Source organism: Sinohyriopsis cumingii, chromosome 11 (assembly GCF_028554795.1).
Source record: "Sinohyriopsis cumingii isolate HCF-2022 chromosome 11, ASM2855479v2, whole genome shotgun sequence".
NCBI classification, from domain to species: domain Eukaryota; kingdom Metazoa; phylum Mollusca; class Bivalvia; order Unionida; family Unionidae; genus Sinohyriopsis; species Sinohyriopsis cumingii.
The window spans coordinates 60,769,504-60,820,019 of record NC_142971.1 but is presented as its reverse complement, the minus strand read 5'-3'; the positions used below and the strand labels follow the sequence as shown (position 1 = coordinate 60,820,019).

The following is a 50,516-nucleotide window of genomic DNA, read 5'->3' as shown; positions in this document are numbered from 1 at the left end:
ACATCATCACCTTCTGTTTTGAGATTTATTCTAGCTTTCTACCAAATTTCAATCAGGACTTTCAATTTCTAGGACTTGTGTCTGTAATTCTTGGATTATTTTGGGATTTAATTTGCAATACCATAGGGTTTTTTTACTTTTCATTTTCACTTTGTATTCTTGGGAAATAAATTATTTGTTGAAATTTACAAAGCTTGTTGCCTTTCACTCTTTTTTGTTACTAATTTCAAGTGCATAGACTCATAATACAACCAATAACTCTAAGCACTTGGTATGTATCAACCAATAACTCTATCCACATGGCATGTACCAATAACTCTAATAATAATAATAATAATAATGAGGACTTTGTATAGCGCCTAATCTTTAGAAGCTCTAAGCGATCTACAACATTAGACAACACCTAGAAGATAAAAAACATATAATGATATGATTACAAAAACAAACACCATGAAATTAGAAACATTAAAAAACATGCTGAGATTATTTAAGGTAGGAAACATTATTAGGTCTTTAAGTTTGTTCTTGCAGTCGAAATAAGTGAGTTTTGAGAGCCCTCTTGAATGTGATCACTGTGTCTTTGTGTCTAAGTTCAGTGGGCAATTCATTCCACATTGCTGGACCCTGGTATGCAAAAGAATGCTGTCCATACGAATTTGTTTTTATACTTGAAATAATGAGTATACGATTGTCAGAAGAGGAGCGTAAGTATCTTGCTGGTGTGTACACATGGGTGAGGTCGGATAGGTATGTAGCACAGAGAACAAATTTTGTGTTTGATTCTGGATCGAACGGATAGCCAGTGTAGGGTACAGAGCAGTGGGGAGGTGTGCTCTGATCGTGGTACTCTAAGTATGGCTTTGTCTGTCTCAACCAATAACTATATCCACTTCTTATTTATCAACCAATAACTCAAACCACTTCGTATGTATTAATCAGTAATTCTAACCACTTGATCTCTATCAACCAATAACTCTAACCACTTGATATCTATCAACTAATAATTCTAAACACTTGGTATGTATCAACCAGTAACTCTAAACACTTGATATCTATCAACCAATAACTCTAACCACTTGATATCTATCAACCAATAACTCTAAACACTTGAATATCTATCAACCAATAACTCTAAATACTTGATATCTGTCAACCAGTAACTCTAAACACTTGATATGTATCAACCAATAACTCTAAACACTTGGTATGTATTAATCAGTAATTCTAACCACTTGATCTTTATCAACCAATAACTCTAACCACTTGATATCTATCAACTAATAATTCTAAACACTTGATATCTATCAACCAATAACTCTAACCACTTGATATCTATCAACCAATAACTCTAGACACTTGAATATCTATCAACCAATAACTTTAAACACTTGATATCTGTCAACCAGTAACTCTAAACACTTGATATGTATCAACCAATAACTCTAAACACTTGGTATGTATCAACCAATAACTCTAAACACTTATCCTATTTATCCTCAGGAGCTACTTGTATCATCATCACATTTTCATCTTTGAGTAACCACTTTCTATTATAAGTCTTCTTTGACAAACTTTTGAGTTACTGCTTTCTATTATAAGTCTTCTTTTATAGAGAAGTTGAGTAACTGTTTTCTGTTGTAAGTCTTGTTACACAGAGAAGCTGAGTAACCACTTTCTATTATGTCTTCTTTTACAAAGAAATCGAGTAACTGCTTTCTATTATGTCTTCTTTTACAGAGAAGTTGAGTAACTGCTTTCTAAAGCGCTCACTGTTACAGATCACTGCCATCTCACCTTTGTCTGCATGGGTTCGAGTCTCAGATTTGGCCATTGTGGGTATGTGAGAAAGCTTGCCAGTAGCTTCTCATGGGTTGGTGGTTCTTTCAGGGATTTTTCCGGGTTCTTCCTCCACCATTTCTACTAGCTGCCATGTATAGCCTATCTTATGTTGAAAAATGGTGTTAAACCCTACAACAACAACAACATTCACTGAGAAGTTGAGTAACTGCTTTCTTTTGTAAGTCTTTATTCACAGAGAAGTTGAGTAACCACTTTCTATTATGTTTTCTTTCACAGAGAAGTTGAGTAACTGCTTTCTACATGTGAGTCTTTTTTCACAGAAGTTGATTAACCACTTTCTATTATGTCTTCTTTCACAGAGAAGTTGAGTAACTGCTTTCTATTATAAATCTTCTTTCACAGTTAAGTTGAGCAACCACTTTCTATTGTCTTCTTTCACAGAAAAGTTGAGTAACTGCTTTCTATTGTAATCTTGTTACACAGAGAAGCTGAGTAACCAGTTTCTATTGTCTTCTTTTACAGACAAATTGAGTAACTGCTTTCTATTATAAATCTTCTTTCACAGAGAAGCTGAGTAACCACTTTCTATTAGGTCTTTTACAGAGAAGTTGAGAAACTGCTTTCTATTATAAATCTTCTTCCACAGAAGTTGAGCAGATGATAACAATGTAGCAAAGAAAAAGTCTTTGTATTCAGTTGTTATCAGATTTAGTGCAAACAATGTTTTACCAGATTTAGTCATCCCATAGGATAGCATTTGTTGTTGTTTTGAATGTTAACTTAGGCATCAGACACAAAAAAATACACAGGTTGTGAGCATCACCATTTTTTCCAGTTTAGGTGTAAGTGGATACCTTAATGTAAAATGGCTTCTTTGGGACTGCTACCATGTGGTATGTTATTATGTGTTAAGGTATTCACTGACTTATGTGATTTAGACTTGCATGACTTCTCCATTAATGCAATTTCATTTTATATTTTTATTATTTAATTTTTCTAGTGAAGACTAAAAAATAATGAAAGTATTTGGCTGAAAAAAAAAATAGGATTCTTAAATGGCTAAATGGAATGGAATTAAAGTTAATTGATTGACATATTTTGCATTGAAAATTAAAGGCAGTAAAAACCAAAAGTTTTGAGTTAAGCAATTTCGAGTGTCACGACCACTGTTGAGAATGCAACTGTCAAGTTACTCAGGGGTTAGCTTTACTTCTCAGATGATGTCATTCACAAAGTACCGGCTGTGTTAACTAGGGGCTAACTAAGATCAAGTTGTACACAAAGCACAAGCTGTGTCAATTGGGGATTAGCTTTACTTCTCAGTTCAAGTCATACACAAAGCACGGACTGTGTCAGTCAGGGGTTAACTCAGATAAAGTTGTACACAAAGCACCGTCTGTGTCAATCAGGGGCTAACTAAGATCAAGTCGTACACAAAGCACCGGCTGTGTCAATTGGGGGTTAACTCAGATCAAGTCATACACAAAGCACCAACTGTGTCAATTGGGGGCTAACTAAGTTCAAATTGTACACAAAGCACTGTCTGTGTCAATCGGGGGTTAACTCAGATCAAGTCATACACAAAGCACACGCTGTGTCAATCAGGGTTAAGCTTTACTTCTGAGATCACGCCATACACAAGCATTGTTTTTGTAAAATAAGTTAACACCTAGGTTATTAATTTCTGTGTACATGTACTTCATTATTCGTAAAAGAATGTAACTGGTAGTTTCTATAGTGTGGTATCTCAGTAGCATTATGTATATTTAATTTCTATTGTTTGTTGGATTTTCTCTATGATTATGTTATGTGTATCTATACTTTGTAATTGATCTTAGTCCAAAATCAAGTTAATGGTCTACATGACTAGTGAAGTTGTGTGTGCATGTGTGTGTGTGTGTGATGTATGCATGCGTGAGCGTGTGAGTGTGTTCATTTATAAAGTAGCTTCTACATTTATTTTCCTTGGAAAATGTTAACCTAGAACTCTTGCATACAATGAAATCAAAATGAGCAAAAGGAGGCCAAACTTGATAAATGAGACTCAATGAATAAAGTACTGATGAATCAGCTTATAACTTTATTTGGCTTCATCATTTCCACAGGATCCAAGTTGTACATTTTACAAACAGAGCAGATGAATTAAACAAAAAAATAAACAATGAAATAAATAAATAAAAAAGCAAGTCATTCACACTTGATATAGAGTTCATAAAGTATTAATATTGATTTGATTTTTGTAAACAAACTGCATGCATAATGATATTAAACAAAGCAAACTCTTTTTCTCTGCAAACAACACATTGAGGTGATCTGGTGTACATACACTGTATAACTGCTATTGAAACAAAATAAATCACAGCTGAACTTGTTTTAAAATGACATTTAATGTAAAATCTTGTGTATGTGGGGAAAATAGCTATACAGTAAAAATACTAAAAGTACATTTTACACAGTAAATAATGCATTATGGACATTTTGCCCAGCAAATAATACTATACGAATGCTTTGTACAGTAAATAATGCTATCAGTACACTTTGCACAGTAAATAATGCATTAGTACACTTTGCACTGTAAAAGTGTATTAAGTACACTTTGCACAGTAAAAATGCATTAAGTAAACATCGCAAGTAAATAATGCATTGTGTACACTTTGCACCCTAAATAATACAATATTTACACTTTGCAAACAGTTATACATGATGTTATCACAAGTCTAAGAAATTTTTATCAATAGCCATTAAAAATTCTTTCAAAGAACTAATTGCATCATGCAAAAAGGTAAGAATTAACAAAAATCGCAAAAAAGTAAAAATGCCTGTGGACGGAATTTATGATGTGCATTGTTTCACATTAGGAAACCTCATGCTAGAGTGACTTTACAATAATAATAATAATAATCTTAATTTAATGTGGCTTTCATATTCTACAAGTAACAATAGCTGCTATCAGCTAATTTTTCCACAAAATAAAGTTCAAACACTCTGATCTGAGGCAAATTGCATTGTTCAGAGTCACTTGATACAGTCTGTTGGGACTGCGGTTCAAACTCAGGACTCACTGACTTTGAATAGGATGTTACCAACTAAGCTACCCATCTGCAAAGTTTAAAGGTAAGGCCAAACTTAAATTTAAGTCTAGATTTAAGTTCTGTTGATGAAATTGAGGCAAGGTCTCCTTATGTCTGAGTTCAGAGAAAAATAAATTTTTGTAAACAATTATCCAAAATTACAAGGCATTAAAAATTCTACTGACAAATAACTTTTGTGTATGAAAACAACTAGGGTCCAAAGGTATATAGAAAATATGGTACGTCATTGTTTTATATATTTGTACTAATGAAAATAAATAGGGTCCAAAGGTATATAGAAAATATGGTACACTATATTTGGTTGAAGGTCATTGTTTCATATATTTGTACTAGTGAAAACAGATTGTAACTGCTAACGTAAGGTTTAACAAACTATAAATAATGCTTAGAATAATATTTTATGATCATGGTTTTTAGGTTAGTATGACCTATTTTGCTATAAAATAACTACCTCATAACCTGCAGTGGAAGACATAAATGTAACTCTGGCTCAAACAAATATGTGTGTGCATGTTTAAGAGTCCTAAAAGTGTATGATAGAAAACCATTTCATCTAAACATAAAAAATTCATTTTGACCAAATATATAAAAGTAACCATATTGTCTGTAATTTTTCTTAAACTTTTGATTTACTACTTTCTGTTTTGGATTATTCTACGTACAAAGCATTTGCAACTTTAGTACTGAAACAGCTTGTAGGCTAGTTGACTTTAGTACTGAAACAACTTGTAGGCTAGTTGACTTTAGTACTGAAACAACTTGTAGGCTAGTTGACTTTAGTACTGAAACAACTTGTAGGCTAGTTGACTTTAGTACTTAAACAACTTGTAGGCTAGTTGACTTTAGATAAAAAGATGACAGTTGACAACAAAGCTGCCAGAGGACAAGTTGCCTTCCAATGTCTTCCATCAGCTTTTAAACAGCTTGTACTTGCTTCTATATTTTCTTACAATTATTATGCACACCTTTTGAATCAAGTGACAAAAATGGCTGTAAATTCAGTTTCACATCTTTGGTCATTACAACATTCCAGTTACAGTTAATCATGTTTAATACTATATATACAAGTAGATCCTACAGTGAATAGATACAATATATACAAGTAGATCCTACAGTGAATAGATACAATAGATACAAGTAGATCCTACTGTGTATAGATACAATTAGATCCTACAGTGTATAGATACAAGCAGATCATACAGTGTACAGATACAAGTAGATCCTACTGTGTATAGATACAAGCAGATCCTACAGTGTATAGATATAAGCAGATCCTACAGCGTATAGATACAAGCAGATCATACAGTGTATAGATACAAGCAGATCCTAGTGTATAGATACAAGTAGATCCTACAGTGTATCGATACAAGTAGATCCTAAAATGTATCAACACAAGCAGATCATACAGTGCATAGATACAAGCAGATCCTACAGTGTGTAGATACAAGTAGATCCTACAGTGTATATTTACAAGCAGATCCTACAGTGTATAGATACAAGTAGATCATACATTGTATAGATACAAGCAGATCCTACAGTGTATAGATACAAGTAGAACCTACAGTGTATAGATACTAGTAGATCCTACAGTGTATAGATACAAGCAGATCCTACAGTGTATAGATACAAGCAGATCCTATAGTGTATAGATACAAGTAGATCCTACAGTATATAGATACAAGCAGATCCTACAGTGTATAGATACAAGTAGATCCTACAGTGTATAGATACAAGCAGATCCTACAGTGTATAGATACAAGTAGATCCTACAGTGTATAGATAGATACAAGTTGATCCTACAGTTTATAGACACAAGTAGATCCTACAGGATAGAGATACAAGCAGATCCTAGCGTGTATCCAATACAGACCATGCCCACGTAGAGTAATGGAATTTGTACAATATATTGACTGTCAATATAATAAAGCTATACAAAACAAAAAGTATGAAGCAGTACAATCAAGAAATAAATACACAGAAACACAATGAAACAAAAAGTATGAAGCAGTACAATCAAGAAATAAATACACAGAAACACAATAAAACAAATTTCTACAGATACTGCAGTCTTTCAAAACTGGAATTATTTTTTTATTACAAACACATTTAATCATATACACTTGATTCCAGCACTTGATCCAGCTGTTCAATCCGTATTTCTGTATCATGTACCCAGACTAGAACTGCTTAGGTGTCTTCTTTGATGTCCACATGTAGATATTGTTAGACACCGTGAATGAATCTTTAATAAATTTTTATTTGTAAAGCTAATATATTTCAAAAGTGTACAAGAAGGCCTATGTAATAAATAGAAAACCACGTTCATGTTTGGTTCTGAATCAGGGGAAATAATTTGTTTGATATAGCTTATGAATATGTTGAGTCCATTAATCTGACATGCATCCTTATGCTGTAGCAAACTCACTCAGAACAAAACACACATGCAGTTTTGGTTGTTGTTGTTGTTGTTGTGGTGTTTAACGCCAGATTTCAGCACATGATAGGCTGTACATGGCGGCCAGTATTAATAGTGGAGGAAGAACCCGGGAAGAACCACTGACCCACGAGAAGCTACTGGCGAGCTTTCTCACATATCCACGTTAGCCAAATCCTAGACTCGAACCCACGCAGACATAGGTGAGATGGCAGTGATCCATAACGGAGAGCGCTTTAGACCACTCAGCCACTCGGAGCCCCCCATGCAGTTTTGGTGTATTTATTTGGAAAGACTGATCTGTTACCAAGTGGTGGTTTAACTGATGTTTAGTGAAAACCATGGAAATGTAATTACCATTTTTACATGCAAACCATACTTTATTTTGACAATTTTCAAAGGAGCATAAAATCTGTATAAAAAGTTATTTTTCTTATTCATTTATAAAGGTTGAACACTTATAGAAAAAAATCTGTAGATATGAACACACCAATGAAATTAATATGTAGCTAACCCAAGTGTCATTGGCATCATTCTACAGTAAAAGATCAAATATTTTGCAGAAAAGTTAAAAGACTTCTTAGCATGTACTTGGAGAAATAAAAAGACTATTATATGTACTTCTCAGTCTTTCAACCCCAAATTTCATTCCATTTGCTGACTGGTTTCAGTCTTTTATTCTTCTTAGTTCTGACAGTAAAAGTCAACAAATAAACAACCAGTTGAATTAGTCAACTCTAATAGCAAAAGTCAACATTGTTTCAACACATGCAAATAAAGTAACAAAAAATATTATAGTTCCTGAATCGAAGTCTACATTCATCTAATCAAAAAGCAAAAGGAAAAACTTTGTTATTTTTTAAAAGTGTATTAGGAATGAAATTTAAAGCTAAAAATTGCTTGAGAATCTTGGCATCCTTCAAATTTTGTTATGTGATATTAGCATTGTATAATTTATTCAGGTCTGATGTTGTTTTTTCAATGTGAATTTTGGATGAGAGAAAGCTCTGAGCATAGGCTTCACTTTGATACAAACCACTTTGATAATATGAAATTATGATGATATGAATTTGTGCTATGAAATTACGATTATATGAATTTGTGGTATGAAATTATGATGATATGAATTTGTGGTATGAAATTATGATGATATGACTTTGTGGTATGAAATTATGATAATATGAATCTGCAATTTGAAATTGTGATAATATGGGGTGACTGCTACATACTGTATATTAGAACTTCATTAACAACAAATCTTTAAATAACTACAGACGTAATGTCTCTCTCTCGAGTAAGTTGAAGTAACTATGTAACAGATCGGTCTTTCCCATACAGATTTAATTTGTGTGATACACATGCAAATGCTAATATACAAATAGAACACTTTATCTTCTGTCTAAAATTTAAATGGATGGTCATAATTGTAATACACAAATAGAACACAGTCTGTATAAAATTTAAATGGACGGTCATAATTGTAATATACAAATAGAACACAGTATCTTCTGTCTAAAATTTAAATGGATGGTCATAATTGTAATACACAAATAGAACACAGTATCTTCTGTATAAAATTTAAATGGATGGTCATAATTGTAATACACAAATAGAATGCAGTATCTTCTGTCTTAAATTTAAATGGATGGTCATAATTGTAAACATTTCTTTATGAAAACTTGAAACATACAGCAAAGGTTTATAAACAACAATAAATCACAGCCTTTGAGAATAAAATAACATTTAAATTTGGCTTTATTAAAAATGAAACTTCACCGAGGTACAGAATGCTTTTCAGTAATCCAATTATCAGATATCAAAAAGTTAATGTAAATTTTTTTTATTCTTTATTCACTTTCAGCACAAAGGATATAAAATGTTTGAGACATGCATTAATTAACATTTAACTAAAATAAGTGATTTCAGATTAAAATTATACTCAAAGTCTGATTTCAAATTGAAATTATACTCAGAGTCTGAAGTAAAATTTATGATATGTGAAAATACTGTTGTAACTTAATTTTGTATTTGTGAATATTCTACAACTGGTTAAAATAAACAGTCCAGGTCACATGATAGCACAAAGTTTTGATGTGGGTACTTCCTGTTTTGCTGTACCATTTCTTTCCAACTTGCTCTCGGCTTCTCGTAACTTTCCTTTTGTTGAATCAAGCTCAGACAGAAGAGAGTGGATTCTTTTGTCCTTGTCTTCATGTTCTTTGGTTAGTTGCAGTAATTTTTTTTGCAGCTCCTGGACTTTCAAATCATCACCCAAACCTTTTCTTAAATCGTCAACTTCCTGATGTAGCCCTTTAATTTCTTTTTCTTGCTCAGCTTGTGTTTTCATCATCTGCTCCTTTTCTTGACTAAAGGTGGTATATTTATGACTTATATCAGCATGCTCAGATTTTAACCTCTCATTTTCCGTCTTCAACTTAACATTCTCATCCAAAAGTTTATCAAAAGCCTCTTTCTCTGCTGTTTGATTCTGAAGTGTGGATTCCAGAACTTCGTCTTGCTTGTCTTTTTCATCTTTTTTTTCATCTTCTTCATTCTTTACTTCTTCTTCTTTCTTCCTTTCTTCTTCCTTCTTTTCTTCTTCCTTCTTTTCTTCCTCCTCTTTTGTTTGCTCACCTCTCTGATCTGCTTTTTCAACCAGATCATCAGTGACTAAAACTGAACCTGAAAGTTCATTAAAACTGTTATTTGTAGTAAAAAGCAAACAGTTTAATAACTGAGCCATTTTCATAAATTCAGTGACAAAATCAAATCAATTTAAGCCATTTTTTCTCAGTAATAACAGTAAGTATATTTACCATGTATAATGATAAAGTTGCGCTCGCTGCATTAGAAAGGACGCGAATTTCATGAGACAATTTAATTCACCTGATGATGAATATCTAGCTGTAAATGATTAGAATCAAGTTGCTTATCCATGCCAGGGAGCCATGGCACTTCAGTTGCTCATATTGATGCCAGATCACTATCAGGTTTTTTTAACTCAACACCATAAGAAGTCTTCTGGTGAAAACTTCAAGTCAATATGAATTTTCATTGAGGAACAGCTGTAATAAGATTTTCAAGATAGCTGCTTTGGTGGCCATACTGGATGACCATTTTCATTTAGGACCAACTTGGCAATATAAAAAGTCCTTTAGTGAAACCTCCATGCTTATATGATATCTGTTCTGGAGACAGTGATAAGATAGTTATGATGTACACTGTGACAGCTACATTGGGTGTCTGCATGGCAGTCACATTGGGTGTCAGGGTGACAGCCACATTGGGTGTCAGAGTGACAGTCACATTGGATGTCTGCATGGCAGTCCCATTGGGTGTCAGAGTGACAGCCACATTGGGTGTCTGCATGGCAGTCACATTGGGTGTCAGAGTGACAGCTACATTAAGTGTCTGCATGGCAGTCACATTGGGTGTCAGAGTGACAGCCACATTCACAGTCTGAGTGGCATGCTTTCATTTAAAAGGTATGAATGTGTATGCAAATTTTCATAGCAATCCTTCTAGTACTTCACAAAGAGTAGCAATAACAAAACTTGTGCTAATAAATGCATGACAGATGATGGAAAACAGGCATTTCCATAAATTATTTTGGTCTGTGACCAGTAGAGCTAAAACCTGATGCACTGATGGACAGATGCAGTCAAAAAAACTAAAGGATACAATGATGGACTAAAGAATACAATGATTGACAGATGCAGTCAAAAAGACTAAAGAAAACAATGTTGAACAGATGCAGTCAAAATGACCAAAGAAAACAATGTTGGACAGATGCAGTCAAAAAGACTAAAGAAAATAATGTTGGACAGATGCAGTCAAAAAGACTAAAGAAAACAATGTTGGACAGATGCAGTCAAAAAGACTAAAGAAAACAATGTTGGACAGATGCAGTCAAAAAGACTAAAGATGTCTGTGATGGACAGAGAAGGGGCTTAATTGATTGCAATGTCTCCACTGATGAAGCTCATACCATGAAAGAAACTTTTTTTTCCTCCAAACAATATGACATTTACAACTCAGGTTGTATGCCTACTTAATGTCACAAGTATTATAGTTACCATTCAGTCTGTATGCCTACTTAATGTCACAAGTATTATAGTTACCATTCAGGCTGTATGCCTACTTAATGTCACAAGTATTATAGTTACCATTCAGGTTGTATGCCTACTTAATGTCACAAGTATTATAGTTACCATTCAGGTTGTATGCCTACTTAATGTCACAAGTATTATAGTTACCATTCAGGCTGTATGCCTACTTAATGTCACAAGTATTATAGTTACCATTCAGGCTGTATGTCTATTTAATTTACAAATATTATAGTTACCATTCAGGCTGTATGCCTACTTAATGTCACAAGTATTATAGTTACCATTCAGGCTGTATGCCTACTTAATGTCACAAGTATTATAGTTACCATTCAGGTTGTATGCCTACTTAATGTCACAAGTATTATAGTTACCATTCGGGCTGTATGTCTATTTAATTCACAAGTATTATAGTTACCATTCAGGCTGTATGCCTACTTAATGTCACAAGTATTATAGTTACCATTCAGGCTGTATGCCTACTTAATGTCACAAGTATTATAGTTACCATTCAGGCTTTGTGCTTACTCCACATTAAGCATCCCAGTTTTTACACAGTAAGTGTCACAGTTTTTATATTTACGATTCAAGCTGTTTGCTTACTCCATAGTAAGTGTCAAAAATGTTACATTTATCATTCAGATTATGTGCTTACTCCACTTTAATTGTCAAATTTTTGACATTTACCATTTAGGCTGTGTACTTACACAAATGGAAGTGTCGGTAATTTTTTCAATTTTTAGTGTAATGTCAACAATATTTCTTACGTAAAGGTAAATGTCACAATTTATTCCTTCTACTAGCAATGCTGCTTTCAGAGGCACCAGTACAAGTCATAATGTGACATTTACATCATACTGTGACATTTACCAATACAAGTCAGTAGTTACATTTAGTATTGTAATATTTACCAGTACAAGTCAGTACTTTGACATTTACCAGTATAAATCATGCTGTGGCATTTACCAGTACAAGTCATACTGTGATATTTACCAGTAAAAGTCAGTACTGTGACACTTACCAGTACAAGATATATTGTGAAATTTACCAGTACAAGTCATCCTGTGAAATTTACCAGTACAAGTCATAATGTGACATTTACCAGTATATCATGCTGTGACATTTACCTGTAAAGGTCAGTACTGTGACACTTGCCAGTACAAGTCATACTATGATATTTATAAATACAAGTCAGTACTGTGACACTTACCAGTACAAGTCATCCTGTGACATTTACCAGCAAGCTAATTGCTAGTAAAATATTGCAAATACCAGTAAGTATTATCTTAAAATATTTACTGGCATTTGTGACACTGGTGTTAAAAGGATTTTTTGCATGATTTTTTTAATCATGCTAATGAATATAATGTGTGAATGAACTTGGCTAAAAATTGACCAATTTACCGTGTTCAGGTCCCTGTTCTATCTTGCTCACTCCCTCAGTACCATCATCTTTGGTCTTGTCAGGCTGCTCTGCTGGGGTTTGTTCCTCTGGCTCTGGCTCCACCTTCTCCATGGCATCAGGTTCCTGGGACTCTTGGGTGGAAATGGTGGTCACTGGTTCCTGTGAATTTTGGGTAGACATGGTGGTGACTGGTTCCTGGGATTCTTGTGTAGACATGGTGGTGATGGATTCCTGGGATTCTTGGGTGGACATGGTTATCACAACAGATTCATCTGAACAGAAAATATAATAACTTATTAATTTTCAAACCATTGGAATTCTGGAAAATGAATATATTTGAGTCAGATAAAATATATTTTGGTTTAATGGGATGTATTTGTGGATCTTAATAATAGATTCCTTTCTTATGTATGCTGTTGCATTTAGAATTAAAAGAATCATTAATTAACAATTAATTGGCTAACATTTTACAAAACAACATCAAAACGAGGATCAACACTTTTTAGAGTTCACAGCTATGATTATAACTGAAACATTTCGTATTATCAGTAATGTTGTCCCTATTTGAAACTCATTTACTTAAATTCAATCAGAAAAATGAAGGCAAAGCAAATCCAAAGTCCAATACTTGTCAAAAAAGGCATATTAAGTTCTAAGCCCAATAACTGTCAAAAAGCCATATTGAGTTCAAATGCCTGATAATTTTTAAAGGGCCATATTAATTTAAAACGCCTAATAATTGGCAAAAAATCGATATTAATTTCAAAGCCCAATACTTGTCAAAAAGCCATATTAAGTTCAAAGCCCAATAATTCCCAAAAAGCCATATTAAGTTCAAAGCCCAATAATTTTCAGAAAGTTATATTAAGTTCAAATGCCTGATAATCTTTAAAGGGCCATATTAATTTAAAACCCCTAATAATCGGCAAAAAGGCCATAATAATTTCAAATGCCAAATAATCATCAAATCGCTATATTCAAATCAAACGACTTAGCTTCACATCAAATGTCATGACACTGTTTAACCTTGCTAACTTAAACTTCTTGATTTGTTTTATACTTCTATCCATTAACTGTTAATTGATTCGTTAAATTTACAATAAATCCCTTCTAATGAAAAAGGTGGTTTAAAGTGTTACGATTGTGTGGTCTTAATCTAAGTAACAGAAAAGAGCGAAAAGTTTTGTAAAATTCAACAAATACTTTATTTTTTAATACAAAGTGATAATTTATAAAGAACTTACAGTATTGTGAATTAAATCTCAATTAATCCTTAAAGTTTTATCACAAGTCTTAATGTACAAAGTTCAAATTGATTGTCAGTGGTATTCCAAACAAGTTGCAATATTTAATCTTTTGATGTTCTGTGGTCTTGAATGTGGTAATGTGCCAATGGCCTGAAGTGTGATGATGTGCTAAAAGTTTGCTGATATATTGCAATAATATAATCCAAAAATGTTCTTGTCTGATTTCATTATAATTCCAAATTAAAGTTTCTGTCCAAGAATATTATTGATGAGCTATTTGAATTTCCAGTGATTAATATTTTGAATAATTAATTCCACCCAAATGTAAATTTGAACACAACAATAACATGGATTCTGTTTCAAGATGTTAAAGCAAGAATTAATAATTACATTATGTAAAAAGCTAAGACACAAAAATAGAACCAGGATGAGGGTCAAAAGTTCATTTCTAGAACATTCTAAGTTGTCAAAAGATATAGTCTATTACTAATATTATAATAAGAAAAATGGGAAACATCAGGTACAGCAGGTTTATCCATGGGGGAACTCCAATGTACTAGACTCGGATTACAATAAACATGTTTACCTCCATCAATAATGATCCTAATACTTAATCTATACTCACAGAGAAATATTAGTTTTTTTGTATCAATTACACAGAGAACATGTTTTGGACAAGGTCTAGTACCAAATACAATTATATATAACATATAATCATTAAGAAAAGTCATCAATAGGTAATACAAATTAAATATACATAATAAAAGAAATGTATAAATTTTTACCTCATTGATAAAGTATCCAATTTGAAATTATTTGAATTTTCATAACATTTGCACAGTCCCATAACTCTGTCCTGCACAGATCACAATAAGACTGTTCATATAAACTCTCTTACAAATTGCAATAAGAATGTATGTATTGTTTATCTTCCAAATCACAGTATGAATGTATGCATCAACCCACTTATAAATCACAATATGAATCTACATATTAACTATCTTCCAAGAAAAGTAGTACTGTATTCCTGTCACAGTTTAAAACTGATATGGCCAGACAGAGAAATAAACTCAGACACAGTTTTCAAACAAATCCTGTTTGTGTAATCTGAATATTGACCAGATATTGATTAATGGTTTTAAAAAAGTGGTTTTTTTAATGACATATCAAAATAAATTATGATACCAAATGATATCAAAGTAGGTTAACAAAGCACATGATTTTATACCAAGAGTGGAATGATTTATTGATTTACTTCAGTATATATGATAAATAATTAAAGCTGGTATCAGGTTGGTGTGAATGTTTACAAATTAACTACTTAGTTTAGATTACAGTAAGTAAATGAGACTGAGAAATAAACTGGTACAATAAAGGTTCACTACTCCTTATCTTAACTATTATTTGCAATCACTGAGACTTTTCTTTACAACAGAAAATTTTCTTAAAAGATACAAGCTGTTGATTCAACATGTTACACCTATGTTTCATGTCTGTCTGTCTGTCTGTCTTTAGCAGCCTGTACAGTTCAACATGTTACACCCATGTTTCATGTCTGTCTGTCTATCTTTAGCAGCCTGTACAGTTCAACATGTTACACCTATGGTTCATGTCTGTCTATATTTAGCAGCCTGTACAGTTCAACATGTTACACCTATGTTTCATGTCTATCTGTCTGTCTTTAGCAACCTGTACAGTTCAGCATATTGATATAGTTGCTCTGTATATCTGAGGTTCCATGTTTAATGCATGGTTCATACATCTCCAGAATATCTAACTGATCATCAATCAAAATTTGGATATACAGACATTTCGGTCAATAAGGTTTGGATCAGAAAGACCTTACCTCATACTGTGAATACAGATATATTAATATTTTGACTAGTGACATTTCATTTCATACTGTGAATTCAGATGTATTAATATTTCTCACATGGCTGCACTGGCCAAGCCAAGACTTGAACCCACACGGACAGAGGTGAGATATCAGAGATCTATAAGGCAAGCACCTTAGACCACCAAGCCATTAGGACCCCAGTTAAAATGGACACTTACATTCCCTATTACTGGAAACAGACAAGTACTGAGATAAGAATGAAAGAGACAAATGCAGATATAAAAATGAATCATTGTTCAAATATTGTTGCTCTGCTATTATTTGTGCAGTAGTTGCTGTGCACAGAGTTATTCTTCATTTCTGTTATGTATTCTACTTCCTCCTGATAAGACCATGGACCAGCCAGATAAATTTGTTAAAAAACATGGGGTGAGTTTGACTATCAGAACAAAGATATCCTTAGTAAATATTTGTCAAAACTTTATTAAAATGGCAAGTGGAATAATCAAGAATGGTGTTATTATTCAATAACTATTGTAAAGATCTAAATCAACCTATGTTTGGATCAGAATATAAACTGCCCTAGCATCAAGATTAAAGTATTGATCAGAATATAAACTGTTTATAACTGCCCCAGCATCAAGATTAAAGTATTGATCAGAATATAAACTGCCCCAGCATCAAGATTAAAGTATTGATCAGAATATAATCTGTTTATAAACTGCCCCAGCATCAAGATTAAAGTATTGATCAGAATATAAACTGTCCTAGCATCAAGATTAAAGTATGGATCAGAATATAAACTGTTTATAACTGCCCCAGCATCAAGATTAAAGTATTGATCAGAATATAAACTGCCCCAGCATCAAGATTAAAGTATTGATCAGAATATAATCTGTTTATAAACTGCCCCAGCATCAAGATTAAAGTATTGATCAGAATATAAACTGTCCTAGCATCAAGATTAAAGTATGGATCAGAATATAAACTGTCCTAGCATCAAGATTAAAGTATGGATCAGAATATAAGCTGTCCTAGCATCAAGGTTAAAGTATGGATCAGAATACAAACTGTCCTAGCATCAAGATTAAAGTATGGATCAGAATATAAACTGTCCTAGCATCAAGACTAAAGTATGGATCAGAATATAAACTGCCCCAGCTTCAAGATCAAACTACAGATCAGAATATAAACTGTTAGTTCAAGATCAAAGTATGGCTCAAAACAAAAACTGCCTAGCTTCAAGATCAAACTATTGAGAATACCGATGGCTTGGAATAGTAAATTAAACACGATCAAAAGAATGAACTTAACTTGCAGCATATTGATAATCATATCCATTTTTATCAACATAATCAATACCAACATCCATCAAAAAATCATGTAATTCTAATTACAAATGTTTAAGTTTTTCTTCATGTGGTCTTTTAAAAAAGAATTTATTAAAAATCCATAAAATAATGAGATTTAAAACAAAGTGATTGCTTTTGGGCATCTCTTTCTATTCAAATGACTATGTACTTCAATGACGTTGTGACACTATATCAAGGGAAGTAACTGCTCCAACTAATAATTTCTGCTCATGATGTGAATGAGTTATGTCCCTTGATACAGCAATGACTGGCCTTGCAAGGTGCAAGAACAAAAGAGCTAAATATAGATATATATATATATATATATATATATATATATATATATATATATATATATATATATATATATATATATATATATATATATATATATATCATAATGGCAAATAACAATCATTTCAAGTGCACTGGATCCAGCAAGGGATCATGTGTGTCAGAGATTGATTAAGATAAAAGCAATAAAATGACAATGAACAGTCCGAAAATAGTATCTAGCATGCATGAGCACTTTTGACTCTTTAATGAGTCTTTTTCAAAGTTAAATAAACATCATAGACAAGACAAATAAATAAAACAGAAAAATGGTTATGTTTACAAATTCAACCTTTTAACTTTTATTATGTTTCAACTAGTTTATTTCGGCTTGTTGCTGATACTGGAAAATATTTGTATTGACCTAGAAATTGATGAGCCATAATGATATTTATTTTATGTAAACTTATGTAAGCGCAAATTATTTCCCGGATATTACATTGTTAAAGGAGTCATATATTAGCTAGATAGTAGCTAGATATTTCAATACGCAATGCTAAAACCAGTGTGATGATGGAAGCTAGATATTTCACGTTTGCAATGCCAAAAACCCTTGCAATGATGTTCAGATCTATAATCTGATCTTAATTATCCAGAGGTATAAATCCAGTTATGTCACCTTCTATTCAAGCTATTTCTCTGCAGATGTCACAACCTATCATTGGGTGGTTGCTAAAGAAACTTGAATTTCAAATTTGACCTTTCTCTGACCTCTATGAACTAAGAGACTCAATGCCAAAAAAAAAACACATTTTCAAGGTCATGAATTTTAGCCATGGGTGAGGTTAATTCAAAATAGTTCCATTAGTTTAAAACAATGGATCTGGACATGGACAGTATTCTGCATACTGATTTGATTTTTCCATGGTCTTGATGATGGATCCATAACATAAAGCCACAAAGCAACATAACTTAATGGCAATAATAACACTGTAGTAGTTTTATTAATAAAACTCCAGTAGTTCAAAAGTTCCACTCCCAGCATAAAATCAGGTTAGAATTTGACATTTTCTTCTGGTGTGACCTTGACTTTGGAGATATTGATCAGACTATTCTATGCAAACAAACTCAGGCAACAGCTTTTAGTGATGGATACATTGCAAAGGACTCTACTTGATACAGTTTTTTCAGCAGGGTCTTAAATTGAGGAAATATGTGGAAACTGAAGGAAGTGTATCCAGCAATAATGGGCCATAACTCTACAAAATAATAATAGGTCATAACTTTAAAAATGACAATAATGAGCGATAACTCTACAAAATGACAATAATGGACCACAACTCTACAAAACAGCAATAATGGGCCATAACTCTACAAAATGATAATATTGGGCCATAACTCTACAAATTGATAATGCAAAACCGTGATAATCAAAGTTGTGAAAAAAAGTTCAACAATTTTATCTGCTCATAAAATTTGTTTAAAATTCTGGATGAGCCTGTGTAAAAATCTAATCTGGGAAAGATGGGCAATCACTCCACTATGTAACCTTGCAATAAGTCTAGTGGAAGCAGATGACTGAAAACTTTGCACATATTAGAGTTCATCAATAAAATACTGCACTCCAAATTTGGTTGAAATCCCACAATCCAAGGTACACATATGGTGCAGAAACCAAAGTTTAGGACAACAAGCAAAAAGTGGCCTTAACTCCTGTAAATGAGATGGGGGAATGTTGGAAAGAAAACAAATTCAGTCTTCAGTCTCATCAATATAAAGTTGCATGCCAAATTTCAATCAAATGAAACAATCTTTTATAAAGTTATGCATAGACACCACAGTTAGTAAAATGTGCAGTCAAGGGCTATAACTCCTGTATATGAAACTATAGAATATTTGAAATCAAAGTCAATTCAGGTCTCATCTAGATAAAGCTACATGTAATATTTGGTTCAAGCCAAACAACACCTGGTAAAGCTATTATGCAGAAATCAAAACTTGAAGGATAAGCTACCAGGGGCCATAATTCCTGTAAATGATGTGTAATGCTACAAATCAAATTTTCAAGGTCTCATCAATCAAAAGCTGCATATTCAGTTTGGCTGAAAATCCCATCATTTCTGGTAAAGTTATCTTGTGGAAACTAAAGCTACAAGGTCTCATGACCACTCTAAAATAGTGACTAACAGTGGATCCAAACTGAACTCATCTGAAGTCTCACCATCATAAATCTGTGAACCAAATTTCATTGAAATAAAATAAGTCCCAGTAAATATAGCTACCAGAAAATAAATTGCTGATGGACAGATAGATGCACAGACAGACAGATACGACTACTTTAGGGCTCCACTGAATTTATTGAGCTGGGCCCTAAATATTCAGAATATTTGCTACAACTTTGACCTTTATGGTTTTTAATGCCAGAAACCTATGTGGTTGCTACAACTTTGACCTTTAAAGTTTTTAATGCTAAAACTCCATGTGGTTGCTACAATTTTAACCTTTAAGGTTTTTAATGCTAAAAATACATGTAGTTTGTACAACTTTGACCTATCAGGTCTTTAATACTAAAAACCATGTGGTTGCTACAAATTTTACCTTGAAGGTTTTAATGCTAAAAGCCTGAATGGTTGGATTTGGTTTGTAACACCACTGTTAGAACATATGTGTGTGTGTGTGTGTGTGTGTGGTTTGGATTTTTAATGTAGCTTTAACAATTTTTCAGTCATGTCGCTATGATGTCTACAGTGTGGTAGTTCATAGTGATGTCTGGCACTGGGGCATCAAGCCACAGCCATGTAGCATCATGTCCCACCCAGTCACATTATCCTGACACCAGGCCGACCAGTCCTAACACTCCCTTCTTAATGCTGAGTGCCAAGCGAGGCAGCTGTTAGTACCATTTTTATAAATCTTTTGTATGACTCAGCAGAGGTTCAAACCCACAACCTCCTGCATGTAAGGGGATGCTCAAATCATTAGGCCAACAGAGCAGTTTTATTAGAACATACAAAACTATATTGATAAACAAATGAACATGTACTCATGTATTTTGTTTAGTTATTGAAAATCATGTCATGTATATTTTTGCAGTATATATGTACAATAACAAATTTTACCAACTTAAAGCCTATATTTTTATTAGCTGTAAAAAGACAACATTGCTTGATTATTTGAAATGACTTAATATAAAAAACTAAAGCAAATAAAATGAGAAAAAATATTAGCATAAAATTTCTTATTATCTACATTGTATCTAAATAATTTCAAAACTTGCAGCCTAAAGAAAAACAATTGGTTCAAATTTAACATTTTACTTTATTATTGCCTTGACCTTTGAGCTAGGAATATGATAAAAATTCCCTTATTATCTAGATGTATTTAAAAAAAATGTAATTTATTAAACATGAGTGAGTTCAGTGTAAAGATATATTTTTAGTTTTATGTGTTAGTTTTTAAATTTCTTCAAATATTTATTAAGGTTTTTCTCTTACACAGAATGCAGAGCATGGGAACTTGGATGATTCTGGACAAGTTCTGTCTCAGAATAGAAATTATTTGTAGCTTTACAATGTGCTAAAGTTTTACATGAAGTTTTTATTTGAAAACTGGAAATTCTTACAAAAATTATAAGAAATATCACAATAGTACAAATTGTATATTCTATCAGCTTCCAGTCATGGCAAAGAATGTTTAATTTGAGGACATCTGTGAATCTGTTTGATGGAAAATAATCTAAGAGAATGACATTTATGGTGAGGGCAGACTGTAAATAAAGTTCAAGAACTGTTTAAGTATTTGCTTATCTCAGTATGATAAAAGTATAAGTACTATCCAGTCTATTGATATAATGGGACAGAATTATTAATAAGTACTATCCAATCTGTTGATATGATGGGATGGAATATTAATAAGTACCATCCAGTGTACTAATATTTTGGGACAGAATTAACAATAGTACTATCCAGTCTATTTATATTATGGGACAGAATTAATAATAGTACTATCCAGTCTATTGATATTATGGGACAGAATTAATAATAAGTACTATCCAATCAATTGATATTATGGGATGGAATTATTAATAAGTACTATCCAGTATATTAAGTGCTATCCAGTTTATTGATATTATGGGACAGAATTATTAATAAGTACTATCCAATTTATTGACATTATGGGACATAATTATTTATAAGTACTATCCACTCTATTGATATGATGTAACAGAATTATCAATAACAAACCTATATGAACATTACAAAATTCATGTCTTTGCTTGCATATGATTATCACTATGTATCATTTAATAAGGAATGACTAATGTTTCACACAGTCCTCTCACAACCAATCAACAAAACCTGAGATATCTTCAGTTTAGTTTTTTTATGCTGTTAATTACTAATATCATACTTATGGGCTGATTTCTCCTATGACATTAATGTCCATGATTGAGATGACTGGTTCATGAATTTCAAAATAAATTTGCTGTTTCTATGTGAATTGCTAAGAAAGAGAGAGAGAAAGAGAGAGAGAGAGAGCAGTTTCCAGTAAAGATTTCCATGAAACATATTAGGTTAATATTTTGTGTAAGTATTGTCAGCATCTTTTACAAATGACAGTGCAGTAATATTTCTGTCACTCTGTAAACCATTTGACCCAATCTGAAAACAATGCAAGTCTGATTCAGCAATGCATCACAACATGTTTGTTGTTGTTGTCAAGGAAGTAAGAGGAAATAACTTCATGTTCATGAAATCTTACATAGCATCTGGTCAAATTTCTTTATCAAAGATCAATTTCCATGTCTGAAATGTAAGACAGTTTCTATTTATTTGTTCTAGCACACACAATTAAACATCGCATGGTACGAGGGGAAATCTTACATTTTCACATTTGAAAATATAATGATATATATATGTCACATTTGAAAATATAATGATATATATATGTCACATTTGAAAATATAATGATATATATATGTCACATTTGAAAATATAATGATATATATATGTCACGTGAAAATATAACGATATATATATGTCACATGTGAAAATATAATGATATATATATGTCACATGTGAAAATATAACGATATATATATGTCACATGTGAAAATATAACGATATATATATGTCACATGTGAAAATATAATGATATATATATGTCACATGTGAAAATGTAGGAATGAAAAAAATATGAAAATTATTTCACCAATAAAGCTCTATATTTCAAACTTAAATATATAATAAAAAGCAATATTCTCTAATCTGCCCAATAGTTTAGGGTTCTAATCTCTAAAAGCATCTTCTCCATTTAAAATGGAAAAGTTGGTTCTAAATCCTAACTGAGTAAATTAATCACTTTTTGATCCCATCTCAATGAGAACATGTACTTAAAATTACAAGTTCATACTAGTATACAACTATTGCAAGAAACTATGATAAAATTGTTAATTCCGTTTGAATGAACACAGTATGTATAATAACTCTACAAGAATTGTCATTATCACATGAAATAAAATAATTACAGGTACCTGACTTTAACAGCTACAATAATTCTTAAATCCAAGGTCCTTACACATCACCTCAAAACAGTTCCAACTGAATATTTGTTACTTCAAAAGGTGGGACTGTGTCATTATATTACAATATGAGCCATATGCCTCTATTTATTGGTACCCCACTCCATCTTTTTTCTGACCAGCACAGACTTTTATAGTTTAAGGACTGTATTTAACAGAAAAATGGAAATATAAATATTCTGTATCTGCATTAACTAACATAGAACCAGTCAAAAGATTTACTGTGAATATGGGACAGGAAAATCATGACTTATATATCTTAAATTGGTAAATGAACTGTCCACAGGGGATGTATGGTACCCACCCTGATGTTGTTAGGTAAATTCAATGCTGTGTGGTCATATCAAAAGGTGTGCCAACAGAAATGGACTGTTAACTAGCTGTTTGTTACACTTTAACACTGGCTAAATTAGTCAGCTTGTCACACTTATCAATAAAATACACAGTCAGTTAAACCTCATTAGTCAGGTTGCATAGGAAACAAAAACAAACTTGACTAGCAACGGTCAGTGTGGTCGGGAACCAGAGATATCTCCTTAAATATAATCGGTACTTACAAAGTCAATATGTTACCATCCTCATAGCCAGGACCCATCAATTCTATTGTATGATAATTTTGTACATTGAAGAGTCATGTAAATCATACATTACTGGTGCTCATCTTTTGCAATATAAATACAAGTAAAATTTGCAAAGGGTTGGTAACCAGAGCCTTAAAACTTACAATATAAACTCAGAGGGGTCAGTCTGTCATTTTACACAGAATGTTAAGGCTTTTCAACTTTCTATTTGCACCAGGCACATATCCCACTACAATATTTAAAAAAAGAGGGATCCAAAAACACCAGAGACCTAACGACAAATACAAAGTCTTGTACTGACAAGCCATTTAATTCAATAATTGAATTAATTTCTCACTGATAGGAATATTATCCATTGTAGTTAAACTGGATGACATAAGCAGTCATCATATAATTGTGCTGAAATGTTAAATAGACAAATATACTAAAATAAAAGTGATTACTTGTATGTATTGTTATGTATATCTATAATTTTTAAATGTACATGACTTTATCTAATTTTTGTTAAATTGTACATATTATCATATTATCTTAAGTTAGATCTTGCCTACATGACTAGGGTCTAGACTTGATGATTTTGGGTTAATTTCTCACTGGCTGATTGGGTTTGGATGGTTATAGAAGAATTCAGTAAATTCTGATTGGTTGGGCTAGGCAGTTTAAAAATAAAATGAGTAGTATGATCTGTCACTTGGGGTAAATTGTCATAATAGATAGTGTATATGAGGAGAAAACAGCAATCTGAGTCATCCTCATTTCTTGTGTTCCTGTTGTAAGTTTGCAGACATGTTTTATCTTGTACTTAGACATTATTTGTGAGGAAAAACTTTGTTTGGACTATTCAATGGAAACAGAAAGTTCTCATTCTTTGGACTATTATTCTGGAACTATTGTGAATTATTCAAAGGAGTTCTGGACAATATCATCTTGATAATGTCATGATTCTTGGCAGACTAGTATACTTCTGGTTTTGAAATTCATATGAAACTTTTCATTCTTTTTGACTTTCATAGAACTTTATCAGGATTATTTAGGATTTACTTCATAATACTGTAAGTTCCTCTCACAATTTCATTATAGCTTTGATAATTCATTTATTTGTTAACTTTTACAAAACCTGTTGGTTCGGCTTCTTTCTGTTACTTAGTTTATGACCATAGATTCATAACTGCATATATTTAGATTTCTAAGCAGGTATTTTATACCATTATTTATTCAACAATGAAGCTATGACTTGTACAGTTGGCTGGAAATTTCTATAATATATTTTCTAGTATGTATATACCCAAAAATTTATATAAGTCACAGTCAATAATGAGCTAACTGGTTGCCCTGATTTATATTTTGGTGCAAGGCAAGGAGATGTCCTAAGTCCTCATTTATTCAATATCTTTAGCAATAATATAACACATATTTTAACACAAGCTTCAGATACGTTACTTTAAAATGATGTCTGTGTTAACTGCTTGATGTATGAAGACAATGTCGTAATCTTATCTACTTCTAAAAGTTTGCAAAGATTCATTACAAGAATAATTTTGTAAATGGTATCTCACTTTAACATATTAAAAACAAGTCTTAATGTTCAAAAAGACAGGAAGGCTGCCAATTAATCAGTTTATGTTCAATGATTAGATATTAGAATGTGTTAAACATGACTAGTGTTGGGTGTGAGTACACTCAGCCATAGTAATATTCTATAATGGGTTTTATAGTAATCCATGTCTGTCCATATGTCTGTCTGTCCCACACTCATTAACATAACTAGTTGTACAGTTTGTAGCTCACCTGGTCATAAATTCAAGTGAGCACCTTGCCACCATTCTGATCCCAATTTAATCTCACTTGGAATACATACTTCTATCATTAAGATAACTTTGATAATGGGTGGGATCCACACATGCAGAGATCTTCCATCTCCTTGGCTGAGCTTACTCCCCCATCCGGAGGCCAATTATTTCTGATCCAGTTTTGATTAATCTTGAAATATGTGCATAAATCAACATGATATAACGTTTACAATATAGATTTCATAAATTGTAGTGTTACATTCCTACACATAAGCCTGCTTACTGAAATGGTCAAATGTTAAGGTATGCAGGTGAGCAATGTTATGCCCACTTAATGGCCTCTCCTTGCTTGATTACCTTGAAATTTAGTGCCATTATTTTGGAATCTGACACATCATCGTACTCACAACATTTTCAGAAGAGTTATGGGTCTTCTTTTGTACAATATTACTATACATTCATCACTGTCATGGAGTAAGGGTGGAATTCGAGTAAGGCAGGGGTATAGTTACATGAGTAAATTACTAACAATTCCTTGAGTTCGATCAAAATAATCATACATGTAGCTTATCTTCTGCGTTATCACAGACATATCTATTTTGCTATACATGTCTTAATGCAGGTCATGTCTTATTGTAGTACATGTCTCACTGCAGTAAACATCTTATTGTTGTACATGTCTTATTGCAGTACACATCTTATTGTAGTACAGCCTTACTGTAGTACATGTCTCACTGCAGTACACATCTTACTGTAGTACATGTCTTATTGCAGCACACATCTTATTGTAGTACATGTCTCACTGCAGTACACATCTTATTGTAATACGTGTCTTATTGCAGCACATATCTTATTGCAGTATATGTCTCACTGCAGTACACATCTTATTGTTGTTGCTGTTATAGGATTTAACGATATTTTTCAGCACAAAATATGCTATACATGGTGGCCAGTATAAATGGTGGAGGAAGAACCTGGAAAACCTCTCAAAGAACCACCAACCCATGAGAAGCTACTGGCAAGTTTTCTCACATACCCACATTGGCCAAATCTGAGACTTGAACCCACACAGAAAGAGGTGAAATGGCAGTGATCCGTTACAGTGAGCATTTTAGACCACTCAGGGCCACCACATCTTACTGTAGTACATGTCTCATTGCAGTATACATCTTATTGTTGTATATGTCTTATTGCAGTACATATCTCATTGCAGTACACATCTTACTGTAGTACATGTCTCATTGCAGTACATGTCTTATTGCAGTACATGTTTCATTGAAGTACATGTCTTATTGTAGTACAAGTCTTATTGCAGTACATGTCTTACTGTAGTACGTCTCATTGCAGTACACATCTTACTGTAGTACATGTCTCATTGCAGTACATGTCTTATTGCAGTACATGTCTCATTGCAGTACATGTCTTATTGTAGTACACATCTTATTGCACTACATCTCACACTGCAGTACACATATCACTGTAGTACATGTCTCATTGATGTACACATCTTACTGTAGTACGTCTCATTGCAGTACACATCTTACTGTAGTACATGTCTCATTGCAGTACATGTCTTACTGTAGTACATGTCTCATTGAAGTACATGTCTTATTGTAATACATGTCTTATTGTAATACATGTCTTATTGCAGTACATGTCTCATTGCAGTACATGTCTTATTGTAGTACACATCTTATTGCACTACATCTCACACTGCAGTACACATATCACTGTAGTACATGTCTCATTGATGTACACATATCACTGTAGTACATGTCTTATTGTAGTACACATATCACTGTAGTACATGTCTCATTGTAGTACACATCTTACTGTAGTACATGCCTCATTGCAGTACACATCTTACTGTAATGTCTTATTGTAGTACATGTCTCAATGAAGTATATGTACATGTCTTATTGTAGTACACATCTTACTGTAGTACATGTCTCATTGTAGTACACATCTATGTATAGAAATTCCATTTCAAAACAGCATTAGAGAAGAGGTGCACATATAGATGTATATAGTAGAACAGAATAAATTCATGGATTTGTTGTAGATGTATGTCTATTGTCTACAGTTGAACAAAATAGTCTAAAAGTCATGGATTGGTTGTACATGTATGTCTATTGTCTACAGTAGAACAGAAGAGTCTAAAAGTCATGGACTGGATGTACATGTATGTCTAATGTCTATAGTAAGAGGATAGTCTAAAAGTCATGGACTGGTTGTACGTGTATGTCTAATTACGTTAGTAGAACAGAATGATCTAAAAGTCATGAACTGGTTGTACATGTATGTCTAACTACTTTAGTAGAACAGAATAGTCTAAAAGTCATGGACTGGTTGTGCATGTATCTCTAATTACTTTAGAAGAACAGAATGGTCTAAAAGTCATGGACTGGTTGTACATGTATCTCTAATTACTTTAGTAGAACAGAATGGTCTAAAAGTCATGGACTGGTTGTACATGTATGTCTTATGTCTATAGTAAGAGAATAGTCTAAAAGTCATGGACTGATTGTACATGTAAGTCTAATGTCTGTAGTAGAACAGAATGGTCTAAAAGTCATGGATTGGTTGTACATGTATGTCTAATGTTTATAGTAGAATAGAAGAGTCTAAAAGTCATGGACTGGCTGTACATGTATGTATAATTACGTTAGTAGAACAGAATGATCTAAAAGTCATGAATTGGTTGTACATGTATAACTACTTTAGTAGAACAGAATAGTCTAAAAGTCATGGATTGGTTATACATCTATGTCTAATGTCTTTAGTAGAACAGAATGGTCTAAAAGTCATGGACTGATTGTACATGTATGTCTAACTACTTTAGTAGAACAGAATAGTCTAAAAGTCATGGACTGGTTGTACATGTATGTCTTATGTCTATAGTAAGAGAATAGTCTAAAAGTCATGGACTGATTGTACATGTAAGTCTAATGTCTGTAGTAGAACAGAATGGTCTAAAAGTCATGGATTGGTTATACATCTATGTCTAATGTCTTTAGTAGAACAGAATGGTCTAAAAGTCATGGACTGGTCATACATGTATGTCTAACATTGTAAGTAGAGCTGGATACAATGAAAAATTCTGTACTGCAATGAACCACATACCTTGCTATATCGCACTATTTCTAAAAGAACTGTGTTACGTACCATGGTATACCATAGTATTTCTAAAAGTACTGTGTTACGTACCATGGTATACCACAGTATTTCTAAAAGTACTGTGATACGTACCATGGTATACCACAGTATTTCTAAAAGTACTGTGTTACGTACCATGGTATACCACAGTATTTCGAAAAGTACTGTGATACATACCATGGTATACCACAGTATTTCTAAAAGTACTGTGATACGTACCATGGTATACCACAGTATTTCTAAAAGTACTGTGATACATACCATGATATACTGCAGTGTTTCTATAAGTACTGCGATATGTACCATGGTATACCAAAGTATTTCTAAAAGTACTGTGATACGTATCATGGTATACCACAATTATGTTATAGACCAACAATTCAATGTTCTGTGGCAGGGGCCTGACATTTGCTTTGTTTAATTTATGCTTATCAGTAGCTTACCAAATTTCTTGATTTGGTTCAAAGCAAAATAATGCATTATTATAACCATTATATTATTTGGAAAAAATATAAATGTTGCTTGATACAAAATAAAATAAAATATTTCAGCTCTAAATAAATGTACAGCCCCCCCCACAACAAAATGACAGTGACCCTATAGTAGATGAATTTTTGGTGTGTATGTTGATTTTTGTACAAGTTGCAATCTAAAAACTTTAACTAAAGTGGGATTATTAAGTTTACACTATAGATGATACTGTGAAAGACATCTTGCAATGTTTATTGGAAAAAAAACCCACACAGGAAGTGCTGATACTGAAACCTGGAATTTTCTATCTACACTATTGATATAATAGGCAGAGAAACTTTGAGTGGGATGCCAGCATCCAGGCAAGATATTTATCAGAGAGCACCAGTAAACATAAAACACTTACTCAACAAATGATGATAATTTTTAGTGGACTTGAGTAATTATGTTCAGACATCAAACAAGTGTGCTCCTCAACATTGCAAGATGATTTGAGGTCTTAACAAGGAATATATATACTTAACAAATTCACATAGAAATTTTTCCAAATGTTGGATTTGGGTTGAATATGTTTCAAAATTATTCATAACATAAAATGCCAGAATAAAGATGGGCATATAAAAATGTGTCTGTCATGTTATACACTGGCCAAGGTGTCTAATGTTTCACAAAGTTTACTTGCAATTGAGATAAGAAGGTATAATACAAAATAACTAATCTATCTGCATTCAGAACGTATAAAAAGTGAATATCTTAACAGTAAGGTCCTAATCCCTCCAAAACAAATTATTCTATGACTTAAGTAATCAATTAGCCATTTCAAAATACTGATAGCATAGGCAAACATTCCAATCTTTGAAGTTTGTTTCTTAGCCAAGAATGCATAGGTAAAGAAAGGGAATAATTAAAATTGTGACATTTTAACTTTCCAGGCAAATAAATTTGATAACAGATGTTATTTGTTAATTACATTAGAATCAAACATGAATACTGAAATGCCCACGCTCCCCACCCCATAAAACGCACACACAGAAGACTCTGAAGTTTTCTTTACATCTCGGTCCTTTTTCTTTTCTAAGAAATTGGTCATGTTTATTTGGTCCAATATACTGTTACCTTGGTTACATGGTCCAGCTTAAATGCAGATGTTTGAAAATGTCCATTTGTGGTACGTACATGTTTACATGCAATATATTACATACTGTTTGCACTTTGCTATTCATAGTTTAACTTTTTAATGTCATTTCACTTGCATATGAACAACTCTGCAACATTCTGATATTTGAATGGCCTTTCATCATATTCTACAATCTGATACAACTTTTCATTCATCTGTTAATACAGGTAATAGTTTCCTAGTTTTCATTCATCTGCTAATACAGGTAATAGTTTCCTAGTTTTTATTCATCTGTTAATACAGGTAATAGTTTCCTAGTTTTCTTTCATCTGTTAATACAGGTAGCAGTTTCCTAGTTTTCTTATTTTCTTTCTGAACATTACAGGAAAAAAATATTTAAAAAATCAGAAAGTTCAATCAGTATAAAACAGATTCAGATTGGTATTTAAAGTTTGCCTAACATTCATTATTTTCAAATGTTAAAACACCAAAATAAAAGCAAACAAAAAATAACACCAAAATCAACAATGGATTCAAATGGGAGTTTCACTAGTTGGAATCTAGTTCCAGATATGAATATGCATTCAGCCCTTCCCGAAGAAAAGATGATTTTAAAATCTGCTAAGGTGGCAAGAATGACATTACACATCATTCGACATAGTAAACTATATCAAACACTAGAACAAATATGCCATCACTGAACTCCATGTTTGCAGAACTTGCATCAAATGTGGATAAATATGTACATGATGAGACCTTGTTCACCAGCTTTATAGACAAACAAAATCTCCCATTTACAATAGCAGGTCATTTTTCAGATCGAGTACAAATAATTTTCCCTGATTCGGAAATCACATGAAAAGTCCTCATACGAACATATAAAAACTACTCATTTAGTGACCCAAGCTTAGGATCCTCACTGGGAAAAGAAAGTCAAAAACATGTGTCACAATGAAAAATTTGCCATTCTCATTAAAAATCCTCCCTCCTTATGAAGTCAGAACTCCTGGCCAAATTTTGCAAATCTCCTGATTTGTCTGTTTTAGTCCAATTACTTTTTTGTCACATGTATGGGTGTGCTTATGCTGACTGACTGAAATATTTTAATGCCCCTTTTCCTTGGGATGTGATTTTACAGTAAAATCATGCTTATGCAAAACTAAAGTGACCTTTTTTTCTTTACCAAAACCAACATCATGCCTACAAACATTTCAATAGTACATTTTAAAAGTGTCAAGTAGACACATCTTTCAAATTTTGCTGAAAAAATGACTTGATCAAATAATGTTATTAACCAAAGACCAAGACAATATGAGACCCCACTTATTTTCAGCAAGTAAATAAATGTCATTTTTGGTTAGAAGTATGGCTTGTAGCAAAAGATGGTAAATGCAGAAATTTCTGTACAAATCAGCCATTCATTGGTTGATTTCTACAGACATTTCTGCATTTACCATCTTGCCAGTCCCTGTGTGCAAAACTGGTACTATAAATCATTTTAAGTGTCTCATCCCTTTTATCAACAAAACATTTTTCAAATGATAACCTAGTACCAGTCATAAAACAATAAGACCCTTTTCCCAATCTGCAAACAGTGATCTTTCTGTGGAAACAATAAGACCACTTTCCCAACCCACATTGATCTTTCTGTGGAAGGAATAAGACCTCTTTCCCAACCTACAAAGAGTTATCCTTCTGTGGAAACAATAGGACCCCTTTCCTAACCTGTAAACAGTAATCTTCTGTGGAAACAATAAGACCCTTTTCCAATCCACACTGATTCTTCTGTGGAAACAACAAGATCACTTTCCCAGTCAAGAATCAATGATATTTCTGTGGAATCAAAAAGACCTCTTTCCCAATACACAATGATTTTTCCTTGGAAACTATAAAAAAACCTTTCCCAAAATTAAAAATATTGATATTTCTTTGGAAACAAGAAGACCCCTTTTCTAATCTACAAACAGTGTGTGAGTGTGTGTGATTTGGACTTTTAACATAGCTTTTTTTAAAAATGCAGTCATACTGATATGATGTCTGCAGTGTGGCAATTTATAGTGATGTCTAGCACTGGGGCATCATGCTGCAGACATGTAGCATCATGTCCCACTCAGTTACAATATCCTGACACCAGGCCAACCAGTTATAACACTCCCCTTTTGATGCTTTGTGCCATAAGAGGCAGCTGCTGAGTAACATTTTTATAAAATTTTTGATATAAGTCAGCCAGGGTTCAAACCCATGACCTCCCACATCTGAGGCAGACACTCTAGCCTCTTAGGCCACTGGAGCAATCAATATATTGAGAAACAGTGATCTTTCTGTGGAAATAATAAGACCGCTTTCCCAATCCACAACATTAAGTATCAACAAAGACGTAATTTTTCACAAAACTTTGAAATTGAAACCCATAAAGATAAATGAGTTGGTACTTTAAAATATTTTGATTCTCATTCTCTCGTGCTGTGGTTATCATTTATAATCTGGTGAAGTTATTTTGCTGCAAACTTGCAAGAACTGTTTACTTGAGCTTTTAGAAACTGATTTTAACCAAGGCATAAAAAGTGGAACTAAAGTATCTTAGCATAAAATATAGATATACTAAGGGGGACTCAAGGATCCTAACATCAACAATCCTAGCATAGGTATACAAAGGGGACTCAAGTATCTTAACATAAAATATAGATATACCAAGGGGGACTCAAGGACCCTAACATAGGTATAGAAAAGGGGATTCAAGTACCTTAACCTAAAATATAGATATACAAAGGGGAACTCAAGGTTCCTAAGATAGGTGCACAAAGGGGACTCGAGTATCTTAACATAAAATATAGAAATACAAAGGAGGACTCAAGGATCCTAATACAGGTATAGAAAAGGGGACTCAATTATCTAAACTCTAAAATGTAGGTATAAAAAGAATGACTCAAGTATCTTAATATAGGCATGCAAAAAGGGTGTGTGAGTGATTTGGATTTTTAATGTAGCTTTAACAATTTTTCAGTCATATTGCTATGATGTCTGCAGTGTGACATCATGCTGCAGACATGTAGCATGATGTCACACCCAGTCACATTATCCTGACACCAGGCCGACCAGTCCTAACACTAACCTCTTAATGCTGCGCGCCAAGTGAGGCAGCTGTTAGTACCATTTTTGTAAGTCTTTGGTATAACTCAGCCAGGGATCGAACCCACGACCTCCCTCATCCGAGGCAGACGCTCTAACCACTAGGCCATAGGAGTGGTTGGCTTGCAAAGGGAGGCTGAAGGATCTTAACACTGGTATCTTGGGGAGATTCAAGTATCTCAACATATAGGTATAAAATGTGGGAATCGTATCTTAGCTCTAAAATATATGTATACAATGGGAGAATCAATTATCTAAATATAATAATAATAATAATAATGATAATAATAATAATAATGACCTTAGTTAAAGAGGGTAACACAATTAACCAAGAACTAATCACTGTGCTACCTTGAGGACCTCATACAAAGGAATTTATTTATTTTAGCTGTATCTCTGAAGCCACTGGATATACTGGGTTTGGAAGAAGGAAATAGAGGGGACATTTCTAATCTCAACCAGAATACAACTCCAGAGCAAAGTTCCAGAGTATTGGAAACATTTTTTTTAAAAATAATTCCTTATTTGGGTTGGGAATTTTATACTGTTTGGTAGATATGTGGGGAGTACTACCAGGTAGCCTATACTGGAATAGTGATTGTAAATATTCAGGTGCACTATTTTTGGATATCCTGTACATTAATTTGGCTTTTCTCAAACAGATTCGGTCTTTAATAGGTAATATTTTTAACTCACCAGCTAAATTTTCCTTGCTTTCTTCCTGGATTGATATTATCCCAAATGCTCGTTTTTGAAGATGTGCCAGCTTTGCTATGTTTTTATTATTTGAATTACCCCATACTGTATTACAGTTACTGTAGTCTAAATAGGGTTGTATGTAACTGTTATAAAATAGTTTTATGTACCTTTCAGGGAGAAAATGTCTTATCCTACTGAGAAGCCATTGACTTTTTTTACTGATATGTTTGATAAATTCAGTCCATGATAGGTTATTATAGAGGTATACAACAGGGGACTCAAGTACCTTAGCTCTAAAACATGGTGTTGTAAGTCTAGGCTCTTACAGAAAGTAACAAGAAAAAAGTGAAGACAACAAGCTTTGTAAAATTTAACAAATAATTTATTTTCTAGACTATCAAGTGAAAAATGAGAAAAAAGAACTTACGGTTTTACAAAACAAATCCAAAAATAATCCAAGAGTGAAACCGAGTTCAAATCCCGACGAAATTCAAAATGGAAGACAATGATGTTGGTATTTCCGGGGAAAACAATTACTCAAAATCCAAATAATTTTAAGAAAATAAAATAGGCCTAATTAGTCCAAAACTGGTCACAACATAAAGCAACTTGACTTCTCAAGTGTTAAGGCACGAATGACTATTCATTCTTGAAGTATCAACAATAAGTTTTACTTCAATGCAAAACTGATGCCCGGATGAAGGTCACGTGGTCATCTTTCTAGAACAAAATAGAAGCTTTTGACATGCCTGACATCACGTACTTCCAGTATGGCCCTAACTGAAATCAATGGTTCTACTCTGGGAAAGAATGAAAAAAAATTAAAAAAAGATTGTTTACCAGAACTGCCACTGTTTCTGAATCAAGGTCAGGAACTAGGTCAGCATTAGATACAATGTCTCTATAAATGTTTATGTCAAAAGGAACAAAATCAGTCAGAACTGAACTCTATCCTGGACAATATCAAACCCAGTTAATAAAGTTACATTACAATAGCATGTAATGGAATATGAAAAAAATTAAAAATTAACAAGCAAACAATTAAATTAAATCAAATATAAATTAAATGAAATATACATAACAATGGGTAAACAAAGGGGGACTCTAGACTTAACTCTAAAACATAGGTATATATAAGGGGACTCAAGTATCTTAACAAAAAGGGGGACCTAATAAAATAATAATAATGACTTTATTTAAAGAGGTTAACACAATTAGCTGAAAAACTAATCTACCTTGAAGCCCTTATACAAAGGAAATTTATTTATTTTAATTGCATCTCTGAAGCCACTGGATATATTGGGTTTGGAAGAATGAAATAGAGTAGGCATTTCTTGAGTATCTTAGCTTTAAAATTTGAGTATCATAACTCTAAAACATGGGTATACAAAGTGGGACTCAAGTATCTTAACTCTAAAACATAGGTATACAAATGGGGAATTTGAGTATCATAACTCTAAAACATGGGTATACAAATGGGGAATTTGAGTATCATAACTCTGAAACATGGGTATACAAATGGGGAATTTGAGTATCATAACTCTAAAACATGGGTATACAAATGGGGAATTTGAGTATCATAACTCTAAAACATGGGTATACAAATGGGGAATTTGAGTATCATAACTCTAAAACATGGGTATACAAAGGGGAACTTGAGTATTTTAGCTCTAACACATGGGTATACAAAGTGGGACTCAAATATCTTAACTCTAACACATGGGTATACAAATGGGGACTTGAGTGTCTTAACTCTAAGACATAGGTATACAAAGGGGGACTCAAGTATCTTAACTCTAAAACATAGGTATGCAAAGGGGGACTCAAGTATCTTAACTCTAACACATGGGTATACAAATGGAGACTCAAGTATCATAACTCTACAACATGGGTATACAAAGAGGGGCTTGAGTATTTTAACTCTAAGACATAGGTATGCAAAGGAAGATTTGAGTATCTTAACTATAAAATATGGGGGACTCAAATATCCTAACTCTGAAACATGGGTATACAAAGGGACTTAAATATCTTAACTGTGAAACATAGGTATATCTATGGGCAGGGGTGCACAACCTTTTTTTGCCAAGGGCCAGATTGCATTTTCTAAGACCACTCAAGGGCCGCAAACACTAATTTCTATAATATAATTACTATTCACGGGCCAGATTTCTGTGTTGTTTTAATTTGCCCTGAGGGCCAGACAGAACACGTTCGCAGGCTGGATGCAACCCGTGAACTATGGGTTGTGCACCCCTGATATAGGGGGACTCAAGTATCTTAACTCTAAAACATGTGTATACAAAGGGGGACTCAAGTATCTTAACTTAAAACATGGGTATAGAAAGGGCGATTGGAGTATCTTAACTCTAAAATATTGGAACCATATTGTCCCTGGACAGAATCTAGAAGTCATTGTTTCACTGTATTTGTATTTCACATTGCTCACTTCACTTCATTTTATTTTTCAAAGTGCACATTTTGTATCATAGGAAATATGGATGCTCTACAATTGCTGACCAAGAAACCCTGGCTGAATTTACAAGTTTACATCATTAAGTGTGATTACTATCAACATATCATGGTGACATGTTTACATCATTAAGTGTGATTACTATCAACATAACATGGTGACATGTTTACATCATTAAGTGTGATTACTATCAACATAACATGGTGACATGTTTACATCCTTAACTGTGATTACTTCCAATATAACAGTGTGACAAGCTTACAACTTCAATTGTCAGTATTTTAAACATAATGGGGTGACAGGTTTACATCCTTAATTCAGATTATTTTTAACATAACAGGGTGACAGACTCTTGATGACAATTACAATTACATTTATATATATAAAGAGAGAGAGGAGAGAGAACCTCTTGGGATGACTTTTATCCAGGTGACAATTTTCAAATTATCCGTTTTGATGGAGAGTAAACAAACCATCTCACCCTACAAAGGGTGTGAACTATTCAGTGTAAACACGTCTTGTAATAAACCCCATACAGTCAAGTGGTCAGCAAAGATCCATACAAAGTGGTCAGCAAAGGTAAATCAAATCTTCCTACTCATGTGAATCTTGTAAAAATCCACTCTCAAAAGTATACAGGTTGTATTGAATAAATTATAAAATAAATGATATTGATAACATAGATAATACTGATAAACATGGCATGATCATTTCAATTCTAAATGAAATGTTAGTAGAGACTAGGGGGTGGTGGGTGGTGAAAGGTAAATCCAGGTCATTATTGTATTATTTTGTGGTGAAACTGTTAAGGAGCTTCATTGATGCTAAAGTAACCATTTCCACAATTTATCCCTGTCTCTCCTCCCCCACCCCCACTAGTAATCCACTGGGGTAGAATGGTGGGGTAGTGGATCCAGAATTTAAGATAAGTATGAACACCTGTCCAGTACCACCATAAAACCTTGAAATATTAGACATTGTTATTTGGCCTTTTGCCCATGAGAAAACCATGCATTCTTATACAATTATTTGTAGGCTGCATTTAATTTCCTTTTTAAAGGTATTCCATGATTGCTTTAATATATGCAAATAGAATATATGACAATGGTGACCACTGATTGAATGGGATTAACTGTACCTGTAACCTGTGTTCTGTAGCCATGGCCAGATATACACAATTATATAGGTAAGTAGATCTGCCTGTGATATCTGCATTCAATATCCTACTAACAATCTGACCATAAGGCTGCCATACTGTAGTCAATGTACACAGATTTACCTGTCTATTGTTTCCACCTACAAGTACAATAGTTATCTCCCTTTAAAAATAATTGTTCAGTCTTAATACCCATGTTGTTTTCTTCAGTCTTTTTTCCCCCCTTATTACAGAGTGAAAAAATTGCATGTTTAAGCCAAAACATGCGGCTAAATATCAAGGTGGTGATCAAATAAATACTTTGCAAACCAATTTCAAGTCTGAACCATAAATTTTATTACATGTTTATTTATTTAAATTTTTTATTGTATATAGAACAATAACCTCATATGTAACTTTCATCCATCTTGTAAGAGCAAATAGGTATAACTGTTTGATTCACAAGTCAACTCTCATGTGTGCATGTCAATATGCAAATTAATTTAAGAATCAGTTGATCATCATATTCTACACAATAAATATTTCCAAATATTACTGTCTGGAACAAAAAATAAACATCCAATAAATATTGAAATTTGGGTTTACATGCTATTTTGAGATCTCTAAATTTAAATATTGCAAGTTTCAAGCCCAATAATACATACAAAAGAGTATTTAATTTTTTTAGAATACAAACAACTCATGCAGACTTCTTACCACACCTTATGTTATGTCAATACAACCAGTCTGTGTCAGACTTCTTACCAAACCTTATGTCAGTATAACAAGTCTGTGTTGGACTTCTTACCACACCTTATGTCAATACAACCAGTCTTTGTCAGACTTCATTCCACACCTTATCTTATGAATAGAATATGAGCAGTCTGTGTCAGACTTCTTACCACATCTTATGTCATTAACAGAATACAAGCAGCACTTTATGTCATTAACAGAATAGAACCAGTCTGTGTCAGACTTCTGTCCACACTTTATGTCATTTTCTTCCTGTCATTTGTAAAGTAATTTTCAGAGAAATATTACCCTACCTCAGCAAGCCACTAAATTTGATTATGCAATTGAAATGAACAACTGCACTCTGTTAAAATGATATTAGCATGTTATTACAGTTTCAGCATTAACCCCAAGAGTGCCTAAATCATCATATAAATTCAAATCCAGTAAACCCATTTTAAACTTTGTGCATAAACATATAAAAATCAAATTAAAGACAAAAATATTCTGGTGTATTTTAATTTAATATATACAAAATGGGTACAGTCAAAGAGGTACTTATACATTTTTCCAGCAACTGGAGTCATACTCATATTGAGGGTACAGTCAAAGAGGTACTTATAAATTTTTCCAGCAACTGGAGTCATTCTAACATTATCTTTCATGGCATTGCAAGAAATACTTGATTATGTTAATATGTATACATGAAGTTAATGGTATTTGCAAGTTTACTATCAGTCATTTGTCAATTTATCGACTCCTTTATTTCATTTTAAAAGTACTTATTGGCAGATGTCATCATGGAAGGTACTTAAAATCAAACAAGAAAAATTGATGACTAAGCAACAAGCTATATTTTATACTGAGTTGTCGCCTCATTAACAATGACCTTTACTTAAATCATGATTCTAACTGAAGCAAAACAGGCTGAGGAATGCAAACATTGAAATATCCTAATGAGGCACTACAACATAATTGTATATACAACACTGTAATAATATCAAACACCCTACCCCACCCCCACTTTCTTAATACTGAGTCTTGATGGTTAGATCTCATTAGAACCCACCCCCCTTTGGTAATGTTGAGTTTTCATGGGTAGATCTCATTAGACCCCACCCACCCTCCTTTGGTTTTTGTTGTTGTTGTTATAGGTTTTAATGCCATTTTTCAGCACAGGATAGGCTGTACATGAAGGCCAGTATAAATGGTAGAGGAAGAACCCAGGAGAACCCCAGAAAGAGCCACCAACCCACGAAAAGCTACTGGTAAGCTTTCTCATGTACCCACGGTAGCCAAGAATGAGACTCAAACCACACAGACAGAGGTGAGATGGCATTGATCATTAACGGTGAGCGCTTTAGACAGCTCAGCCACACACACCCCCTTTGGTAATGTTGAATCTTCAAATTGCATTTCTACATTACTAATGTGAATGTGAGTACAATTAAGACCAGGAGGATGTATTGAGGGTAAAGCAGTGAAAATAGTATCTAACAAGGATTTAATTTACTTTATTAAAATCAGGGTGAAAATACTGTTTTTTTATGTACTAGAAACAGATATTGTAAATTTTTATTTTACATTAAAAATGTGTTGGTTATATTCCACCAAAGATTTGGACCAATACTGGCATCATGGAGTTCATTGGCTATATATAAATTGTTAAAATTCTCAAGTTTTCCACTTCTTGTGGTGATTATAGCTTGGTCTCTGACTTTGTCCCAATGTAAAGAAAGGTTATTTCTTTTGGCCAAGCAGTGGATTCTCTTTCATTACTGGATTAGTTGTCAAACATTATTGTGCATTCAGGGAGGATCTCTTGAATTATTTGTTATTATTTAATTGGAAATACAATATTTGCTCACTTATTCGTCGAGTCAGCCTTCAAAGATACTGATCTGCTGTAGCATAATGCACCTGCAGATCAGTATCTGTGATGTTTGTTCAACTGATTACTTCGAACAAACTACGCAGACCCAGATCTGCCAGTGCATTATGTGATGGCAAATATGGGTATGTACAGTTTGAAGTTGGACTTAACTTATAAGCAAGTAAAACTGGTAATAGAATGGACAGCCACAAAGACATTGCCAGAAATCTTACCAACTTTTAATCTATCAGAGATTAGAAAACTTCCAATTAGCTCCAGATACCAAATCTCTTTGTCATTCATAATTAGCCACTTTCTTTTCCAACACTTTTCACTGAAAGCCATGCTGTTGAGCATTCATGAAGTGTGTGGAACAATAAACTGGGCTTTGATTTCCAAAAACTTCCTTTTTGCAACAATTTAGTGCATCCCTAATAAGTACTAAATTGATTAATGTGGATCTATGATAACATAACATAACGATATGATACGATATGATATAATATAATATAATATAATATAATATAATATAATATAATATAATATAATATAATATAATATACATATACTGGACATCTTCATTAAAGTTACCTAAGATTTATATATTTTGATATCTTCATTGAAGTTCCCTAAGATTATCATTTTCTGACATTTTAATTTAAGGCCCAAATGATTATTATATGACATGTTCACTGAAGTTCCCTAAGATTATTATATTTTGACATCTTCATTGAAATCCCCTAAGTTTATTACATTTTGACAATACCGACAGATTGTTTAGCTGAGAGTTTGATCAAAATTCATTCATCCAATGTTGGGTATATATAAAAACTTTAAATTAAAAGTTGTCTTCCATTAAGAATTATTTGAGCCAATAGGGCCTCAAGGTGTAGTATTACAATAATTGCTTTTTTAATAACAGAAATTCCTGTTGGAAAATAACCCAATTTTATTGCTAACAAGATCGATTGGTGGGTGGGTGAAAATTCTACCTATAATGAAGTACATGATGCAAGTAATTTGACCACCACTTAATGAAGTGGAAACCATTATCATGCTCACCTTTTAATAGGAACTGTATTTTAATGAAGGGCCTTATAACAGGAACTGTATTGTGAAGGGCTTTATAACAGGAACTATGTTATTATGAAGTACTTTATAACAGGAACTGTGTCACGTTGAAGGAGCTTATAACATGAACTATGTTCTAATGAAGGACATTATAACAGAAACTGTGTTATTATGAAGGGAGTTGTAACAGGAACTGTGTTATAATGAAGGGCCTTATAACAGGAACTGTGTTATAATGAAGAGCTTTATAACAGAAACTATGTTACAGTGAAGGGTTTTATAACAGGAACTGTGTTATAATGAAGGTCTTTACAACAGGAACTGTGTTATAATGAAGGACATTATATCAAGGAACTATATTATAATGAATGAAGGAACTTATAGCAACTGTATTACAATTATGGGCCTTATTGCAGGAACTGTGTTAAAATGAATGACTTTATATCAGGAACTGTGTTATAATGAATGGCCTTATAAAAGGAACTGTGTTATAATGAAGGACATTATATCAAGGAACTGTATAATGAATGAACTTCTAATAGCAAATGTATTACAATCAAGGGCCTTATTGCAGAAACTGTGCTCTATGAAGAGCATTATAACAGGAACTGCTTTATAATGAAGGGTCTTATAACAGGAACCATATTATAATGAAGGAATTTATACTTGGAGCTGGGTTATAATGAAAGGTTATGTTAAGTAAATATAATTTACTTTGTTTATTAGTTAGTTTTAATTAATTTTATTTCATTACATGCTATTGTAATGTAATAGTGTATGTTGGACTTGACCTTGTCAAAAATTGAGTTCACTTCTGCCTGCCACAAATTTACTTTTTTTTAAAACTCTGTTCACTGTAAACAACTAATACATAGCTAAATTATTCTCTACATGTATGGGTTTAAAATCTATTATTATTAATAAAAAAAGTACATATGTTTATTTGGGTCTAGGTTTTGGAATTTCCTAACTGAATTTGACATAATCCAGGTTATTGTTTTGTAAATATCAAGATCATTCTTCAAGGTTATTTTGCATTAGGTAAGTTTTTATTAGAAAATGCAATTGTGACCTGAGTTCAAGTAGAGAACTATATATAGTGTAACTGAGAGGATTTTATCAGTTGCTTTAAGATCTAGCACCTCGAAACTGAATTGTATACTACACTGTGCCCAGATGGGCTGAATTTTATTTCTTCAAATTATTGAATTCAAGTGATTATTTTCTCTGGAAATACAAAACTGTTCTGATAAAATTCTTGGATAGAGACATTTACTGGCATTTATAGTGTATTCAAACCTGGAAATATATTTCTGTGATTCAACAAAAGACTGCTGGCACATCAACACCATAGGAGTTATAACAGACATCTCACTACCTTCAATTTTTGGATTTATTCCATACTTTAAGTGAATTTTATTCAGGACTTTAAATTACTAGGACTTGTGTCTCTAATTCTTAGAATATTTTAGGATTAATACACAATACCACAAGTTCTCTTTTCTCATTTCCTCTTTGTATTCTTGGGAAATAAATTGTTTGTTAAATTTTACAAAGCTTTTTGTCTTTCAATCTTTTCTGTTACTTATTTTAAGAGCATAGACTTGTAACACTTCTAACAGGAACTGTGTTATAATGAATGACCTGATTATGACTCTATGGTCTTTAAGGAACAGAAAAGAGTAAAAGACCAACAAGTTTTGTCAAATTTAACAATTAATTTCCCTTAAAAAATGTGAAAATTAAAAAAAAAACAGCAATGTGAATTAAATCCCCAAAAGCCATAAAAGTTCTATCACCAGTCCAAATGAATGAAGTTCAAACTGAATTCCAGTGGTATGTTAAATAAATGCTGAGATATGAACGTGCTGACGTGCCTGTATTCTTGAATGTACTAATGTGCCAATGGCCTGGAGAGTGGGGCAGTGTGCTAACAGTCTTTTGATGTATCAAACTAATATAATCCAAAATGTCCTTGTCTGAAGTGACTATAATTCCAGGGTAAAGTTTTTGTCAAAAATATTATTGAGCACTTCATAATTCCAGTGAATCAAAATCTGAATAAATAAATCCAACCAAATCACAAACTGAACACAACAATAAGACTGATTATGCCTCAGATGTTAAGACAAGAATGAATAATCCCAATGTAATCAAGATTATATACCTCACTTGACCTAGGTTGAAATTATCATTCATGAAAATAATCTGTCAAAAGGAAATTTCCATTCTGGAATGAGGTCAGAATGAGACTGTATTTTTAACTCAGATTGTTTTAAATATATACCGGTATACTATTAATAATTATCTGAATATTTAATCTATTCTCACAGAGAAATATTTGCTGTGTATTTTGTTGTTTATAAAATAAATGTCACTGGTCAGGTAGACTATTAACTTATTTTTTGACAAAGGTCAAGTACAAAATACAGATGTACATACCATACAACCATTACGAAAAGCCAGCAAATAATACAAATTAAACATACATAACAACCTTATAATAGGAACTGTGTTATAATGAAGGGCCTTGTAACAGGAACTGTGTTATAATAAAGGGCCTCATAGTGTGGGAGATCAGTATATACTGTATCTCTATTCAGGAACCTGAATCAATGCTACTATTTTTAGGTATGTTTAGAATATCATACTTATTATCACCAGAAAAGATACAAAACATGGTTCATGATACAAAATTATTCAAGCATGTGTTAAATGACAGCAAGGTATAATTACATGTATCAAGAAAAAAATGTGGACAAATGAATGAAAAAACCCTTGCTTAAGTTGTTACCATTGTAAAAATTATTTTTATTATACAGTTTTACACAAAGATCTGGAATATTTATATAGTTAAATAGAGTAATTTGAACATGAAAAGGAAAATGACAAAATTCAAAGACAGTACCCAGTAACCTGGACCATAATTTTGATCTGATTAGTATAATAGGGTAGACAAGAAGTCTTCTTGCCCATTTAAGTAACAGACATTGCCATTTCTTGCCCATTTAAGTAACACAAAATTGCCATTTCTTGCCAGTTTAGGTAACACAAAATTGCAATTTCTTGCCCATTTAAGTAACAGACAAAACAGGATATCCTCATGTTTAGTAAATCAAGTAAATACCATACTTTCTTTGTAGTACATTACATGTTGTTTACGTATTACTTTTTGCAGAAACAAATAGATTATTCTATGGTAAAATACATGCCATAATTCACATGTAACTGAATCAATCTCAGCTAGAAGTACTGAGTCTTCATGATGTATCTAATAACAATAGGACAATTGTAACTGCATGGTGTCATGTGATCCATAGATAAATCAGTTTGGTGGAAATGGGAATTCAATACAAAAGTTTGAATAAGGCCACACACCCTATGGCTGAGTGTGTGTGAGTGTGTGATTTGGATTTTAACATAGCTTTAACAATTTTTCATTCATATCGCTAAGATGTCTGCAGTGTGGCAGTTTATAGTGATGTCTAGCACTGGGGCATCATGCTGCAGACATGTAGCATGATGTCCCACCCAGTCACATTATCCTGACACCTGGCCAACCAGTTCTAACACAAACCTCTTAATACTGAGCACCAAGCGAGGTAGCTGTTAGTACCATTTTTGTAAGTCTTTGGTATGACTTGGCCAGGGATCGAACTCATGACCTCTCACGTCCGAGGTGGATGCTCTAACCAGTAGGCCATGGAGTGGTCCCCCTATGGCTGAGACATTTTATTTGGAAGAAACTCCATTTCTAATTTGTAAGCCATGACATAATTCCTTGGTCACTAGATTCTACAAAAGCATTCTATGAGCATATCCAAGTACTATGACAGTTTGCATTATAGATTTATTTCTTCAACAGTTACATACATGTAGCAGGCTGGAAAAATAATATCATGACAATTCATGGGATGTTATACTAAAATTATCTGATATATTTAACATGGCTTGCAAACTGAATCCTCTCACAATAAGAGGTAAAGATCAACATCAAAAGAATCAATTACTATTTGAGTGAGGGACAGTGTCATTTGGATTATTAACATAGCTTTAACAATTGTTTAGTCATATCACTACAATGTCTGCAGTGTGGCAGTTTATAGTGATGTCTAGCACTGGGGCATCATGCTGCAGACATGTAGAATGATGTCCCACCAAGTCACATTATCCTGGTGTCAGGCCGACCAGTCCTAACACTAACCTCTTAATGCTGAACACCAAGCGATGCAGCTGTTAGTACCATTTTTATAAGTCTTTGGAATGACTCGGCTGGGGTTCAAACCCACGAGCTCACACATCTGAGGTGGATGCTCTAACCACTATGTCACAAGAGTGGTGAGTTACAGTATGCACACTAGCTGAGTGAGGGACAGTATGCACCTTAGTTGAGTGAGGTACAGTATGCATGCTAGTTGAGTGAGGCACATTATGCACACTAGATGAGTGAGGGACAGTATACATGCTAGATGACTGAAGTACAGTATGCATGTTGTAACAGCAGTCAACTGTTCAGTAAGCTTAACAGGTACACAGTAAGCCTAAAAGGTACACAGTAAGCCTAACAGGTACACAGTGGGAAAGATTAAGTTTCTAATCATTTCAATTAAATAGCATTGTTTCATTTACTGCAAACTGTGTACACACTTAGAAATTGTGGTAAATACAGCAGCCTTAATCAGGTGAACAAAGAACCTAGTGTACTGGAGATTATAACAAAAGGAAGGCTATTAACAATTAGCAGTATCATTGTTGAAATTTAAAAAACAACTAATGCTACAACTGTGACTGATTTTATATATCAATAACTAAACATAAAGAAAACTGTTATGATGATTAAAATTGGGAAGAACTATGGAACTATTCTGCATTCTAACGCACTGAAACAATTTCAGTCATTGTTGCATACAGTGAGAAATAAATATATCAAATACATAGTTTAAATTGAAATAACAATCTAAAAATAAAGTTCATTTATGTATTTGTAATTAGAGGAACCCTTTAAATGTCACAAGCAATACTATTTTGCCCTTATTTAGTCAGTAAAAATAAAAAATAAAAAAAGAAGTGCTGTACAATATAATTGCTGTACCCTCAATGCTAAGTACTAATTATGTCTCTAATACTTATCTCTAAAGTAATTTGGCATCGCTGCCTAACCCAGTTTCCAAATCCTTATTCAACAATTCTTAGGATTTGTGATGATTACTTGAAATAATCTTGTGAATGGAAGTCAGTGTGAATGTAGAGTATTAGTTAATCCCTTAATGTTTTGAATGGTGTGAGTTAAAAGTTTTGAATGGCGTGGATCATGCGCATGAGTCAAAAGTTTTTTTGTTGGACAAGCTTAATTTACTTCCAAACCTTCTGGCTATTGTTTGCATCTTTTAAAGTTGTTTTTCAAGTCAGTGTGTTTTTCCAAACATTATCAATGACTTATCTTGTGTTGTAAAGAACCAAGATTACATATAAATATAAATTTCCTACCATCATGATTTCAACATCATTTGAAAAAGATAGAAAACAGATAATAATGTGCATTTTATTGTGGTATTTTCTGAGACACAAAGGAAGGTAACTGAAACCAGACTTTAAACTACAGTGGAGAGGACATCCAACCAGTGACAGACATTCATGATACAAGCCAATCAAAGTCTCGTGCTGATAAAATATGAATATTCAAGATGAAATTTTCGCGAGAACATTTTTGTAATACATCACTGCTTTTTATTGTTGTTGTTCATCAGTCTAGTTTTCTGATTCTTATATGGCTAGAAAGTACCAAGCATGGAGTCAATGAAATAAGGACCAGACTAACTGTTGATACACCAGGAAACAAGATTCCTTTTCCAAAAACTAATGACATTTATTTAGTGAAATAATCGTCTATGTCAAAACAAATTTTTTCATAGCTCAATTAGTAAAATATTGATGCCGTGATTTCACTGCCAATATCAGTGATACTTCTCATTCTTGAGGGTATCTCAAAGTGCCACTTCAGAAATTGTCTGAAATTTGCTTCTCCACAATGATCCTATCTGTTAAACAAAATCCTATCTGTGAAACAAATCATTTTATTTGATGAAGCATTCATTTCACTTGGTTGCCTTTCTATCTTTGATCACATTTGTAAATGAGAAGGTTAATTTAAGGTAGTGTAATTATATTATGTACAGTAATATTTATAATTGTAAAAGGTCAATCAAAATGAGTTCAATCGATTTACAACCTCTAGATCTGATGCATGTAGGATTTACATGACTTTTAACTTTTCTTTCATTAATCCAATTTATTTTATACAAAAGAGGGCATTAATGTGATAAAACACAAAGCAGGTCAGCTTTTAATACAGTGCACCATACAACAAATGCTTCTGCAAGATATTAAGGCAAGGTTGGCCCTAATTAAGTTCTCATTGAAGTGCTTGCAGACATTGCTGTTATAGTCGATTGATTCACTATTGGTGTTATGGTCGATTGATTCATTGTACATCTGAATACAAGACGATTACACTTAAACCGAACTTAAAGAAAGAACTAAAACAGAACGTTCACTTGATAAAATAATTATTTAATTGATATTTATTTATTAAAGAAATGCCTGAAGCAGGTGTAAGTGACATTTTCATTGATCAAAATTTCATTGAATGTCGTTATTTACAGTGTACTAAGAAGGCTGTTTGGAAAGAACATGTAACAAAAAATATGACTTCTTAATAAAAGATGATATTATTTCATAAAAAGTTTATTAAAATTTGCAGGTCCTATCTACCATTTTCAATGATAAAATGAGCATACTTTAGTGTTTTATTTACAAGCCTTTCCAATGATAAAATGAGCATACATTAGTGTTTTATTTACAAGCCTTTAGCAATTTTCTTCAAGTTCAACAAATAGGGCTAATAACTTTTTAATATTTGCTATTACAAAGAAATGGGGTCCATGCACGAATCTGCATTATAAGTGGGTTCGCGAGTTACTGGGGCATGTGTTATACAGGGAGTGGTGTATTTTTTGGTATGCACATCTTAAGTTGATGGTCATAACATGTACCAAGTTTCATGGTGCTTTATTGAAAACTGTCAAACAAGTTGCATTTGGAAGATTTTGTCATAAACTACAACCAGCTCTAAGTCAGAAGGAGCAATGGCTCTAACAAATTGCAGAATCGCTGTGATTTGTTGACATCTTGAAATGATGACTAAAACAGGCACCAAACTTCATCCTAATTCATCAAAAGGAATAACCATGGCATTGATCTGATATTTGAGATCTCAGGTCACCCTTTTTGACTAACTTACCTGGTAATTTGTCTTCAGCATTATGGTTCTGGTTTTGACCAACTTACCTGGTAATTTGTCTTCAATATTATGGTTCTGTGGTTTAACTCTTAGATCCTCAACTTCTGTTTGATGCTTATTATCATCCTCAACTGGTATATCTTTGACTTCCTGGTTCTGCTGATCACCTTCCTTACCACTCTCTGTAGAAACATCATCTCCACCAAGGTCCTCTGTCTCACCCTTATTTTCAACCTTGACCTCCAGACCAGAGACCTCCCATTCTTTTGGTTTGCCTGTAGTGTCATCAGCTTCATCATCAGTAGGTTCTCCTTCCTGCTCAGCTGCAGCCTCTTTAATTGTTTCTGCAGGTACAAGTACTTCTGTTTCTGTACTACCAGCATCTGTCACTGGTTGGAGATCCTCTGCATAGGGCAATGTATCTGCACTAGAGTCTGTCAGTGTATACTCTATTATTGGACAGGAAGATGGAGATATAGCATCTCCATTTGTTGTCTGCTCACATGAAGCAACACCCTCATAATCACCTCCCTTCACTGGTGAAACCTTCCCAAACTCTTCTGAAGCTGGATTCTCTGTTGGAATATCTTCAACTGTGGTAGACATCTTTTTGACAGCTCTTCAGCTGATGTTCACTACAACTACTGAGTTTACACTGTGAAAGAATAAGGTTATTTGATCAACTAAGAAGGTGTAGCCTTTAAACAGGAAAATCTACATCAAATAATTACAGTCAAAGCATGCTTTCAATACAATGCTTGTTAGGGAACTTAATAAATCATTCATTAATCTTAAAATCTAATTAAGTGGTTCAGTAAGCATACTGTTGATATGCAAGGCCTTAAAAAGACTGACCGCATATTTTCGAAACTCAAGCTCAGACTAAAAACTCTGACATTCTATCAGTTTAATCAGAGTTAAGGTTTAATCAGTTTAATCAGAGTAAAGGTTTAATCAGTTTAATCAGAGACAAGGTAGGTTAACACAACTTCATTGTCAACTTCAGCTCCTTTTCTAGCAAGGAATTCAATTAGGAAGGTTTATTCCAAATATCGTATCTAATTCTGGGCTTTTGAGCTTTAGCTTGAGTTTCTTGTTGAAATAATGTTGAGAATATGGGTCCAGATTATAAATATTAAAGTTGATTGCAACTTTAATTTGATAGAAAAGTTCAACAGAGGTCAAGAAGTAACTTGGGCTCTTATGATTGCACAACGCCAGTTGTTCTTGATCTTCCAATAGTTCTGATATAATCTTCAAAAGCTCATTTTCCTTTACCATCGTTCTTCACTGAAACATGGGACTTTGGGAAATTTAGAGTCATTATCACAAGGCAGTAATGCCCATTGTCAGAATAGTTACCTCAGACATGCATACAAGGTAATGGCAGCATTATGGGAAATAATGCCAATTTTGTGTGACTAATTTACAAGCTGGAGAAACACAAGTTTATTCAGTAAAAACAAAGGAAGAAAAATGACAAGAATGTATGAAGGCTTAGTAAAGTCAAAAGAATTTAATGATGCTGAAATAACATGATGAAGTCTAGATATATGAGAAAATGGAAGGGTCATTCAAATTGACATTGGACTTGAATTAATGTTTTTACCAACGAATGAAGACCATCATTTTGTAAATAAATTACGTTAATACTTTAAAAATTATTCATCATATTAAGGATACAAGAAATCTATCTTCATGATGCAGTTCAACCAGTACATTAACTTATTAAATGTGCTTCATGAAATCTATCCTCATGATACAGGTCAACCAGTACATTAACTTATTAAATGTGCTTTTTGAAATATATCCTTGTCATACAGGTCAACCAGTACATTAACTTATAAATGTGCTTTATGAAATCT

At 33.1% G+C, this 50,516-nt stretch overlaps 1 protein-coding gene across 1 annotated transcript; it reads right to left on the bottom strand.

Annotated features, from left to right (window-relative positions):
* Nucleotides 1-3,863: 3,863 nt before the first annotated feature.
* Nucleotides 3,864-49,257, bottom strand: LOC149788541 (uncharacterized). The gene is made up of 3 exons (XM_089973526.1): nt 48,699-49,257; nt 12,837-13,109; nt 3,864-10,008 (listed from the first exon to the last, which is right to left on the bottom strand). Exons 1-3 carry the CDS (start codon nt 49,255-49,257, stop codon nt 9,395-9,397), a joined length of 1,446 nt encoding a protein of 481 aa, XP_089829652.1. The 3' UTR covers nt 3,864-9,394.
* Nucleotides 49,258-50,516: the final 1,259 nt, after the last annotated feature.

Bases quoted from the DNA above. Each gene is read 5' to 3' on its own strand.
- LOC149788541 (XM_089973526.1), bottom strand. From the start codon at position 49,257: ATGTCTACCACAGTTGAAGATATTCCAACAGAGAATCCAGCTTCAGAA. The intron at 13,110-48,698 runs GTAAGTTGGTCA...TTTTCTGTTCAG, and splicing joins TATTGAAGACAAATTACCAG to ATGAATCTGTTGTGATAACC. The intron at 10,009-12,836 runs GTAAATTGGTCA...ATGAACTTTCAG, and splicing joins AGAACAGGGACCTGAACACG to GTTCAGTTTTAGTCACTGAT.